General features: G+C 40.3%; 1 protein-coding gene across 7 annotated transcripts; it reads left to right on the top strand.

The window, feature by feature from the left end:
- Positions 1-50,734: 50,734 nt before the first annotated feature.
- Positions 50,735-66,336, top strand: CDV3 (CDV3 homolog). 7 transcript variants are annotated; one of them, XR_013994878.1, is made up of 7 exons: positions 50,735-51,110; positions 51,832-51,908; positions 59,897-60,042; positions 62,626-62,785; positions 63,957-64,006; positions 64,135-64,278; positions 64,429-66,336. XR_013994878.1 is itself a non-coding variant. In XM_081072335.1 (6 exons), exons 1-6 carry the CDS (start codon positions 50,871-50,873, stop codon positions 64,140-64,142), a joined length of 681 nt encoding a protein of 226 aa, XP_080928461.1. In that variant the 5' UTR covers positions 50,735-50,870; the 3' UTR covers positions 64,143-66,336. The 7 variants fall into 7 exon arrangements, 6 of the variants coding, with proteins under 6 accessions (XP_080928461.1, XP_080928464.1, XP_080928465.1 ...); XM_081072335.1 differs by having other exon boundaries at positions 64,135-66,336; XM_081072338.1 differs by lacking the exons at positions 63,957-64,006; positions 64,135-64,278.
- The last annotated feature ends 5,753 nt before the right edge of the window (positions 66,337-72,089 follow it).

The raw sequence follows: 72,089 nt of genomic DNA, 5'->3' as shown, positions 1-72,089 counted from the left end.
CTTTCATCCAATTCCCCTCCCCTCACCCACTCCCACCCCTGCCTCTGGTAACCAAAACTCTGGTCTCTTTTTCTATGAGTTTGGGTTTTGTTTTTCGTTTGTTTGTTTGTTTGTTTGTTTGTTTTTAATATTCCACTGTCTGACTAAGTCCACTTAGCATAAGGCCCTCAAGGTCTGTCCATGAATCCATGTTGTCTCAAATGGCAGGATTTCCTCCTTTTATGGCTGAGCAATATTCCAGTGAGTGTGTGTGTGTGTGTGTGTGTGTGTAACATACCACAACTTTTTAATTCATTCATCTGTTGGTGGACACTAAGTAGGTTAACATGTCTTGACTATTGTAAATAATGCTGCTTAATGCTTCTATGAACATGGGAATGAAGATATCTCTTTAACACAATGTTTTCGTTTCCTTGGAATATAGTTCCAGAAGTGGAATAGCTGGATAATGTGGTAGTTCTATTTTTAATTTTTTGAGAAAATTTATACTGTTTGCCATCGTGGTTGTACCAATTCACAATCTCCCCAACAGTGCACAAGGCTTCCCTTCCCTTTTTTCCACATCATCGTCAGCATTTTTTATCTCCTGTCTTTATGGTGCTGGCCATTCTTACAGATGTGAGGTCACATCTCATTGTGGTTTGATTTATATTCGCCTGATGATTAGTGATGTGGAACACCTTTTCTTGTACTTTCTAGCCATTCGCATATCTTCTTTGGAAAAATGTCTATTCAGCTCTTTTGCCTGTTTTTTAATGGGATTACAGTTGACCCTTGAACAACTCGGGGTGAGGTGTACCAAACCTTCTCTGCTGTGCAACCAAAAATCCTTGTGTAAACTTTGACTCCCCCAAATCTCAACTACAGTTGGCCCTTGGTGTCTGCAAGGGGTTGGTTCCAGGACCCCCTCAAATACCAAAATTCATAGATGCTCAAGTCCCTTGTAGAACATGGTGTAGAACAATGCATACAGTCAGTCCTTTGCATCTTTGTTATTCCCAAACACAGATAGAAAATTTCTTGAAATTGAGAAACCTGAAGATAGAGAGGGCCAACTCTATTTGTTGAAAAAAAAATCTGCATGTAAGTGGACCCACACAGTTCAAACCCGTGTTGTTCAAGGGCCAACTGTGTTTGTTTCAGTTTTATTTTTATTTTTGCTATTGAGGCGTGTGAGTTCTTTATATAATTTGGATATTAATGCTTTATCAAATATATGGTTTGCAGATACCCTTTCCCTTTCTTTTCATTTGGTTAATTGTTTCTTTTGCTGTGCAGAAACGTTTTAGTTTGGTGTGGGCCCCCTTTATTTTTTATTTTGTTGCTTGTGCTTTAGGTGTCATATCCAAAAATAATTATTACCAAGACCCATCAAGGAGCTTTTTCTCCTATTCTTTCTTCTAGAAGGTTCATAATTTTCAGCCTTAAAGTTTTTAATCCATTTCGAATTCATTTTTGTGAGTGGTGTAAGATAGGGGTCTTGTTTGATTCCTTTATATGTGAATATACAATTTTCCCAGCACCATTTATTGAAAAGACTGTTTTTTTTCTATTGCATATTCATGGCTCCCTTGTCAAATATTAGTTTGCCATATAAGTACAGGGTAACATCTGGGCTCTCTATTCTGTACCATTGATCTAAGTGTCTGTTTTTTATGCCAGTACCATACTGTTTTAATTACGATCGCTTTATAATACAGCTTGAAATCATAAAGTGTGATGCCTCTTGCTTTGTTCTTTCTTAATATTGCTTTGGCTATTTTGGATCTTTTGTGGTTCCAAATAGATTCTAGAATTGTTTATCTACTTCTGTAAAAAATGCCATTGAAATCTTGATAGGGATGGCTTTGAATCTACAAATTGCTTTGGGTAGTATAGGCATTTTAACAATATTAATTCTTCCAATCCATGAACACATGATACCTTTCCATTTATTTGTGTCTTCTTCAATTTCTTTCATCAATGTCTTGTAGTTTTCAGTGAAGAGATCTTACACCTCCTTGGTTAAATTTACTCCCAAATATTTTATTATTTTTGAGATTATTGTGCCACAGATATTCTTTCATATAGCCTTATCTTTATTGTTTTGAGAACTGACAAAAGAGGACGGCGCCTCTTTGGGGGCGATTCTAGCATCTTATCTAGGATTGCTGTACTTAGTAAATAAAAAATACAGGATGCCCAGGTAAATTTGAATTTAGGTAGACAACAAATAACTTTTTAGTAGCTTCTACTAAAAGTTCAAATAACTTCTACTAAAAATTTATCTGACAGTCTTAATCATGTCAGAGAGAAACACCCCAGACTTTATATTCCCCACATAGTTCTCTGACCTCAGGTGATACATGAAAGTTATCCAGCATTTCTAGCTTGGATACCCTAACACACAAAAAGGGGAGGGGTAACCCAGGTAGTCTCCTTGCCCAGTCTTGATTGGAAACTTGGCCTCCTGACACAACAGCACTGCAAGTCCAATCATGTTTAAGAAATGAATCTGCTAGCTGAGTGAAATAATAAAGCAAACTATTTTTTCAACTGAAGCAACTGGCTTAATTGGATCACATAGACTGGTAACTTTGAACAATAGATTAAGCAGGAACCAAAATAGATCTCTGCATAGATGTGCTGTGCTGCAGAGGCAACAGAAATCCCAATTTTCCCGGTCATGCCGGAGAGGAAATACTCCATTTTCTCCCACTCCTCTGGAGAGTATTTCACATCACAGGAGTCAAGCTTTCAGTGTAATTCTGGGATTGGATACAACCACCATGTTACATTTAAGAGAAGGGCTTTGCAAAGTGGCTGCACAACAAACTACTAAATTTCTTTGGATGAATCATAGATACATTATTGTTGTTGCTGTTTTTCCTGCCACTAAAGATCTTGCTGATGGCTGGAACAGAAAAAAATGTACAAATGAGGTTCACAATTTTAAACTACAAAGCCTACTTGGCAAACCTGAATAGGTAATTAAGACAAGTTGTCTCCACCTCCCTTTATGGTAATTAGTGGTGCTATGGATGCTTTCAGAGAGAAAAAAGAAGGGCAGGAAGGCAGGAATCAATAGACTAGTGATAGGTTCAGCACCTCATCATTTAGCTACTGGTAACAAAGAGAAAAGAGGCAAGAGAAACATGTAGGGTAATAAACGGCCCTGGCGAAGTAAAATGGCAGCGTTACAAATTATTTTGAGCATTCAGTCTTAGCAGTTCACCTGTGTAACCATCATGCTCAGTAATGGAAAGCTCTCTCCAAGAGTAAATCCTCTTTCTCAAGAAACATTTATGCAGGCCCTATTACATCTCAATACCATGCTAGGTGCCAAGGATATGGAGACGTACAAAATGTGGACCTGGCATTAAATAACCTAGATCAGCACTGTCCAATAGAGATAGAATGATAGCCTCATACGTAATTTAACATTTTCCAATAGCCACATTTTCAAAAGGGGAAAAAATAGGTGAAACTAATTTTAGTCTCAACGTATCTAAAATCCTACCATTTTAGCATGTAATCAATATTACTAAATTATTAATGAGATATGTTACATTCTTTTTTTTTTTTTTTTTAATTTATTTTTTTGTTGAGAGCCCACCGGCCCATGTGGGAATCGAACCCACAGCCTTCGGAGTTAGGAGCACGGAGCTCTAACCGCCTGCGCCACCGGGCCGGCCCACATTCTTTTTTGATACTAAATCTTCTAATTGGCTTATATTTTACCTTTATAGTATATCTCAATTTGGATACTAAATTTTCATCAGAAGTACTTGATTAGTATTTAGATTTCATAAAACTTATAGTTGAAAAGGTATATACACAAACTCAAGTTGTTCCAAATATACTCAAAAGTTTTCCAATAACTGAATTAAGGACTGAAAAATTGTTTCCCCTTGATATTTACATCTGTATTGACAAAACTGGCTCATCTTTTTTAGAAGTTTATTTGACTCTGAAGCAAAGCATATCAGTTTTAAAACCACACCTGTCCAAGTTAAGTAAATCCACTAACTCTTGTGTCCACTCAGTATTGTTATCATGTTTAAGGAGGTATTACATCAATTGAAAATGAACTCTAAATTTATAAGTATCAAAAAAAAAAAACGTTTTTCAGGAATTTATATCAATTTTACAGGATAAATATTCTACAGTGCTTCAATTTTAAATTTTAAATTTTAAAGTTAAATCACATTTAAAATTCAGTTCCTCAGTCATACTAGCCAAATTTCAAGAGCTCAATAGCCACACGTGCCTAGTGGCTGCCCTATTGGACAGTGTGAACAAAAGTTGAGTAGAGGTGATTGGCATGTGCAAAGGACTTGACCAGCGTGTAAAAGCAATTGAGGTTGTATTTGCAAGCTTATTTGTGAGGCGTCCTGTTTTCACCTCCCCAGAAATGTCTAACATGCCTGGAAGGCAGATATCCTGGAGTATTCTAGGGTGATATGTATAGAGTGGCTGCCACTCCAACAGTTTTACAGGCCTTCTATTTGGTTCAAGTAATCGCACTCTACTACACTGCTTCTCCTAACCAGCTCTTTTGGAAGGAGTTCCTCTAGCAGAACTCTTGAGCCTCTGTGACATAAGTCTTTTGTTTTATGTCACATCCCTCTCCTTTCCTGGGTCTATCTAACTATACAAGCCCTGGAAGCCATAAGCTTAATAACAATTGACCCACATCTCAAACCCTCCTGACTCAGTCAAAACATTCTGCCAGTTTCTTCTCTCCCTCGTGGTGATTTTCTCTCCAAGCTCGCATAGCCTTTCCCTCAATATAGTTTCATCAGGACCCAACCCCAACCATTTCAGTCAGTTCCTCAGACAGAAATGAACCCCATCTCAGGGCTGGATTCATGTTCCTTCCTCAGCCTCATGCAAATCAAGGCAGTGACCATACATTTGTTTCAATGTCCCCAAATATTCCCTAAAGTCCTAAACTATTAGGTTGGTGCAAGAGTAATTAAGGTTTTGGCAATTTTTTTTTAACCTTTTAAACTGTAATTACTTTTGCACCAACCTAATATCAGTAGCAGTTAGGGAGCTAATCGCCCCAAAGTACAAGAGAAACCTCTAGGGGGCAGTGTTGTGCAACTCCATGGACTTGCAAACTGGTCTCAGCTGGACCCAGCCTGCATACCCTGTTACATACTATGTTCATGGAACTTAGGGTATCATTAATTATAAGATGCACAATTCCTGTATGTAATACTGAAAAAGATAAAACCACTCCAAAAAAGATAAAACCACTCTACGAGGAAACCCCACTTAAAGCTGCAACACAGACAAAGGCCTCAGTAGAGGGATAAATGACAAATGAGAATATATTAGTACAAGTTTTTGCTAACTGAAAGAAATCCGAAAAGGATTTTCTCTTTTATGAAAAAAGCCCTTACTGTACTAATGTAAGTCTTTCATAAAAGAGAAGTGACATAATGCAAACTTTCAGAAAGTGGGGGGTACTCTTTACTTTATGCCATTTTAGCTTGTGAAAGTTTTCACAGGAATGCTTTATTTTCAGATAGCAGAGGAAACCTGTATACAGAAAGGAGATAACAAGAAAGGGACATGCAGAGTGGAACAGCAAGGGAAATTGCATGTTTCAACTTTTCCACTGGGTGGAGGGAAGGAAAATATTTTCCCTGATCATTTGAACCCCAAGTTAGTTCTCATGCAGGCTGTGGTACTAATTGTGTAGTCAAAAAAAAAAAAAAACTCAAAGAATTTCATTTAAAGTGGAGTTCCCTGACAGAGGCAAAGCCCAAATCTTTCATAACTTGAGGCCATCTTTAAGAAAATGAACATGAAATATCTTATTCTTGCAAATTTTACAAAACGTAGGATCACATGAAGTTGTAAGTAGGACCCCTTGCAGGGCCATGGAAGAGTGACACAAGCTTTAGTTTCATTGGCTTCTGGTAAATCTATCTCTGCCCACAAGTAACTGGCAGAAGCAAACAAATCCTCTATGAACAAATTCAATTTTAATCCAACTGGACAGCAACAACACACCATCAACTGTTATATCTTTCCTGACTTCAGAGATATGAAACAATGTGCTTCTTAAAATCAATAAAATATGGTACTTTAAAAAGGAAAATGGTAATGTAAATTTTGGCCCCAGTTTAACTGCAACATTTTGACTGTTGTGAAAAAGTCTGAGGCCACTCTAACTTTTTATCCCTACTGCTTCCTCCCAGAAACCTACATATTTTTCTTCATTTTTCAAGTTCTTAAATAAATTAGAACATAAACATACTTTGATTGCTATCATTCTTACTCATTTTGCAATTACATGACATCCCCATCTGCCTGAAAATTCTTTTCTTTCACTTCAAGGCAACGTTTTTGTATTATATCTGAGTATTTTTCTGTTCTATTTGTTAGAGTCTACTACAAGTTATCAAAGGATCATCTTTGCCAATTTCCATGTCTATCATCTCCTCTCTAGTTTTTAAAATCTTTTTCTTTCTTTTTTCTACATTCATTGTGATTGTCTATCTCAAGCCTCTCCAGCAAAATTTGACTTCCGGCCATGTCTACTCATAACTATATTGAGTTTATTTATTACATATCTAATAGTATTAACTTGTCTTTAATTGTGCAATATCCTCTTCAACCCATTCTGTTGTCTTAGCTTATCATCTCATAAAACTTATTATATTAGATTAATATTCTACATTTTTATTTTCTTATAGTGTCAAGCACTTATGGAAAATATGCCCCTGTTTGAGGGTGGTATTCATCTCTACTGGTATCTTTGTATGCCTTTTGTATTCTAATCATTTAGTCAACATATATTTGAGTGCCTACTACTGCAAGACAATGCTTTGGTCTCTGGTAATACCACAAAACAAAGTCTTTACTTTCATTGTGCTTACGTTGTGTGTGCGTGCTTGTATGTGTACACAGTGTGTGTGGGTTTGCAGTGATGTGTTTATATGATCACTACGTCATTTCTTGACATTTTACTGATAGTTAAACTAGCCTGTGCTACCCAGATCTTTCATTTCTCTAATAAAGTGAGATTGAAATTTCCTTGACGTTTATTGTTTTCACATTATCTGGAACCAGTTTGAATTTCCTTCAGGGCTTCAGATTAAATTATCCATGTTGTTTTTAATCCACTTTTCTGTAGCCTGAAGATAGAATTGTTATGATTAAATTTATGGACTTCAACCTTACAAATGGGGATTCAGTTGGTTGTCATAACAAACTTTTCTTTATAAATTTAATTTCTAATTGCAAATTATATAAATACGTTTTCAAAAAGATAAAAAATAATATAGTCAACTATATGTGATTCTATAAAATTGTACATTCATATGGCTGAAAAATTTTTATTGACTGTTTAGAAGCAAACTACTAAGCTTTTTCTAAGTTACATGAAAATAGCATCCTGAAAGTATTCCGCGTCTTAGTTGTGTTTCATGACAAAACTAACCAGTTTTTAATATCCGTGTGCAAGTGTAATTTTATTTGTGTCCAAACTGGAAATATGGCCTCCACCGTCTCCTTTGTCTTCCTCTCGGTCATGGATCATATTGGTTTCTCGGGTGGAATGGAAAGGAATGGTGTCAAATATCAGAAGTAAAAATTTTCCTCTCTTGGTTGTGTCTAAAATCAAAGGGAAAGAAACAGGACCTTTAGCAAATTCAATAAAGACAAAATTGCCTCAAGCAGCCACAAAGAAATTTTTCAAAGGGAGTTACACACAGACTCTTAAAAGAACCAAGTACAAAATGATAACACCAATTTGGACTAAAGAACACTCCTGCATGCAAGCAAAAAAAAAAAGAAAAGAAAAATGTATCTCTGAGTGTCCTGGTGGCCAGGACAAGAAGAAAAATAAAAAAGGTGTCATACTTCTTTTTGCCGCACAAATGAGTGTTTTCCAAACTATTGGAAGACTCAAAATTTCTTCCCATCTTTTGAACTCTGAAAGGACATTTTTAACATGGATCTTTATTGATAGGATCATGAAAGGTAGAATAGACAACATTCTCAGTAATCATTTTAACAAATAATTAAGGAGAGATCTACTTACAACTATTCCTTCTATGATCCCAGATATGAAGACAATAAAGCAAGACATAGTTTTGCCACAAAAGGAATCCGCAAGAGTCCTGTCTAGATTAATGAATCCATTGTGCAACTTCTCACTCGGTGTTCTATTTTCCACTGTTCTGCCTTTGTACATTTTCTCTGATTCTGTTTCTCTCTTGGGGACGTAAGCATCATCTGTCACAAACCATTGTTCAACAAACCATTTGACAGCCAAAACAGAATGAGTAGCCTGTTGTCAGAGGCAGGTCCTGGTGAAAGCAGGAAGCAGAAACCCTTTTTCCTTTAATGCTCTCTCATCTCTCCGCGGCCTGTAGATCCCTCAACCTGTGCAGGTCCTCAGTGCTGTCTGGGCTTACAGCTTCCTACTACCACGTCCTATTCAATCTCAACTTTTCAAATATTGCCACAGCTTTAAGATTACCTCCTCATTTCTTTTCTATCAACATTTCTCTTTCTTGAGGACTGAGTGTAGCGTGAAGAGGAAATTATGTTGATCAACCCAGGTTCAATCAGAGAAGTGGAACCACAGTGAACTCTGGGATAAGGGATTTGGAATTAGACCTTAAACAGTGATGGGAGGAGCTGGGAAGTGGCATTTGGTAGGAAAGAAGGAGTGAGATCAAAGAGTCACCAACGTGTCGATCTGAGATGTACATCTGCTGTTGAAGTGGATTGCAAAGGGGAAGCTGGTAGACGGATCTATAAGAAGCTGTTGCCTGTGTTGACTGTGGGTCTACAGCCAGGTATCTGGTGATGGGCCTGGGCCTGCTGTTGATCATCAAGGTCAGCACTTGGATAGAAGAGCTTGTCTCAGCACAGGAAGAGCCAGGACAAGCTGGACCTGCGGCACCTCTTCATCTGTCACTGCATCTAACCATGAAGATGTTCTGAGAGTAATGGCTGCTGCTTCTCTTCCATCTCCCAAATTTTATACAAGTTCCTCTTTTGGCCAACTCTAACCTGAAACCATACAGGAAAGGGGATGCTGAAAATGTAGTTTCTAGGTGAACCAAGAGAACAATAGAACAACTCAGCAGAGTATGTTTCAATAAATTCACACTGAATTACAAATGCCTGAAAGTTTCTGTGAACCCCTCTCTGCAGGGTACTTCCCAGGGAAGAAGAAGCTTCTTAATTCAAAGGGGTCTCAGGCACATGCAGGCCAATGAGGAATATATTGAGAGGGGATAAGACAGTTTCCTGTTGTCCTCGTTACTTACTGCAGGCCTTTGCAACTTTTCCACCGGCAAACCCCTAATTATAGAGGGCAGTACATGTAGACTCAAGAAGACTCAGCTCATAGCCCGAGAGAGTCTACCACAAACTCATAATTTCTTTGAAGTATTCTATTTTAATCTTCATTATTCCTGCAAAACTTATGTCTTACTTTGCAACATATATATGCTTGTTTTAATGTGGAAATAAATTTTAAGCTGCTTGCTGGATACATTTCTTAACTTCCTCTCCCCTAACCATTCAGTGGCATGAAAGAAGATACACCTATTTATCCCGTGGCTTCAAAACCCCCAACCTCACCACCATAGGTCCCCCGGAAAATGCATACCCAAGACTAAGAAACATGGACTCTCTCTGATGCTCCACCAATCAGCCACTCCCCCGCTTCAGACGTCCAAAGGCTCCTGACCACTCTCAGGATCAAGTCCAACTTTCCTAACCCAGTTTTCAAGACTCCGTGGCTGGGCTCCTACCTCTCCTGCCTCATTTTCTATCACTCGTCACCCACTCCTGCCTCCTGAAGTCTACCTTCCAGCACACTCCTCGGGGTCCCTCACCACCCTGTGCTCTTGCTGCTTCCACATCTTTCCTCTGTTTCCTTTCCCCTGCCCTACTTCTTTGCCTGAAAACCCAACTCACATGCCCATCACATCCCTAAAGCATCCCCTACCCTTTGTCTTTATTTGTACCATTAGTGCCACCCGTTCCACTCTATAGGACCTGTCAGTATTTTGTCTGGGTTTTCAGGTGGCCTGTGAGCTCCTCATTGGTAGCCACTGTCAGAAGCTAACCCAACAGCCATTCCGCTCTTCCTATTTGCTAATAGAAAACTACACTGAATTTGGAGAAAACGTAATTAGGCTAAACCAATCATGGCGGCCCCCCTGTCTTCTGCCAGTGAGTGACATAAGGTTGGGTGCATGACTCAATTCTGGTCATTAGAACACATTCTAATGACACTAGAGACACCAGAAAGCTTACACTCCTCTCTCTCTCATCAAGTGAGGACATGGCAAGAAGGTGGCCATTTGCAAAACAGGAAGAGAGTTCTCAACAGAAGCCAACCATGGGAGCCTTGATCTTGGACTTCCAGCCTCCAGAGCTGTCAGAAAATAAATGTCTGTTGTTTAAGCCCCCAAGTTTATAATATTTTATTATAGCATCTCAAGTTGCTAATTGATACAAGCTTAAATAGCTAAGACTTACTGAATGCTTATCAAATGCCAAGTATTTTTAAAGCACCAGCTCCTTTACTATTCACAACTTTCCAGTGAAGTTGGTACAATCACATCCATTGTACAGATAAGGAATCTGAGGCACGGAAAGGCTGAGCAAATCACCCAAATCAAGAATAAGTATGATAAGTAGCAGAGTTGGGATTTGAACAGAGGTTGTCTGGCTCCTGAGTCCACACTTTCAATCTCTGTATTCTTCTGCTTCTTAATGGCTAGGCTATGTCTTATTCATCTTAAAATTCTCAAAGGCCAGCACAGTGCATGACACATGTTAAGGCATTTATTAAACACTGATGTGCTCGACATCGGCCGCACTTTGCCAGCAATCATCTCATTTCACCCTCACAACAAGCCTATCAGCAGCATGGCTGATCGTCCTGGTTTGTCCGGGGCTGAGGGGGTTCCTGGGTGGCAGGACTTTCTATTTAAAACTGGGGGAAGTAGGTCACCCCACCTGTTAGGTCAGTTCACAGTTGCTCTAGGCACTTTTTCTTTTAAGAGCTCCTCCCACCATAATAGATTTTTGTGGGCTCTAAAAAAATTAATTTTTTTAATGACATGAGAAGAAAAGTAAAATATTTTCTTCAACCCTAAATGTTCATTTTTTTCCTTATGATTTTAAAAGAAATCAAAACATTTCAGTGGGCGCCTGAAAATATCATGTGCCCTAGTCATTATGCCCATGTGGCTTTTAGGCCAAATGGATGCATTGGCCCTGGGTCATAGTCTATCATAATCCCCATTTCACAGAGAGTTTAAATAATTGCCCAATAATCATACACGTAGCAATGATGGAGCCAGGATTTGAACTCATGCTAACTCCAGAACCTGTGCTCTTAAGTGATGTATCAATGCTTTCAAACATTTTTGATGGTGACCCACAATAAGAAATAAATTTTATAGCACAGTACAGTGTATATGCACACACATACATGTGCACAAATACATCTAAACCAAAAGTTGCATGTAACAATATTTACCCTTCTAACACATCATCAGAGTTGATGTTTTCTATTCTATTTTATTTGGCCCTATTTCATTTTTTTAAATGCCAATTGTAGCCCAACAGAGAGTTCATGACCCAGAAATATAGTGTGACTCATAGCTTGACAAACACTGCACTCCACTCTAATACCATTTAATAAATATTTGTTGAATGAATAGCTTGGGTGTAGAGACAGGATAAGGACATCACCCAACATAAACACATTCAGCCAAACAACTATCAATGTCATCTGTCTCTTTGAAAACTGAAATAACATGGAAAGGAAATGTGTTATTTTAGACAGATGATGCCGGTGGTTGAATGAAAATTTTAAAATATCAGCTTCCTAAAAAGAATGTGGTACGAGCTTTGATTTTTATATTGTATTGTCTTAAATAAGTCCTAACATTCCATCCTTCTTCAGCAGTTCTTAAGACAGGGCATGAAAATGTGCTTTAGAAAACTCACGAACCGAGGAGCTAAAATGAAACCACTCAATCTCTAAGGTCTGTGTATGCCTAGTTCCTCCTTGATTAATCAAACATGTACCTTTCTCTGGGTTTCCTTAACTGTGTACTAGGGGAAAATGTGAATCTTAAGCTGGCTAGGTAAATAAATAATGGTTACTAAACAAGTCCCAAAATGCAGATCAGGCAATGTAAATATGCTGTTGGGCTGATTTAAAAATCACTCTGAAGCCTGTAGTACTTCTGAACCCCAAAACAAAGATGCTAATACATAATTAGATCTTCTCTACTGACACTGAGAAGCTGGCTTTCCTGTCCTTCTACATTTGGGGACTAGTCTTGATAATGAAAACTTCATTCACTAGGACCCTCTAATAGCCAGCTGTACACTTGCTGCCCAAACGGGCACTGGCACCAAATAGCACTTGGTCAATGATGGATGCATTGAGGCCTGCATGAAGGAAGGAAGGAATGTTGGCATGATCTCGAATTAAGGAAGTTCAGACCAAGAAGCTCTAAAACCCAAGCTCGCAAAATGAGGCTCAGAAAAGGAGAGGAAGCAAGAAGACAGGAAGGGCAAAAAACAGTTAAGGACATAGGGTCATGGTATAGTGGGAGGGGCTCTGAACTGGCAGCTAGAGGGTATAGGTTCTGTCATCTTGGTGCCTAACTTGCTGTATAATTTTGATAATATCCTTCACTCTTCTGAGCCTCAGTTTCCTCAACTGTAAATTGAGATGTCTCCACCCAATGACATTTAAGTTTCCTTTCAGCCCCCAAATTTTAAAATTCCCATGTCTGAACAACTCAGTGTCCTGAGTGCAACAGTTATGGGTAAAAGGCAGGGAGGAGAGCCTCTTGGAAATTATGACATCAGAAAGGGGTCCTCATACCCTAAGAGGTTGGGACCTATACCCACATCTTCACTGTATGGCACTGCTTTCCTAAGGCTGGGTTTAGGAATTCCAGTTCCTGCACCAATTTTCCAGACAAACTGGGAGAAGCCCTGGCACACCCTGCACTTCCTTATGTTCCTAACTATAAGTATAACTCTGCCAGGCATTGTGCAAAAATTTTTATGCGCATGATCTCACTTTGTCCTCGCAGCAACTTGTGAAGTAAGGACTATACTTTATCATGCTGCAGATGGATAGAGGAGGCTCAGGGAGGTTGAGTGGCCCACCGTCAGTCATTCAGCTGGGACGTGGTATATCTGCCTCCAGTTTTCATGTTCTTTCTACAGCACAAGGCTGCACAAGTCTCCAGGTTTGCAAAAAATAAGTTCCCTCCCACCCCACCCACCTACAGGCATATCAAGAGGGTTAAAGATATATCTCATTGGACATTTTATTTCTTTATGATTTATAGCACACTTACTTCCAAAAATGGATCTAAGGCACATATTAAAACACAAACTATAGGACAGTTTTTTTTAAAAAAAATAATATAAATGCACACATACACATGAATGCAGGTTTTTAAATGATAAAAACTGAATCAGGTCTGTAGTCTACTTAACAGTAATGTACCAATGTCAATTTCCAGCTTTCTTGTACTGTAGCTGTAGAAGATGTCTCCTTTGGGGACTAGTACACAAGACTTTTTGTACTGTTGTTGCAACTTCCTGTGAGTCTAAATCATTTCAATGAAAAGTTTTTAAAATAGATAGAGGATAGATAGATAGATAGATAGATAAATAGATAGATAGAGAGAGAGAGAGAGAGAGAGAGATATGAGGCTGAAAATAATTTAGATAAGAAATGTATACCAGGAACCTGAGATGGCATGTCAAGCACTACTAGCCCTTCACCTCAAATCTATTTCCTCTTCTCCCTGCGCACACAGCTAGACTGTATTTCCCAGGCTACTTTGGAGTTAAGCATGGCCATGTGTTGGGCCGGCCCAGTGGCTCAGGCAGTTGGAGCTCCGTGCTCCTAACTCTGAAGGCTGCTGGTTTGATTCCCACATGGGCCAGTGGGCTCTCAACCACAAGGTTGCCGGTTCAACTCCTGGAGTCCCGCAACGGATGGTGGGCTGCACCCCCTGCAACCAGCAACGACAACTGGACCTGGAGCTGAGCTGCGCCCTCCACAACTAAGACTGAAAGGACAACAACTGGACTTGGAAAAAAGAAAAATGTCCTGGAAGTACACACAGTTCCCCAATAAAGTCCTGTTCCTTTAAAAAAAAAAAAAAGAAGAAGAAGAATGGCCATGTGACTAAATGTAGCCAACAGAATGTGAGGAATGAATGGGCCGGGTCTGCTAAAACCTCCCAAATGCCTTCTGCAATGCTTTCCCTGTATTAACTGAATACAGATGATGGCTAGATTCTAAAGCTTAGTAGAGCTACAACATGCGAGAAGCTTGAGTGTGGGGAGAGCTTTCCTTTCCACACTGGACGGTTACTTAAGCAAGAAATAAATTTCCATTAGTTCAAACCATGTACTCTTTATGTCTCCCCCTTTATACTCTTAAAATAATTAAGGACTCAAAAAGTTTTGTTTATGTAGGCTATATCCAGTGATACTTACTGTATTAGAAATTAAAACTGAAAATATTTAGAATATCTATTAATTCCTTTAAGAAGAATCAACTCATTACATGTTGACATAAATATTTTTATAAAAATAACTATATTTTCTAAAACAAAAAATTTTGCATCGTTATAAATGTCTTTAAGTCTGGCTTAAAATCGAAGACAGGCTTGTTTCTCATGTCTGTTTCTGCATTTATTCTGTGAGATAAATTGTTGTGATTTAAATATGCGGAAAAAAATCCTGCCTCACACATAATTGGAAAAGGAGAAGTATTTTAATGGGTTTTTTCAGAGACTTGTAGATATTCTTTGTTTGTACTACAGTTGTCCCACTTTATCCATGGTAGTTATGTTCCAAGACCCTGAAACCACAGATGGTACCAAACCCTATATATACTATGTTTTTTTCCTATACATACATACTTGTGGTAAAGTTTAATTTATAAATTAGGCACAGTAAAAGATTAACAATAACCAATAATAAAATAGAACAACAATTATAACAATATATGTAGTATAATAAAAATTATGTGAATATAGCCTCTTTCTCTCTGATAACCAATCTGATAACCCAGTGGCTACTAAGTGATTAACAGGGGTGAGTAGAATATACAGTGTGGATACGCTGGACAAAGGGATGACTCACACCCCAGGTAGGATGGAGCCAGGCAGTGTGAGCTTTCATCACCTTACTCAGAATGGTGTGCAATTTAAAACTTATGAATTGTTTATTTCTGGAATTTTTCGTGTAATATTTTTGAATTGTGGTTGACAGCAGGTAACTGAAATTCATGGGAAGCGAAACTGCAAATAAGGGGGAACGATTCTATATCTAAAGTCTATCAGTGATAGTTTCTTAAAGGTTAATTGCAATGTGAAATCTGAAACCATATCAAATGAACTTTTCATATTCTGTTAAATTAAAATCTATTTGTTTATGTTGTGCTCTGAATGAATCTTTTACCCATGCATGATTTGTAACATCATCCACTGGTCATTTGAAAAATAGTGCTTCACTGAGCTATGCAGTTCTTCCAAATGTTGACACATCTTATTACACAATATTTTAAAACACACACTTGTTAATATCACCACCAATATTATCAGAAAAGTCTTCAAGTATTGGGAAGGTGTAAAGCTCATAATGCCAGATACTAGTTTTCCAAAATTCTAATTTTCACTTTAAAGCTTGAGTGTTATAACTGGCAAGAAATACTATCATTTGTTTTCCTTAAAGTAACAGGCACACTTCATTCTAGGAAATATCTGCCCAATACCCAAGCCTGATTATGATAGTTTGTCAGTCATCCTTTCACGGAAAACTGATGTTCCATGGAAAAAAGGATCTAGTTCATTCAGCTCACAACTCAAGTGCATGAGTGTTTTTCCCCAAGGCAACAGTCGTGCCTTATAAGCATTTCCCATTCTGTCATACGAAGTAGTAAAAAGATGGGCATTCAAGGGTAGCAATTTAATAACAGTAGTAACTTTTACTGCTTTCCAAGGACAGTTCTTAAGTGAAACTGGCATTTCTTTTTAGACAAGTACATGATGATAAAGAATCGAATGACCACAAAGAAACATAAGACAGTGGGTGACACCGTCTTGATTCATCTTGAGGTGTCACCATTGCTTTTGCACCATTAGTGCAAATATAAACACAGTGGAAAAGGCAAATAAAGTCTTCATATTATTATGAGAAGAATTTTGACCTCATGAATTCCCTTAAGCTGTTGCAGAAGCACTGCACTCCCCTGGAGTTCCTCAGACTATATTTTGAGAACCACTCAGGAAAGGCTGGGCTGCCTTAAACTCACGCATTTTCTTTTCTCTCTTTCTCATTATTTGTCTCAGCTTAATCATTGGCTGGCCCTGTGAGAAATAGGTTCATTTGGCTATCTTTGATATCTTCAGAAGAAAGACTGAAAATATAAGCTAGAAATATAACCATTATCTTTCTCTTTCTCTAATGACCTGGTCTATAAAAGTATACATTTTGATATATTTTAGTCATATTTTCATGAAGTTTTCTCTTTTTTTCTTTCCTTTTCTTTCTTACTTTCTGCCATTTTAAACTGTCCTGGTATTAGTAATAACAGGGCTGCTCCCAAATTATCAGGATTGCTGAATTTCATAACAGAAATTCCAGCAGTCCCAAAGGTTTCTGGGGAATTCTTGCCCTGAAAGGGAAAGGAATTTTTCTTCTCTGGGAAAGATGCCTAATTATTTATATCCGATTAAAATGGCCATGTGAAGCAAGGTTACAAGATCCACAGTGATAATAGGAGCCCCATAGTTGAGAATTCCAGACCTTCTCTTATCCCTCTCAACTACACTTCCCCCCCAACTTGGAGAGATTTCATTTTATCATTTTTCTGCTCTTTTCCTACTCTCAGCTTTCAAACTCCTTTCTGAGGCCCCAGCCTGACCCCTGAATTTGATTATCCTTCCTTCTTAGTTAAACTGATGATGGAAATCTCACAAGATTCTATTACTTAATCCTCTGGTATTTATCTAAGTTTTACTATACTGTTCTTAGTGTTTAATTATTTTGTTGGTTTGGGAATTTAACCTGGACCTGTGGTATTTATTACTCTTCATTTCATAGGCTGCCAGTTTTCCTGAATGATTTTAAAATTAAAAGCTTTCGGTGACTCCTCACATTTGCACCTTGTGGAAGACACTTTCCACAGTGTCAAAGTGACTCACTTCACGCCTTCCCGAGAACTGCCTCACCCACCTTCAGAAATGAGACCTGACAGCCATTTTGTCATCAGTGACCATAGCTGATTGGGCCAAGGGTGGACATCTGACTCAAGATGGTCAGTCAGACTTTTATCTCCCAAGAATGGGGACTAGGCCTAAAATAGATGAGTCAGTTTCTGCTGATTGCTTGACTCAAAGATAGACCAGATCAGGAGCTGTGGGTGGGCAGAGAAATCTAGAAGGCTGGCCTACTGAGAGGAAGGTGGAAAGCAGACATGCAGAAAGGAGGAGAGACAGAGACCTCAAAGCTTTGGAGAGTCAGATGAAATATCTACCTTGATTCCCAAAGACTCTTTCCTGCTCCTGGTCCCAGGCTTTGGAGACCCTGCTCCCTGTGGGTTCCAGGAAAGCCCATGTACACTCCAGAAATTCCCCCTTTTTATTTAAACTAGCTTCAGTTTGACTAAAACCTACATTAGCCCTCCTATTCCCCAGGTATCCTTCAAGACTAGGTACAAATATCCCCTACTCTGGGAAGACTTCACTGACCCTTTTAGGCGGAGGAGCCATTTCCTCCTATGTATTCCTATGTTACCACATTCCCCCTGTACTACCAGTCACAGTCCTATCGCTGCCCTTGGGCCCAGGAGCATTATCTATTTTCTCATCTGACTTGAGCCCTCCTAGGACAATGACAGTGTCCCATTCAAACCCCTCTCTTATGCTTAAAGCAGCACCTGGTACCTCGCAGAAGTTAAATAGATTTTTTGAATGAATGAATCAGTGAGACAAGAATCAGTGATTGGGGAAATCACTTGACAATTTATTAGTCAATGATTCTCATTCAACACTGCAAGTTTGAAATTTTTTAGCTGCCTATGAGACTTAGAACATCAGCACCATGAGAACAGGTACTTGTCCTGTCAATGTGGCCTCAGCACCCAACGCAGCTCCCAGCAGAGCAGACAATAAATGTTTGTTGAATGAATGAGTCAATTAGTATTCAAGGAAAAAGAAGTAGAGGGTGTTTGGGCTGCCAAAAACCTAACTCTTAATCTCCTGTAAGTCCTTGCCCATGCATGGTAATTTTCTAAATAGTATTCACAATTTATGCCCTATTATTTGCATTCTTTTCTAAAGAAAACCTACAGAAGAAAATGAAGTGCTCATTCAGAGTTATAGACCCCAGGTTTGCCCTATTACTGAATTCCTGAGCAAAGCAGATAGTCCCCCTGAAGTTCTACTATTTGCTCTTCCTCTTCATCATCTCAGGAAAATATTAATTTCTCTGATAGTAACTCACCTTTCCTGCTGAGGAGGGTCTCTCTCTCTCTCCTCTTTCTCTCTCTCTCTCTCTCTTCCTACACTTCCTCCTTCTGATGAGTCTAGGCCCTGAAATCCCTTTCCCCACTTCTCCAAATCCCCCACCATCCATTCTGCCCAGGAGACCCCGGTAAATTCTTTCCCCTGTCTCTGGCTGAGGTAGGAGAAAGAATGGTGATTTTATTAGTTCCCATAATAGATGTTTACTGAGGGTTCACTATGTGTCTCACATATGCAGGAGTTACTGGGAATACAGACTGACATGCCACAGTCCCTGTCCTCAAATGGCTTAGTTTTATGGAGAAAATAGATATTTAATTCCCAGGGACTTAAGAACAGCATCCTGCCCCACAGATGAGGCTAAATGGAATTTTTAAAGAGATCTCTCAAGTACTTATAAATATATTCACAGATTTTGATAAATTTAGACAAACCTAGGTTGCTTCTAATAACATGGCATATATATGTTAGTTTGCTAGGGCTGCCATAATAAAATAACACGGACTGGGTGGCTTAGGCCACATAAATTTATTTTGTCACAATTCTGAAGCCTAGAAGTCCAAGATCAAACTGTCAGCAGATTTGGTTTCTTCTGAGTCCTCTCTCCTTGGCTTGCAGGTGACCGTCTTCTGTATGCTCATATGGTCTTTCCTCTGTGTGCAAGCACTCCCGTTGTCACTTTGTGTATCCAAGTTTCCTCTTCTCATGAGGACACCAGTCAGAATGGATTAGGGCCCACCTAATCACTTCTTTAAAAGGCCCTATCTCTAACTATATTTTGGGGCACATTTTGGGAGTTAGAACTTAATAAATTTTGTGGGCACAGATTCTGGATGCAGACTTCCTCGTTGATCAACTTACTAGCTGAGTGACTAGGCAATCTGTTTAACCTTTCTGTATTTTAGTTTCCTTATCTGTGAAATGAGGTTAATAATAGCACTTACTTCCCAAGCCTGTTTTGAGAATGAAATATTTGTAAAGTACTTAGAACAGTAGCTGGCCCATAGCACTATGTGAGTGGTAAATAAATAGATTTGTGAGCATCCACAGGAGTCTTCCAATAAAAATGAAGTTTGTGGTAGATGGCGTTATTGGATCCAATTTTATCCTCTGCCATGGAACTGCAATTCCTCCACAAATGGTGGAGTTTGCTTCTTGGTCCCTTTCCTTCGGACTTGCCCAGGTGACTTTCTCTGGCCAGTGGGATGTTAGCAGATGTAAAATCAGTAGAGATTTGAAATGCCCCCTTGTGTTTCTCTCATTATCAGAGAACATGCTGGAACTAGCCTACTGATCATACAGATCAGTCACCCACACTGACCCACACACACCTAAGTGAGAACCAGTGCTTACTGCATATGTACTGAGACTTTGAGATTGTTTAATTAATAGAATGTTGACTGAGACAATTTCATGACATGAGGAAACATTCCCAATAAATCATTAAAGGGTAGCACAAGAAGATAAAAAACAATTTATACAGTAAAATCCTATTTGTATTTTAAATAATAAATATGTATGTATTTGTGTGTGCGTGTGCATGTATGTGTGTGTGCATTGTGTGTATGTGTGTGTATCTCTGAAAAAATACAGACCAAAATGTTAATCAGGGGTAATCACTGATTGGTAGCGATTTTTAATTTTTGTATTTTTTTTTCTATGCTTCAAATCAGCTAAATGACCATGTTTTGATTTTGTGCTGAGATTGTGAAATGGTGTTTGGGAAGATACCTAGGTGGGTGGATAGAGGAATTGCAGCTGAGCAGATAGAAGCAGCCCCTCCATGATGCCTTTTCTCACATCCTAGCTTTGGCCCAGATTCTTGTGTGGTGACCAAGCCCACACGACAGTGGGTTGGAGGTCACATAGAATGCCTGTGATTATAGGAGTTAGGAAAATGATTGGTATGGTAGCCTTTCAAGGTGACTCAACTTGTTAAGATTTTGGGGGGCCCTCTAAATGGTTCCTGTAGGGCTTAGCACCTCATCTTTAAATGCATTTTGGAACATTCCATGTCAGTGCTGAAATTAGAGGTTCACGTGTAGTTTAAGAGCAAAACAAGAGAGGGCCTGAGAAACAAGCTTGAAATATCTGTGCTGCTTGCAGGGATGACTTCATTTTATGCTGCACTGTCCCACACTGTTGTGTGAGCCTCCTCTCCCAGGGCAATTAGGACTGGTAGATGGAAGCTAAGGGGACGGGGCACAGCCTTTCTAGTCAGCAGAATAAGCTGTGCAGTCCTGAAGCCTTGGCTCCATCTCACCCTGCACTCAGAATCTTCACTGGCAGCAAAAGTGGCTTCCAGGCCTTGGTAGGAGAGACTGTTGCTATTTCTTTTTCTTTCTTTATTTTAATCAACTTTGCTGAGGTATAATTTATAGACAATAAAATCCATTCATTTTAAATGTACAGTTCAATGAGTTTTGACAAATGTATACGTATTTGTAACCACCACCACAATCAAGATACAGAACTTTTCCATCCCCCTGAAAGATTCCTGCAGGTCCTTTTGCAATCGATCCCAAACTCCCTTCCCAGCCCCAGGCAACCATGGATGTGCTTCCTGACTGTAAATTCAGTTTGCCTTTTCTAGAACATTATGTAAATAAAATCATAGAATATGAACCCTTTTGTACCTGGCTTCTTTTGCTCAATATAATGTTTTTGAGACTCATCCAAGGTGTGTCCATCAATAGTTCATTCCTTTTTATTGTTTAATAGTAATCCATTGTATGAATGAACCACAGTTTCTTTATCCATTCACATTTTGATGGACATTTAAGTGGTTTCTAGTTTGGGGGTATTATGAATAAAGTTGTTCTTTTTTAAATTTCAACTGTAGTAAATCAATAGCTGTTATTAACTAGCTACTGAATAAATAATTTTCCCTGAGGCTTGCTTTTGCACTAAGAAAAAAATCTGTCATCAAACAAGTTCATAGTTCATTCATTCATTCAACCAATCACCCATTCAATTAGCCATTTATTCAATAAACATTCACCCATCATCTACTATTACAACCAGTAATAATTTAGTAATGTTGATTATTGAGTGTTTCATAAATGATAAGGTCATCATGCTTAGAATGTTATTGGGAATATCTCATTCATTTCCACAACAGTCTTGTGAGGTAGCTCTTAACTGGTTTCAGCTTTAGGTATTCTTTTTCTTTCTTTTTTTTTTTTTTAATATGTTTATTTGCAGACCTTATTTATTATTATTTTTTTTTTTTTTAAGGAGAGCTCAGCTCACAGTGGCCCATGTGGGGATCAAACCAGCAACTTTGGTGCTACCAGCACCAAGCTCTAACCAACTGAGCTAACCGGCCACCCCGAGCTTTAGTTATTTCTTAAGCCACAAAGTTCTATGCAAATAAAATTGCATTTTTTTTTTCAAACAAAAGAATATTCTATACAAGTTAGGGTTTTTATTTATTTATTGGCCTTCCCTCTCACTTGCCCCACTTGCTGTGAATTGATGAGATTTTCTTACATGACTTCTTTAATCGAGACAAAATGGTCTATGACATTGCTCAGGATTTTATTGAGGTTGAAGCGGTGCCTGGGTAACACTGAGAGGAAGACACTACACGCCCAACATGCCTGGGGTCAGAGCTAGATTGGTATTCACTCCAGGCGCACACTGAATACTTCATCTTCCAGACCTACGATTGAGCCAAAGGGCCATGTAAGTCAAATAAAAAAGTAAAGCCCTGGCAATCCAAGGGCAGTTCTGTCCTGATTTGGCACGTGGAAATATAGTTAACTTTCTCGGAGTTCCTACTGAATGCTAACACTCACCAGGAATTCTGGAAAAAGAAAGGAAAAAAGAAGAAAAAGAGCAAGGCTGTCTTGACTCTCGAAGAGTTTAATTAGTATGAGAGCCAAGAATAAACAGAAGAATAGTTATCAAGAAAGCATAAATAAGGGGAGAAAACTAACATTTCTTGAGCTTCTACCAGGTGCCAAAGAATGTGCTAGCTCAGTGGTTGTCAAACTTGGCCGGTCATTTAGAATCACCTAGAGGGCTTGTTAAAACATAGATTGCTTGGTCCCACCCCTAGAGTTTCTGAGTCAGTAGGTCCGAAATAGAACTCAAGAATGTACACTGTTAACATCCACGTGATGCTGATGCTCATGGTCCAGGAAGCATACTTTGAGATCCTCTCAAGGCTGATCATGTGTGCTAGACATTATCTCATTTAAACACCCCCAGAACACTATGAAGGAGATCTCATCTCCATTTTGTACACAAGGAAAGTAGAAATCAGAGAGCTTTCAGAACTTGCCCTGAGTCCACAGCTGGTGAATAGTAAAACCAAACTATGAATTTAGGTCTGTCTCACTCCAAAACCTGTGGTTTTCCCATAATTTCGAACTTTCCCCAGACACTTCCTGGAAAAGTAGACCTAGAATATTATCTGAGCTGGTCAATGTTGTCAAAATCTCCAGGGTGGGGAATAAACAGGCATGGTGACATCATTTAGGATCATCTACTACTAAAATAATAGGATGGTTAACTGAATGGTTTGGAAAGGATCCAGGATGCGGGAATCAATGATCTTGACCAAAACTACCCAATTCTTTGACTCTAGCTCAGATGCAAGAAACTCCTAGGAGACCCACCATCTCTGTTTCCTCCTTTCATAATGAGAGCCTGGTTACAAGTCAGATTTTCACCTGACTGTCCTTCCCATAAGCCTCCTGCTGCATTAATTCAACATGAGTAATAAGTCTATAAAAAATGTATAAAAACAAAGACTTCAAAGTTAAGTAGGTTTTCTCATGTGTACAAAGGAATTCTATCTCCCTGTTGAATTTTTGTTGTTTAAAAGATGTTAATTCAAACACAAATTCTGAATTTAAGAAATGAGAGAGGAGATATCACTGTGGATTTTTTTTAAATTAAATTTTAAATTTACGAATAACTTTGTGCCAATACATTTGACAGCTTAGATGATGTGCACGAATTCCTTGAAAGACATAAACTATCAAAGATCACTGAAGAACTAATAGGTGACCTGTATGTCTATTAAATAAATTGAATTTATAGTTTAAAACCTTTCTACAAAGAAAAGTCCAGGTGACTTTACAAGTGAATTCTACCAAACATGTAAGGAAGAAATAATGCCAGTTCTATACAAATTCTTTTGGAAATTGAAGTTATCCCAAGTAACTGTTTGAGGCTAAAAGTACATTGCAATTAAGACTTTAGTTCAAGTTGAGACCAAAGACTGCACTATTAAGGGGAAAAAATACCGCAATTTTGATAATGCTAGACAGGATGGAATCCTGAGTCTCTAGCAGCTCCCGGAAATAAGCAAGTTTCATCTGTGTCCCTGTTTTGCAGATAAGGAAATAGGGTAAGGAAATAGGTTAGGGAAAGCTCAACCTACATACCTCTCCTCTGATGATAGGGAAGGAAGAGATAGGAGGACACTGAAAATAAACGACTTCATGGTTTCCCGGTGAATGAAGTGAGAAAAAGTTTAGTCACCAGAGAATGTTAAAGTGAATCCTTAGAGAAGGCATCCAGAGATGGCAATTCACATCACGTAAACGCTATTTAAAATTTTTTATTATAGAGAATTTCAAACTTATCTAAAAGGAGATAGAATATAATGAAGCTCATACCCCTTACCCAGCCCCAACCAACAACCATCAACCAGTCTATGTGTCCAGACCTCAACCACTTCCTTCAACACATTATTTTAAAGTAAATCCCACCCATAATATCATTTTGCCCATAAATATTTCAGTATGTATCTTTAAAACGGACCCCTCCACCTCAGCATAGTGGGCCAAATAATTCTTTGTTGTGAGGAGCTTGTCCTGTGCATTGCAAGATGTTTAGCAATATCTCTGGGCTCTTCACACTAGAGCCTAGTAATACCCCTCCCCCGAGGTGGGACAACCAAAAATGTCTCCAGACATTGCCCAATGTCTCCTCAGGGCAAAAATCAAAACTGAGAGCCACCGCTCTAAAGGATGAGAACTCTTAAAACATTGTTATGATACTATTATCACATATTTTAAAAATAAATCATTATTTCTTAATGTAATCAAATACCCAGTCAGTGTTAAAATTTCATAAATGTTAAGTGGATTTTTTTCCAGTAGTTTTTTTAAAATAAAGTTTCAAATAAGCTTCATTATTGTGACTGATTGGTATGTCTTTTAGATCTATTTTAATCTATACGTTTCCCTTCATTCGTTTTTTTTGTTTGTTTGTTTGTGTTTTTTTTTTTAAGAAAAAAGTCATTTGAACTATAGAGTTTTCCACAATCTGGATTTTGCTGATTACATGTCCATATTGAAGTTTAACATTTTCTCTGTCCTCTCTATTTCCTGTAAATTGGTAGTTAGATCTAGAAGGTTAATTAAATTCAGACTCAAATTTTTGGCAAGAATACTTCATTATGATGTCGTGTTCTTCCAGCAGGGGCACCTAATATAAACAACCATTGATGATCAATGCCATTCTAATTCTATCATTCTTTCTTTCTCCATTTATTAACTGAATTATTTTATAAAGGGAAATTTCCCCTGATGAGCAATTTCTTTAGTTAGTAATGGCTGCCTCCAAGACTGGGATAAATAAGATTCTGAAGCCTTTTCCAAACTCAATGGAAAGAATGGCAGGATTAATTACTTTTTAAAATTCAATTTATTTAAATAAACAAAAACAGTTCACCCATTTCTCCTACCTGCTACACCCCGTTTGTACACACAAACACACACACACACACACACACACACACACACACACACACACGGTGCCCAAACAATGTATACATATTTTAAGAAAGGAAAAAAACTATTAAAATTGTAGTACTCAGTATATACCAATAACAAAAGATGACGACAAGTCACATTTGACTTCTACAATTATAAGAGATGCTCAAAGTGGTTACCATCCGCGTCCAGACACTTCTGATTACAGCGAGCTACTGCTTGATCAACGTTGACCAAAGTATTAACATCTCTTAAAATATGTATACATTTTTTGGCACCCCCAGTATATATACAATATATATGATATATATATACATGTTATATATCATATATATATATATTTAGATTTCACACATGAGACATCATGTGACATTTGTCTTTGTCTGTCTGACTTATTTGACTTAGCATAATGCCTTTGAGGTTGTTGCAAATAGCAAGATGTTATTCTTTTTGTGGCTAAATAATATTCGTGTGTGTGTGTGTGTGCATGTGTGTGTGCCACAATTTCCTTACCCATTTATCCATCAATGGACACTCAGATTGTAAATAATGCTGCAATAGACTGAAGGTGCATACATGTTTTAAAATTAGTCTTTTCATTTTCTTCAGATAAAAAACCAGAAGTGAAATTGCTGGGTCATACGGTAGTTCTATTTTTACTTTTTTTAGTAACCTCCACAATGTTTTCCATAGTCGCTGCACCAATTTACATTCCCACTGACAGTGCACCAGGATACCTTTTCCCCACATCCTCACCAACCCTTGTTATTTCTAATTTTAACAATAGCCATTTTAACAAGTGTGAGGTGATATCTCATTGTGGTTTTTATTTACACTTCCCTGATGATTAGTGATGTTGAGCATCTTTTCATGTACCTGTTGGCCATTTGTATGTCTTCTTTAGAAAAATGTCTGTTCAGATTCCTCTGTCCATTTTTAATCAGATTGTTGGGATTTTTGCTGCTCAGTTATATGAGTTATTTATGTATTTTGGATAGTGTAGCCCTTTATCAGATATATGCTTTGCAAATATTTTCTCCCATTCAGTATGTTGCCTTTTCATTTTGTTGATGGTTTCCTTTGCTGTACAGAAGCTTTTTAGTATGAAGTAGTCCCACTTGTTTATTTTTGCTTTTGTTGCTTTTACTTTTGGCGTCAATAATTTCAAAAAATTATTGACAAGATTTATATCAAGGAATTCACCTCCTGTGTTTTCTCTTAGGAGTTTTATGGTTTCAGATCTTACATTCAAGTCTTTAATCCATTTTAAATTAATTTTTGTGTATGGTGTAAGATAGAGGTACAATTTCATTCTTTTGCATGTGTCTGTCCAATTTTCCCAACGCCATTTATTGAAGAGACTCCTTTCCCCACTGTATATTCTTGACTCCTTTTTCATAAATTAATTGACCATATATGGGTGGGTTTATTTCTGGGCTCGCTTTTTATTCCTTTGATCCATGTGTCTGTATTTATCCCAATACCATACTGCTTTAATTACTGTAGCTTTGTAGTTTGAAATCAGGAAGCATGATGCTTCCAGCTTTGCTCTTCTTTCTCAAGGTTGTTATGGATTTTCAGGGTCTTCTGTGATTTCATTCAAATTTTATGTTTTTTGTTCTATTTCTGTGAAAAATGTCATTGGAATTTTGATAGGGATTTCATTGTATCTATAGATTGCTTTGGGTAGTATGGACATTTTAACAATATTAATTCTCCTAATCCATGTGCATGGAATCTCTATTTATTTGTGTCTTCTTTAACTTCTTTCATTAATGTCTTGTAGTTTTCAGTGTACAGATCTTTCACCTCCTTGGTTAAATTAATTCCTGGGTATTGTATTCTTTTCTTTTTTTCTTTTTTTTCTTTTTTGGTTTTATATTTTATTCTTTTTGATGCAATTGTAAATGGGCTTGTTTTCCTAATTTCTCAATTCTCTTTCTGAGATGAAAATTCACTATTAGTGGGTAGAAATTCAACAGATAATTCATATTGACTTTTTATCCTGAAACTTGGCTGAATTAGTTTATTAGTTCTAACAGTTTTTGATGGAGTCTTTAGGGTTTTCTATATAATATATCATATCATCTGCGAATAGTGACAGTTTTACTTCCTTCTAGGATTAATTACTGATGTCTTATGGTGGGACAGTGGTAATAATTTCTATCCATAATCTAATTTACTCCTCTCTTTTCGAAATGAAGCCTCAGTAGAAAGAAATAAGATCATTAAGCGTGGGTTAGGGACAGAGTGTTGAATGTGATGATGGAGTCAGGGAAGGCTCAGGATCAAAGTGCTTATTTTTCTTTTTTGTTTTTAATGATAGTTCCCAGTGTTTACAATATGCAAAAAAAATGACACTCTTGGATACTGTTTTTGAACATGGGAGTTGGCACAACTTTCCTGGAGGACAATTTGACAATGTATGTAATAAAAACCTTAAAAGTTTTCACACTAGGAATTCTACTGCCAGAGTTTATCCCAGGGATGTGCAGGGAGACTTAGCAAAGGTTGTTCACTGCAAGTCTGTAGAAATAAAACATTGGAAACAACCTAAGGGTTTGCCTATAGGGGATTAGCTAAACACAGTATGCTATCCATCAATGACCTTGCAGTCGTTTGAGTATTACGGAACACACGTGGGCTCGAAAGATGTTCGCGACATATTATTGAGTGTAAAAAAGCAAATCTGAAGTAGTACAAGGTCTGACAATTAAGTTCGCCAACTTGTTGCAACAATGTTGCTAACCTTTTTTTGATAGCAGAAGGATTATTCATTAGGAATTTGTACCAACAGGACAGACAGTTAACCAAGTTTACCATTTGGAAGTGCTGAAAAAAAGGCATGAAAAAGTTAGACGACCTGAACTTTTCGCCAACAATTCATGGCTCTTGCATCACCACACTGCACCAGCATCGCACTGCACTGTCTGTGGGGGAGTTTTTAGCCAGTAAACAGATAATTGTATTGGAACACCCTCCCACTCACCTGATCTGGCCCCCAATGACTTCTTTCTTTACCCGAAGATAAAGGATATATTGAAAAGAAGACATTTTGATGACATTCAGGACTTCGATGGTAATACAATGACAGCTCTGATGGCCATTCCAGAAAGAGTTCCAAAATTGCTTTGAAGGGCGGACTAGGCGCTGGCATCAGTGCATAGCTTCCCAAGGGGAGTACTTCGAAAGTGACCATAGTGATATTCAGCAATGACGTATGTAACACTTGTTCTAGGATAAGTTCGCAAACTTAATTTTCAGATCTTCATATGTTCAGTAAATCTCATTTTCAATTTTTTCTAAAAGTTTATGCATATGAATATATACATGGGGGAAAAGGTCACAATAGGTATACCAAAATATTAACAATTAATGTTAAAGTATTAATATTACCAGATGGTAAAATTAAGAGTAATTTATATCTTCTTGCTTTTGCTTATATGCATTTTCAAAATTTCCTATATAATTCATATTTTTTTAAAGGACAAAGGTTTTAATAACAAGTACTTTTCATTAGGGTTGCCAGATAAAATACACCATGGGACATAATTATACGAAAATATTATTCATTGTTTATCTGAAATTGAAATTTATTTGGGTGTCCCATATTTTTATTTGCTAAATCTGGCAAGCCTACTTTAAAGGAAAAGTAATCAAAGGAGAGAGCAGGGTGCTGGACCCTGATATGCTGGCCTCTTTGAGGACAGGAGAGAAATGGATTGTCCCAAGTCTTTTAACCCAGGAAATAGGAATTGGGTGGACTAAGAAAGGAAGATCAATTTGGGATCCAGACAGTCCTTATCTCAAATCTGGACTCTGCCACCACCACCACCACCACCATTCCTGTCCCCTTGGTCCCTGGGTGCTCCATAATCTTGATGTCCTGGGGCAAGTTACTTGTCTTCCCCTGAACCTCAGTAATCATGCCTTGCAAAGGTCAAATGAGAGCATGTGCGTAAAAGCACTTTGTAAATTGCAAACTGCCAAGCAACGTGTTATTATCATGTTAGTAAATTATACACACAAGGACATGTTGAATAGGAACAAAACATTGCCGCAGACCACTGCAGAATCGTTTCTTGCAGCAGCTTTTTGATGGCTCTCTGAGGTCAAAACAACTCAAGGTTTAGTCACTCCATGACTGAGCCCATGTATTAACATTCATCCAAATTGTTCTTACGATCCTATTTATAGATGCACTGATCATTAAATATTGTTGGAACGCTTTGCCTGCCACAAGTCGGTTGTTAAATTGCTTGGCGAGCATCGTGTGATGAGTAGCTTGGTGGAAGCCCATGTAGTGTATGAGTTTGGCAGCTCGTAACTCCAGGCCTTCACCTTATCCTCACACACTGGTCGCGGTCACCTTGGAAACTGCCCTATTCTAGATGCAGAGCACAGAATGCCCTGGCTGACATGGAATTAATCAGCAGCCGCCTTCTCTGCTGGCCTCTGTTCCTGAAAAACTGCCAGTGCCTCTCAAGCCACTTTACGGAGATCCATGTGAGGTTTCAAGGATCTTCCTGGGAAAATTAACACAGGAGGTTTGGGGGTTATTTTAAAAATGGAAAAATAAAATGAGAAGGGAAGAAATTAAAGGAAAGAGGAAAGGAGGGGAGGAAGAAGAAAAAGATCAGAAGGGAAAAAAATGAGATTATTATCCTGTTTTAAAGATAGGGAAAACTGAGGCCCAGAGGCCCAACGTCTCATAGCCAGTAAATATCAGAGCTGGATTTCAAATCCAAGAGAAATAAAATCCCTGAAGGAGAAAAAAATTCCCCCAAAAGGATTAAATTTTTCAATATCCAGAACAGTTCCTCATGCGAATCAGGCATTCTGGAAACAGTGCCACAAAAATGCAACGAGTTAGTGAGGTGGAATGGCACAGAGGAGAGACACAGAGACAAGCAGCCATCTGTGAGCCAGGAAGAGGGTCCTCACCAAGAACCTGATAACCCTGATTTTACACTTCCCAGCCTCCTGAACTGTGAGAAATAAGTCTGTTGGTGACGCTACCCAGTCTATGGTATTTTGTTACAGCAAGCTAAGACGTATGGTAAGTCTATGTTTCACTTACTAGGTAACTGCCAAACTATTTCCCCCAGTGGCTGCACCATTTTCTATTCCCACCACCAATGTTTGAGGAGAGAATACCAGTGTGGAGCCCCAGTATCCTCAGCCTGAATCTCAGCTCTGACACAGACTTAACTGAGTGACCTCCCTACATAACCTCTCTGGGTTTGTTTTCTCATTGGTAGAATGGAGAGAATAAAGCTGAGAGAGGATTACATAAATGACATATGAGAAGCTTCTAACACACAGTGCTCAGTAAATGTCAGTGGTTTCCTGGTTGATGTGGAGAGAATCACAAAATCTCAGTGTGGGAGGGACACTAACAGGTTCAACAAATGATTGGGTTTTCTGGATAATTATATAGCAGGAGTCCATATCGTGTGTCCTAACCAAATGTCCTCATCACTGCTCACTGTAGGGTAATGAGGGCCAGAAGTAACTACACTGGACATTGGGGTGGCATTTCCGAAGCATGTTCTTGGAAACTTGACTTTCACAGGGTATAAATGAGTGGTATCAAGGGGAAAAAGACTCTGAAGTCAAATAACTTTGGGAAACATTAGATTAAATAACACCAAAGCAGGTTTCTCTTCTGCAGGACTTCTCAGAGCGTTGAGCAGTCAGCCCTGTTGCGCACTTGAAATCTCCGGTAAGGAAGGGAGCCTGCAGCATTTCCTAAACCTCTCTGTCCTGGGAGACCTTCCTCAACTGGGGAAGATCTAAGGAAAGATCAGGATCTGGGACAGACCAAAAGCCTTAGAAATTTCCAGAGGCATAAGAGAAGGGGCTGGGTAACTGTTGCCGAAGACCTGACCTCTAAAGCTCACAGGTAATGCAAATGAATTCTACCCTTCTGTTGCCACCTCCCAGAATGGTGAATAATTCCATCGCAGATGATGGCCAGATGAAATGACTCTCGCTTCACATGCAAGCTTACCCTGAATCTTTTATTCCCAGAGACATTGAGGAAAGTGAAGCCTTTCCTGAACTCTTTTAACTAACATGAAGAAGACAGTCCCAGGATGACCCCAAGACAGGCACCACTGGTGCCAATGAATCTTTATTAAGCACCTATATGTGACAGGTGCTTATGGTTCAATAGAGAGCAGAGCCAAGTGCACACAAACGCATAGGGCTGGGATTAATCCTAGCCCACCCTGGGACCACCACCAGCTCCTCCAGACTGCCTGCTCAGCTGGAGTTTGGGAAACTGAACAACGTCTGCAATGCAAGGAATCTGATCCACCCAACCCTTATGAACCCTGTCAGAAGTCTACAGCTGCGGTTGAGGCCCTTAGGAAGATTTACGCAAGTATAAAGTTAGACATGGATTTGTTTTTCATCAACACACGTGAAGGGAACAGGCACTGGAGATAGCAGAAGAAAGTCTGGCCGAGAACTCTGTGGGTGGGCAAGATGGACCTTTGCCTAGAAAACCAGAGCCCTGGATGCAGAAACTGTGGAGTGGAATGCAGCTCAGGCCTTTGCATGCCCCTGAGGCTGAGCTATTTTGGTGAGGCCTGGAGGTGGGGGACCAAGAATATTGAGGAAGAGAGGCAGCCTGCTATGGTGGACTGGGGTCAGTCCCCTTGGTTTTACCTCTGACAGGCTGGGTGACCTCACCAGGTCATTTCCCCATTCTGACCTCAGTTTCCTTGTAAGTGAAAAATGAGATGGTTGTTTTAGGTCTGTTGATTGGGAATACCTTTTTTATTGTAGTAAAATTCATGTAACATGAAATTTGTCACTATAGACATTTAGTACATTCACAAAGCTGTGCTACAATCGCCACTATCTAGTTCCAGGACATTTCCATCACCCTTAAGAGAAGCCCCATACCCATTAAGTAATCACTCCCCTTTACCCTCTTCCCGCAGCCCCTGCCAACCACTAATCTGCTTTCTGTCAATATGGATTTGCCTCCTCTGAATATTTCATGTAAACAAAATCATACAATTATGTGACCTTTTGTGACTGGCTTCTTTCACTTAGCATAATATTTTCAAGGTTCATCCATGTGTCAGTACTTCACTCTGTTTTATGGATAAATGATATTCTATTGTAGAGATATACCACTTTTATCCATTCATCAGTTGATGGATTTTTGGGTTGTTTCCACCTTTTTGGCTATTGTCAATACCCAAACATTCTATGAACATTGTGTACAAGGATCTGTTTGAGTATCTGTTTTCAATTCCTGGATATAGATATCCAGGAGTAGAACTGCTAGGTGATACGGTCTTATGGATGGAACATTTGTGTCCTACCAAAATTCATATGTTGAAGCCCTACCTGCCAATATAACTTCATTGGAGGTGGGGCCTATCAGCAGCAATTAGGTTTACGTGAGGTCATGGGGGTGGGACCCCATGATGGAATTAGTGTACTTATAAGAAGAACAGACCAGAGCTCTCTCATCCTCCTCCCACCCATGTGAGGACACAGTGAGAGGCAGGAAGCCAGGAAGAGCATCCTCACCAAGAACCTAAACCCTGATCTTTTACTTCTCAGCCTCCAGAACTGTGAGAAATAAGTCTGTTGCTTAAGCCACCCAATCTATGGTATTTTGTTATAGCTGCCTGAACAGACTAAGACGTATGGTAATTCTATGTTTAACTTATTGAGAAATCACCGAACTATTATCCCCAGTGACTGTACTGTTTTCCATTCCCACCATCAATGTTTGAGGATTCCATCCTCACCAACATGGGATTTCTTTTTCTTTTTTTTTTTTAAGCAGGGAGGGTATTTAGTAATAAAACCTTTTCTTCTAAAGAAATATTTCTTGGAATCCCACTATAATAAAACAGGTTAAAGAGAAACTGCTGAGGTGGTGGTGATAGGATTTTGGAAGAACCCCCTAAGGTTCTATGAAACAGTTTGAAAGCCACTTGCTCCAGATGGGTTTGTTAGAATCTTTCTGGCTTGGAATCTGAAGATCCTATCTTGACCACCTTCCAAGGTGCATTCTGGTCTCTGGAGGTTTGACTTGGGGCGGACTCTCCCCATCTCTAGCCCATGTTTCTAGGGAAGGCCTGAGGTTACAGTGGTCTTCAAGATGTGGTATGGGGCCCCTCTATGGAAGAATCACCTGATTCTTATTGAAATAAAAATTCTGGAAAAACAGAAAAAGAAAAATTCTTATAAAATGGGAATCTTTTGTGGAGGAACCCCAGAACCTGCATTTTTAAAATACTTTCCAGATGATTTTGATGCCCCTAAATGTGAGAACCATTGAACTGGAAAGGACTGAGAGGTGAAGGACAGGAGAGTAAATGCCTAAGGCTGATGAGGCCAAAGAGCCACCATCTTATTGAACTCTTCTCAGCTTTCTCCTCTACTCTTTAAGTGGGAAGGAGGAGTTGGCTTTTGCTTTGGGATCCGAGTGACAACTGGGTTCACCCTAAGGTCATATTGACACTACCTCCTACCCATAGGACTGTAAAGTTCCAAAAGATAAGGACACTTTTACGATTCTTGGGAGCTCCACAGCATTTCCAAGTACTGTTGTTATTTATTTATTTTTTTAACCGATGGTTATTCTGGTTACTTTTCTGAAATTTGAAAATGTAGCAAATCAGTCATAAAGCCATGACTGCTTATGTGAATTTTCACAGCATTAAGCAATGTCTTCTTTGTGCTGAGAATCCACGTTATTTACTTTGGGAATCTTTCCCAGATTTCTGTTAACTCATTACACACATTTTCTCCTCCCAGCCTGTGACTCAGTCGATTTTTTTCCCCAGCTGGGGCAGGCAACAAGGAAAACTGTCATACATAGATGCAGACTAGTGTGCTGACCCATAAGCATCATCAAAGACCCCCTATTTTCCATTTATGCACCCAGATCAGGAGTCCTCTTCTCAGGTGTGCTGGGACTCACTGAAGAAGGAGTAGTTCTCCACCTGTTTTGGTTCTCCATTGCTATGTAACAAATCTTGCCAAAATGTAGTCACTTAACACAACAACCATTTGATTAGTTTTTACCATTCTTTGGATTGACTGAGCCCACCTCAGTCCTGCTCCAGGTGATGGTGGGGACTGCAGCCATCTAGGTTCTCAACTGAACTGAAGAGTCCAACCTGGGTCACTCCCATGGCTGGTAGTTGTTGCTGGCTGTCAGCTGGGAGCTTCTCTGGGGCTACTGAAATGTCTACACATGGTGTCTTCATGTGCCACAATATGAAAGCTGGGCTAGGAGAGGGAGTAACCTCAGAGTAAATGTTCTGAGAGGGAGGAACTGGTTCATAGCACTGATTTGGGATTAAACCCTAGCTCTAAGGCCTTAGATAAATTACTTAATCTGTTGGAACCTAAGCTTCTTTCTCGACCAAATGAAGATAATGTCTTCCTTATCAGACTGATGTAAAGAGGAAATGAGATACTAGTATATGCAAAACCCTTACACAGTGCTCCCTAAACAGGACTGGATTATGATCAGACCCACTGACACCTAATCCTGACCATCTGTGCTGGATCTCTCCATTCTTTCTCCCAGGCCCATCCACGTTTCTGAGTTGTCACCCCTGGCTTGAAGAAAAGAAGGAGGTTTTCCTCTTTAATGGGATCCTGCAGGATAGATGCAGAAATCACACACTATGACATGATTGCTTGGAATTTATCTTAAAGGGGAATAAACATCTTACAGGTATTCAAAGATATCTGTAGAAAGATGTTTTTTTGCAACAGTGTGAATAGCATGTTATCAATGGCATGTTATCAGCCTAAATGTCTATCAATAGGGGGTGGAATATGATACATCCGTATTCTACTGGATATCAGATACTTTTAGGATATTTAGCATCTGATCATCCTTCTTCTTAGGGGAAAATTCTAAGATAGGAAAGAGGCAGCTCTGCTTTCCACTACAGAAGCAGACATGCCCGCTCCCTGCTCCCTGGAAGGTATAGGCATGTGAGCTGAGTGTGGTCAATGAGATGCTCCTACCTGAGGCTTTGCCCACAGAGGCACAAAGACAGTGATTTTCCAGATTGCCGTGTTGGCAGTGGAGCCTAGATGCCAGTGGTATACAGGTAAGTGACTGGTGGAGCAGAGCCACCTCAGTGACCTGGACTACTCACTTTGGAACTATTTTGTTTGAGAGAAATAAACTTCTATATTCATTAAATCGCTGTAAATGGGGTGCTCTCTTTGTTACAACAGCTTAGCTTAGCTTACCCTAATTATAGAGATTTTAGAATATGGTCACAAATTCTTTGACACTCCTGCCACTGCAAAGTACTGTCTTTGTCCCCTCCCCTTGAATTGGGGCAGGTTTGTAACCACTTTGGTCAATGGATCAATGCAGCACTGAGCTACCTTGTAAGAAGTCAAGCTACACAGAGGCTGCCACCCTGAGGAAACCCGAGCCACGCCGAGAGGCCATTTCTAGGCACTCTGGCCAAGTGTCCCAGCTCAACCCAGCGTTCAACTCATCCCAGCCCAATCTCCAAACACGTAAATGAAGAAGCCTCCAGATGATTCCATTTACTGCATCCCCCTCCCCAGCTTTTCACCTCCTGAGTTTTCCCAGCTGAGATCCCAGACATTGTGGCATCATCTCGACTGGGCTGTTGGAATTCCTGACCCAGAGAATTTATGAGCATATTAAAGTGGTGGTTTTATTCCACTAAGTTTTGTGGCTTATTCCACTGCAATAGCTAATGGAATACTAAACTAATATATCATTGATTCTTTAGGCTATCTAATACCCTTCCCAAAAATTCCCTTTTGTTGATTAAGTTAACCAGAGATAGTTTTTATTGTTGCCATCAAGAATCTTGGTTGGTAGACATACAATGACACAAAATGACCTTAAATTGAGGTAGCTCTGTGTATATTAACTGTCACAGAAAGATGTTCGTGATGTAGGTTTTTTTTTAATTTAATAAATAATAACCATTTATTCTTAATACACACAAACTTTTGAACACATGGCATGCAAACATTCAGTAAAGTTATTTTCCAATTTGTATTCTATTACTACAAACTAATGAGCACATAGTATGTGCAAAATATTTCAAGAAGGTTATAATTACACCTATGTTTCCCTGTAGTTTTAAAGTTTCCCAGATTACTAAATTCTTTTTTTTTTTTTTTAGTTTCAGGTGCACAAGACAAGGTAATACTTAGACGTTCATCATTTATATCCCTCACACTGTGGACCCCTCTCCCCCATCCCCCATCCACTATCCCTCCGACATCGCACCGAGCCATCACATTATATATATAAAATTATAGTTGGCATTCATTAATGTTTAGCTTCCGCTGTACAGTGCCGTGATCAGGCATCTTCGTAATGTAGTTTTAAGTGAAGATGGCAGATTATAAAATTGTAGGTACAGAGTTGTTCCATTTTTGTAAAATAAAATTATTTTGCATAGAATAAATTCTAGGATATTATGTACTAAAATTATAGGTATTTTGGCATTGGAATGACAGTGTTTTTTTCTTGTGCTTTCCTGTATTTTCTAATTTTTAAAATAATGAATGTCTTTATACAGTTGCTTGCATAGTTTTTAAAACAAGCCAGGAATTTGAGGGTGCCAGGAATAGCTCTCCACCTCTGGGGATTTTTGTACATTCCCCAATGAGAGATCCCAAAGCACAAATTTTATGGAATATGATAGTCCCCATTACGGACTGTAGTGGCCCCTGAAAATTTCTCCCCTTTCTATAAGCATATTCCGTTCCTCACATCTGAAAGTAGTTTATTTCTTCTTTCCTTAAATCTGGACTGTTCCTGTGACAGCTTTGGCCAGTGGAATGCAGCATAAGATGTTTGAGCCGTAGGACGACTGGAACCTTCTGTTTCCTTCTTCTTACATGCTTGTTATTGGGGTGGTCCCTCTCAGCACTTAGTCCCAGCCATGTGGAGAGGTCACATGGAGGAGAACCAAGACTCTCCTTGGCAGCCTCTGCTGAGCTCCTAGCCAACAGCCAGCACCAACTGCCAGCCATATGAATAAATCCTGTGGGATTCGAGACTAGTTGAACCTCAGATGATTGCAGCTCCAACCAACAACATGTGGGGCAGAACCACCACCCAGCTGAGCCCTTTTAACTCACAGACTCATGGGAGGTACTAAATAGTGGTTGTTTTCAACCACTAGGTTTTAGGGTAATATGGTAGCCAGCTTCCAAGATGGCTCCAGTGATCCCTACCTCCTATATTCACACCCTTTTATCATCCCTTTGCGCATTGTACCAGGGCTTATCTGTGTGATTAACAGAATACAGAAGAAGTGACACATGGTATGCTACTTCTAAGATGTGGTTATAAAAAACAGGATTTATGTCGTGATCCCTCTCTCAGAGATCTCTTCATGTTGTTTGCAGCCCCACGGACAGAAGTCCACAGAGGATGACCAACTTGTCACCAGGTTGCTCAGGGCTTTCCTGGTTTCAGACTAAAATCCTCACATCCTGAGAACCCCATCAGTCCCGGGCTAACCAAGACGGTCACCCTACACCCCCGTGGTAAGGAACTGAGGCCTCTGGACAACAGTGAGCAAAAAACTGAAGACTGCTACCAACTGCCACATGAAGGAGCCATCTTGGAAGCCAATCCTCAAACCCAGTCAAGCCGTGAGATGATGGCAACCCCAGCTCATAGCTTGACTGCAACCACATGAAATACCCTGAGTTAGACCACCCAGGTAAGTTGATCCCAGATTCCTAACTCCCAGAAACGATGTGAGATACTAAATGTTTGTTATTTTAGCAGCTAAATTTGGGGTAATTTGTTAAACCACAATTTGGTAACTTATACATGTGGTTTGGTACGCCCTAACACATAACAGAAAAAGGGAATATTAACAGATCATGTTCTCCACTCTGTTTTAAGTAGCTGTGATGATCTTTCTGTTTGGGGATTTCTTTTCCTTTCCTGAAAATCAACGTGAGGGAATTTTGCTTGTAGAGTTCCTGAAGAGCAGTGCCGGGCGGGGCCCCTGGCTGCTGCTGGGTGAGCTCATTTCAACTCTAATTGTTTTCCAAGCTTTAACAATAAATCTCTTGGGCTCACAATGTCCTCCCACTTCTCCATTTCCAAATGCTCTATGAGGCTGCTCTGATTTCCCTGAAGGCCAGAGGTGTTTACCTGGGCTGCGTAAACAGCCGTCTCTGCTGGAAAGTATCCCCTGGACTCTGGCAAAATGGATATCTGAGTGCAGAGAGAAATGCATGGGTGCACATGGCCTGTAGGGCATGCTGATGGTTTGGGGGGTGACGGGGGCATCTGGGGGTCTTGGAGTAAAATCTTTTCTAACCAGGCAGCAAGGTATTTGAGATTTCATCTTTCCAGTGTGATTAATTCACCTGGGAGGAAATATTTATTCACCAGCACCTTCTCCTGAATGAGTTTATTAAAAACATTCTTCCCTGCCCAGGGTAGCATAAGAGCACTTAATCCAGGGAAGCACAAGAGGCAAGTGGGATCCTGCGAAGCTGACTTTGGCTCTACCTCCTAATGTTGTGTTAGACTGACTTTGTCTATAGTTAGGCTGCAGGGTTGCACACAGGCAGAGCACCCAGCATTCTCAGGAACCGGATACTGTATACACCCAGGGACCCAGAAACCCTTAGCAAAGTAAATGAAGATGCCAGTAACATGTACTGTGCTGTGAATTTCTAGGGGCCGTTGTGACAAAGTACCACAAACTGGGTAGCTTAAAATAACATATAGTTGGAGGCTAGAAGTCCAAAATTAAAGTGTCAGCAGGGTTGTTTCCTTCTGAGGGCTGTGAGGGAGAATCTGTTCCAAGCCTCTTTCCCAACTTCTGCTGGTTTGCTGACTTCAACATCTTGTTGTGGGGGGCAGGGACACAATTCAACCTGTAACACTGAGTACTTAGTAAAAAACAGTTACTATCCATGAAATTCCAGGTACTTGCCATGGATAGTCATTTTATACACATTTTTCCTAATCCTCACAAAGATTTCCCGATAGCTGTAGAAACTGAGGATCAGAAAGATTACAGGGCTTAGAAAATATAGCTAGAAAATATAGGCTCTGGAATCAGATAGCCTTGCCTCACCACTTAGCTGTGAGGCTTTAGACAAGTTAATTAACCTCTCGGTGCCTCTGTCTCCCCACTTGTAAAGTGAGGATAATACAAATAATACCTCCATCCATGCTGAGTTTTTGCAAGGATTTTAAAAGATTATGTACAGAGCCTAACACACAGGAATTACTGAACTCACGATAGCTTTTATTATAAGTAGTGGAGTCAAGACTTAAATTCATTATCTCCTTAGCTCCGATACCTTCATTCTTTTTCTTTGGTCCAGCATAGCTAGCTGGCAGGCCATGACCTCACTGAGTCTTTAAAATATCCCTGGGAGGTGAACATTTCTGGCTATATTTTATGGATGAGGAAACTGAAACGCAGAGAGGTAAGGGGACTTGACCAAGGTCACCCACCCAGCAAATAAAACATCCTAATCTAGCGCTGCTGATTCTAATATTTCTTCCACTATGTTACCTGTCATCCCAATGCACAAACATAATGTAGTAGAACATTTTTCCCTCCCGTGGTTTGCTAATAACCTCTGGTAGTCACCTAAAATTATGAGTTTAGTCAGTGTACCACCCTGAGACTATGGCAGTTAAGGATTCTGTTTCCATAGGAGTCAGCTCCTGCCAGGTTCAGACAGGTCAGTAGAGCAGATCTGTTAATTCTTGAGAATGTCCTTCAGAAGGAAGATTGATCTCTCTCTCTCTCTCTCTCTCTCTCTCTCTCTCTCTCTCTCTCTCTCTCTCTCTCTCACACACACACACACACACACACACACACACAAAGATTTATATGAGTTCTGACCCCTGGGACAAAGCAACTAACCATTGAAAGAGGATGGATTGTATAAGATTTTTCAGTTGGAAAGCCTGAAGAGAGAACTAGCTGCTAAGCCCAGTCAAAAGCTTCTTGGCAAATCAGTGCTGGGGTAGAGTCCAAAAGGCAAAAACAAAAACAAAAAACATGCCAGCACTTCAGAGATGAATTCCTTCAGGTTTCTTTGTCAGGATAGAAAGAGAGCTAAAGCAGCTAAGCCCTCTAGGGGTCTTTCCCTGATCTTCCCTCCATCACCTCTGCCCTAGCTGCTCTTCCATGCCACAGTTCAGTCCAACAAATATCTAAGGAGAGCAGACATGGTAAAATGGCCACCCACAGGCCTCATCTGGTCTACAGACAAATTTTGTTTAGCCTACACACCGTTTTTATTTTTAAGTAGTTGTTAACATTTTAAAAGTCAGACATTTCACATGAGAATCTAGAGTTTTTGCTTGTTTTGGAAAACCAAAGATTCTGGCCAAGTGGCGCTAATTCCTGAGTGGTAACTCTGAGCCAAAGTTGAGCAGTGGCTGCCTCCAAGGTGATTATTTTTATACCCAGACCACTTGACTCATTTCTCTTCCCTGCCTTACCCAAGGAGAAATTTGAGTTTTTCACTAAGGTCAATTGAGACATCTCCTTTAATTATCAAATAAAATAGATCTGGCCTCACTCTGACATTCAAAAATCCTCAGAGTTTGGCTTTTTGACACACACACACACACACACACACACACACACAAAACTTAGAGAAGTACAAGTGACCTAATGTTTATTGAGCTCCTAATTTGATTTCTGCCGGCATTTTTATATGTGTTATCTAATACTCAAGACAACCCAGTTTGTAATATGATCTACATTTCTTAAAAGAAGAAACCAAAACCCAGAGAAGTTAAGTAACTTGCAGATGATCATACAGCTTGTGAGTGGGGGAAATGGGAACTGAATGCCCAGTCTGATCTATCTAGCTAGAAAATTCATGTTTTTGTCACCATGTCACATCCCCACACCATCTCTCTTGGTTCAGACAGTGATCTGCCTTCCACTTAATGTAACATTATATGTGGTTTTTCATGTTGCTGCAAAACCTTTGTTACCATAGGCAGAAACAATAGGGCCACAGGGAAGAGAGAGGGAAAAAGGGAAGGAGGAAATAAGGAAAGACAAAGGAGGGAGGAGATGAAATCATCTTTTTAAAAAAGTGCAGCTATGGAAGCAGCCAGAACTAGATTTCGTTCCAGAACAGTCCAGGAACCATCTTGCCCCTCAAGGTGAACTTTAGATAATTATCATAGATTGTGATATTATTAGTATTACAGGGAAGGAAAATCTCCACCCCCTGTGTCTCCATGACAGTTCCAACAACGGCCAAATAAGGACAAGAGAATCCCTCCTCCCAACAGGAAGGAGTGGTCAGTGAGGACCCTCCTAAGAACGCCTATAACACCACCCCTAAAATTCGAATATTTCACACCCTCATTTTAGAAGTAATAAATTCCTAAGCCTCGTTGTTCTTCAATGTAGTTGCTCTTCTCCTGGCCTTCCCACTCCCACCATTGGGGGGTGTATTATCTTCTTTTCTTGTAATAAATCCACTGCTTGCTTGGCTTATTCGGTGTGCCCTGAATTCGTTCCTGTAATGATACCAAGAACACATTTTTCTGCAACACCTTCAAAACTTTCCTTTTAAATGGCAGCATATTATTCTAACTATAGTTTATATTGTTATTCCCCTATTGTTGAGTATTTACATTCCTTCCAAATATTTTTACCATTAAGATGGATTCTGACAGTTGCACTGTATTCATAGGAGTAGAAATCCTAGAGGGAGGAGTGGGCCATTCTTGGAGTTTCTTTGGCTTACCAGGAATCTCATCTACAGTATTCCTCCTCCAGCCCTCTCCCCACACATCCGCCCTCTCCACCCTGACTGTTGTAATGAACCTGGTTACACAGCCACCTAAGGAGAGTGTCATGTAGCAGGTAGAGCAAAGAAAGGAGAGAAAAAAATTCCTGTGGAACTCACACCCATTCAGGCAAGATGAGTTAATCACCTTTTAACAATTCAGACCTTACCAATCTTAAATAGCTTTGACAGCTGGAAAAATTAAGACCATGTCAGGACTCCTACTGGTTTTGAAAACATTATAAATCCTTTTATTTCAAAAGGGTCAAGTGAAAGGATTTTTAAATTCTGTTAAGAATTTTAGCCTTTATCCTGAGAGCAATGGGTAGCCATTATATGGTTTCAAACAGAGGAGTGATGACCTGATCTGATTTTTTTTAATCTTGAAGGAACACTGTGGTTTGGAGGGCAGTAAGATTTAATGATTAATGGGATGGAGGTTGAGGGACAGGAAGGACTCCAGCATGACCCCAGGACAGCTGGGTGGGTAGGATGAAGAGCAGAAAGGGAATGACAGAATAGTTCCCTTTTAAACTAAGTGAGCTAGGGCTGCATGAGGGGAGGGCCTGGAGTAGGCCAACTTACGGATGCTCATTCCCCAGGGCTCTTGCTGGCTGGCTAGAGACTTGGTCAAGGGACTCAGGCCCAGAAGGGAGGGCCACACAGGTCAGGCCAGCCCATGGAATTGGAGGGTTCTAGAAAGCCACAGCTGGCCCAGCAGGAGAAATGGGGACGCTGGGGAAGGCCATGAAGTGTTAGCAACCTATGAGACTGCTAATATCTTCCTTCTTGTGAAGGGCCTCTGGGACCACCCCATCTTCAAGAGCTTTTTTTGCTGGAGGTCATCAAGTCCCCTGGAGAGTTTTGATTCAAAGAGTCTTCCTAATTTCATACTTAGGAGAAAGTACCACCCCAGATGCAGCCCCGGGAAGAAAATCCCCTGGTCCATGTCTTCACAGGACAAGTCCAAGGTGACTGCTACAGGCTCAGATCAGAGAGGGGCAAAGGCCAAGTTTAATCTCATGGCATCTAAAAAGGTGAAGTGATGGGTTTCTTCTGGGCCCTAAAGAACAGGTTGACTTCCACAGGTGGGTGGGAGGGGATGGAACATTCTCAAAAGAGGGAATAGCTGGTGTAAAGATCCAAAGCAGGGAAAATACAGGATGGGCCTGAGCCATAGGTGCTTTGAAGCAGCATGACTCTTTCTAGATGGAGGGAGATACAACTTTACTGCTCAGACTCACAAGGTTATGAGGCTCTGGGGCAATAATCTAACTTTGGTCCCAAAGACATCTTTATCATCAGTGGCTGAGATAAAAATTTCTTGAGACATTATCTGGGGAAAATGCTAGAAAGCTCAGTCCTTAAGTTGCCCTCCAAAAGGCAACTTCCCAGAGTCTCTAGAGGTGCATTTTTTGTTCTAGCCTGGTCTCTCCTTGCCTCTTACTTTCCTACCTGTATTTTTTCTTTTGTCATCTTTCTATTTAAGCATTTAGATGAGATAAGGTATGTAAAAATAAGCCTATAAAACACTAAACCTGCATATTATCTTTCAAAACACATCCAATGCCCACCAAATCTTCAGAAGGGCCTCGAGTCTTAACGGGTAGAGACAGATGGGGCAAGGTAGGCAGGGTCCGGGAGAGGAGCCTAAATGAAGTACAGGAAGGGGCCAGCCTGGGCAGGGGATTCTTGGGACAGTGTTTGGAATGAATTGAATTGAAAGCACAGGAAGTCCTCAGGACCTCAGAAGGTGGTTCAAGTCTACCTGTATACACAGAGTGGCTTCAACTGAAGCTCGTCAGACAAGATCAGAAGCCAGGTAATTTTCACCCAAATGTTATATTCAAGGGTTGAGAGGAGATTTTCAGGCTTCACATTTTCCACACCCAGGAAATGAGGTTCCCTTTTGTGTAGGACATCCTGAAATGTGAGGGGCTCAGGGACCTGGGAATTGGGTCGGGATTTGGTGATGGTCTTGGAGCAATTGTGGATTTGCTGCAGTTTGGCAGGGTGGGCATGGGGAGTGGGGTAGGCTGGGATCTGAGCTTTACCCTGGACTTGGGATAGAGGGAAGGGAGAAGCACAGCTTCACTAAGAACCTTTAATTTAGCCATTTTACTGAGAACTTACAAGTTGAGTTATTCGTCGTTGAACTTCATTTGGCAGGCAACAGGTTCAATACGTAATTTATAATTGTACCTTATGATTTACATAAATTTGCAATTGTTTTTAAGTACTGGACATGCTTTTTGTTCCTCTAAGGCCAAGAACCACAGATGCCCAGAAAGGAGATTTGCTAGCAACAAGGGAGAAATCCCCAAGCAGCTTCACAAAACTTTTCCAGTTTCTATCCTTTTGGCATTTTTCAGGCTGTGCTTCCCTTTTGCAGGGAGAGGTCAGCCTGAGGCCAGGGTGGGTTTGGGGATGGGGAAGACCCCAGAATCACACCATCTAGGATTAACTCCAAGCTGGAGGTTGGGCCACAGTGATGAAAATACTTTCTTCCTCTGTGTGATTCTTTGACTGGAGGCTAGTCAATGATTATCTGTGGCTATCCCTGATCTCTCTCTCAAACTCCAGATTGGGAAGTAGGCCAGTAAGTCCAGTTACATTTGGGCTCAGAGGGACAGTGACTGCCAGCTCCAAAGATTGAGTGGACAGTGGGTAGCAGTGAAGTCTTCAGGAGGAGCGACAGGATACTAGGTAAATGGGGTACTTTGAAGTAGCTATTTTGATCCAGCCATTTAGTGGTCACGGACGGTTTAGCATGGATAAAAACTATATAATCAGGAGATTTGACAGAAGATACCAAAATAGCAAATGATTTCATATTTAGTAACTGCAAATACAAAGCATGAAATTGTTTTCTTAAATTGTCAGCAAATGTTTAGTGATTGTTTACCATGAGGCTTGCACCCAGCGGGCACTGAAGACAGTAATAAATGACCACCAGCAGGATCAGAGAGGGTAGATAAAAGGAGCAGTCACCAAAACTTAGGTAACTGTAATTCACGATACACGCCTTAGGAATAACATTAATACTATCAGTAATAATACCCAACATCAATTGGGTTGACTATTTGCCAAGCCCTGAGCTGGGGTCTTCAATTCATCCCCTCATTTAGTCCTCACAACTCGATGAGACAGATGTGTTCATCATCCCCACTTTACAGTGATGAAAAAACCTGAGGTGCAGAGAAGTTACATGACTTGCTAAGAAGAGGCAGAGCTGTGATTTGAACAAAGGTCTGACTCCGAGAAGCACGCACTTGACCATGAAGTCAACAGCGGAGTGTCCAAGGGAAAATAAAAGACATGACTTTAGCACGGGAAAGATGTCTCCGCACTCCCGATACTCTCACCCTTTCCCTGCTTTTTTAGCCCAAGTAGGATGGCAACACTATTGACCTACTGACCTAGAAACTAGGACAGGAGTGGCTTTGAGTCAGAAGCAGAAAACGCCAGACAATTTCACATCCACCTGTTGGGTCATGAAGAAAGACTAGGAAGGAGTTAGGGTCAGGGACAGGATACTCGAGTCTTGCCAGCATAATTACATCCCTTGCACTCTGTGATCAAAATGATTGAGTCAGAAGGTTTTGCTTTGTGCCAGTCATCTGACTGACTCCCGCAATGGCCATCCATGGTAGTGTTACCTAAATGAATTTACCACAGAGCTGAACCTGTTTCATAGTCAAGTCAGTCTCCTGAAGTTAGTCTGCCTGGACAAGCCTGACTCCCAGCAATCCAACTCATAGTAGGCCGAAGTATATAACCAGATACCCATGTATTCATTAACAGCTGGTGTCAGTCCTTCAGTAACTTCAGTGCTCGTCTGTCAACTGGGGCACCATTTTCCCAACATCAGCAATTCCAAGGAGCCAAATGAGTCATCAACAGGCAGAGTGGTGAATGTATCCCACGAGTTAGGGGAGACAGATTTCATCCAAGTCAGAGTAGGGCTTAGTAAGTCATCTCCATTTCATAGCAGGGCTCATCCATATGAGCTCCAATTTCATGTTGCTCTCTTTTGGACAGTGATGGGTAATAAGTGCCAACTTCTGGCCTCGTGGCTTTACCCTACTTCTTTTTCCCTTTTATTCTCCAACCTCATCCCTTATTCTTATTTCATGCATTCTCCATACAATACAATTAAGTTGCTGATCGTTCAATTATAACATTCCAAACGTGCTGCCCCCACCGCCTCCCCATATTAAGTCAGAGAGGTCATCTTGATGGGTGAGTTGGTTGTTCCGAAGTTCTTCATTTCCTGATGGAATTTTATTTTTTGTTTAGTCTCAAATATATTAGGCTGGACCATATAAAATTGCAATTTGGGTAGGTCAAAGATAGTCAAACAGCAGCAACTTCATGTGGTTCAACTAACACCAGACCTATTAGGGGTGGGCTTAATGAGTCCAACTCACTTTTGTAAGCCTTGGTGGTAGGTGCATGGGGGAGAGAGGGTCATGCATGGCAGCCCTTTACCTTTACCTCTTTCTGGAAACAAGCTTTTCTGGGTAGCCATTGGTGTCTGAGGCCTTGCCCCTCTTGCTATCCATTCATTCTCCAGCTAGGGCCTTACCTTAATATCAAGTGTGAACAAAGGAGGAACTTGAGGCAGAGGGAGAAGGTCAAATTCTTTGTTATGTGTGACAGAGTATGTGTTCTGAGACCAAGAGAAACAATTTTAAGGAACACTTTTAGATAGTCTGTGGTTTGTGCATTCCTGTTAATGTGGAAAATTAGGGACTCATGGAGACATTTTACATTTACAATCATCACTTAAACATCTATGTGAAGCAGGCTGTATACGCAACACTATTCCTACCTGCAAAGGTTTTCAATGTGCTATCATTGTATGTATACAGTGTGTCTGCTTCCAGCTACCACCTTACCATACAGTAAGTTCTGTGAGGGTAGGGCCTATTTCTGATTTACGAGGTCACACAATTAAGTTTGCGAACTCATGCTAGAAAAAGTGCTACATACCTCATGGCTGACTATCACTATGGTCACCTTCCAAGTACTCCCCTTGGGAAGCTATACACCGATGCCAGTGCCTAACCCACCCTTCAAAGCAAGTTTGGAACTCTTTTTCTGGAATGGCCATCAAAGCTGTCATCGTATTACCCTTGATGTCCTGAATGTCATCAAAATGTCTCCCTTTCAATATTTCCTCTATCTTCAGGTAAAGAAAGAAGTCATTGGGGGCCAGATTAGCTGAGTAGGGAGGATGTTCCAATAGACTTATTTGTTTATTGGCTAAAAATTCCCTCAAAGACAGTGCTGTGTGAGCTCTTGCATTGTTGTGATGCAAGAGCCATGAATTGTTAGTGAAAGGTTCAGGTCGTCTAACTTTTTCACACAGCCTTTTCAGCACTTCCAAATAGTAAACTTGGTTAACTGTCCAGTTAATCAATGAATAATCCTTCTGATATCAAAAAAGGTTAGCAATATCGTTGCAACAAGTTTGAGAACTTGATTATCAGACCTCGTACTAATCCTTAAGTCCTGTCTTAGGGCCTGGCATACAGTAGGTGGTCATTAAATAAATGCTTTACACTAGTGAATAAGTAAATAAGTGAATGAATGAATGAATGAATGAGTTAAAAAATCATGGAACTATCAAGAAGGCATTAAATATCATAACAAATGAACGGTCTCTGGGCTTTTAAAGATCAGGAACCAGGCTGCTTGTAGGAGACAGCAGAGGCTCCCACGAGGAGGTGACTTGAAAGCAGTTGCTCTCCAATTAGAAAAGGTTGGTGGAACAGCTTAGGCAGTAGCATAGTCTGCCTCAGAGCTGTGAGAGAGGAAGCCACAAGTGAAACGAAGCCACAAATGAAAAGTTGCTCCTCATTTCCTGGCAAGCTCTTTGGCCAGCATGAGCTGCATTCCTTTGAGCTGAGCATGTGTGGAATTTCCAGCCTAGGTAGCAGGATGGAACTTGGAACAAATAGCCCAACAAAAAAGAACTCAGGGACAATGGGGTTGGGTCCAGTTGCCCTTTGCCAGCTCTTGAGCTCACAGAACATTGGGCTCAGGGGGCCTTGTTGAGGGAGATAAATGATGTCCTTTTGTACCACTTCAGAGGACTCAGAAATTTCCATGTGCAGACAGCATTAGGATCCTTAGAAGATGTGTTGAAATACCTGGGAATAGTCTGAGCCACCACTATTCAACTTTTCATCTAGCAAGGACAAGGGAAAGTCTGTTGTGCTTTAAAGATGGAGAATATTGGAAGGCAGAGGGGAAGATACCTTCATCAAGAGTGAGTGGGAGGGTGCGTCACTGGCAGGGTGATAATGAGGGGGGTGGTGATGGTAGGATTCAGGGCTCTGTGTAACTGCTTTGGAGGAGTGTGGCAGGAGAGATTTAAGAACAACTGTTGGGAACATACACTGTCAGTTTCAGGGCAGGGGGTTCAAAGAGGAAGCAACCAGCTTCATGGACGAGAGAATAACTACAGACGATGACAGTCAAAAAGACACTGGTGTCTCTGGTGGCCTGACCTGAATTGCTTACACCTGATCAAGCTCCGGGAGCATGCCATCAATCACAATGAAAAACGTAGTGAGGAATTTTGCTGTATCAACTACTGTTTCTTCTCTACATGTTCCCAAGTCATTATTTCCTTCAAAACACTGACATATTGATAAGGACCTAAGAAAGGGAGGGCAGAATTCCAGTTATTCACATCTATATCTTCTCTTCTAAGATTATAAGGGAGTTGAAGGCAGGAGTGATGAATCACTCAACCTAGAATAAGGCACACTGACTTAACTATAGCTAAATAGGTGCTTCATAGATAAGGAAGAAAAGAACAGACAGAAGGAAGGGAGGGCGAGAGATGGAAGGAAAGGAGAAAGGAAGGAAGGGAGAAAGGGAAAGAAAAATAAATTAGGTCAGAGATGGTAAGGGTGGTGAGGGTGGGGTACAGTACAGAACTTGGCCTGTATCACAGGAGGTAAGCGGTGTCACAGAAGCAAGTTACCTAGGGACCCATTTGGTTGTTTGGAGTTAGTTTATGTTTGGGGAACAATATGTAAGCATGTTGCTGTTGGCCAAGTCTAGGTCCCTGATTTACTTCTCTGACATATTCTGGATTTAGTTCTTTAATAGTAGTGTGGGGAAGGGCTGCAGAAGACAATCTTTAATGGGGAAACTAGAGGAAAAGACAAAGAAGTAGCTCTGTTTACTGGTTGTACTCTATCCCATGAGGCTACAAACCTATGTCTGAGTCATTTCCTCAGTGGTTGCCACAGTTCTCTCCTCTGTCCTCAGGAGGAAGTGGAACGTGTAATACTTTACATTAGACCACCTTTTTCATATGCAAGGATTCATTTCATTCTCAAGGCCCAGAGAGTATTTAAATGGTAAACTCAGGTTTTGCATGGGCATTTTGTCCCCATCCCTTGATATGCCATTCCCCTCCTTTTATCAGGGATAAAAGCTAAGGATAAATTGCAGTCATCATGCAGACTCAAGCCAGGATAGGGGAGTACTATTTAAACATGTATTAAAAAATCATTTATCTCGCATCCAAAGCATGTTAAGCACTGTGCTAGGCAGTTAACAGGTACACTTTCACCACATGTCTTCCAAGAACTAATAATCTCCATTTTACAGATCAGGAGCTTGATCAGATTTATTTAGCTTGACATTAGTATACATACCTAGTAGAGGGAGGAGCGGAGCTCAGACAAAATTAGTCCCCTTCTAGCTACCTACTGGTTTATTATGTCTTTTAGTAAACGAGACCTAAACTTCAAGCCCACTGTTCTCATTTTCACAGTAACTATCCCCTAAGATGAAAATGAATAATTGTCAGATCAGAGAGGGTGGAAGTACAGAGGCGAGCAGAGGAGGCTGTAGCATCTTTAACACAGCTACCTTAACGCAAGTGCCTTTTCGTTTCGCTAAAGTTCAAACGGCAAGGCCACAATTTGCTCTGGGCCAGAAGACACACGTGTATCCCACGCATGCGCCCAGACTGGACCCGCCTGCCCCTTAGACCGGACTTCTTTGGCCCAGTCACCAGCCAGCCCTCTAAATGCCCACCCTCAAGGCTAAACCTTCTGCCAATCGGGAGGCCAGAATCATCAAGCACGTCACTTATTTAGCATATACCCTCTTGGCCCCGCCCCACACCACGGCCCCGCCCGCCCAAAGCAGGGATTGTGGCCTAAGCGCCTTGTATTGGCCCCTGATTGGCTCGTTTGCCAGCTCCGCCTCCGTCTCCTCCCGCCGCCCTCCCAACCGCGCTCCCACAGCGGCGGGCGGATCTTAATACGCAGGCGCGGGAGCTGCCTCTCTTCTGGTGTCCCGCCCTCCCTCTTCCCCCTCCCCTCCCCACCCCTTGTCCCCCACCTTTCCCGGCCTGCGCGCGCGCGCGCGCGCGCGCCTCCCTCCTGCACGCGCCGCCGCTAGTCCACCACTCTCGCCGGAGCTTCTGGCCCGCGCGGTCCTTTTCCCGTCCGGCGGCGGAGCGGGCGGGACCCTGCACCGTGGTCGCGACAGCAGCAGCAGCCCCGGCGGGCTCCGGCGGCAGCGGCTCGCGAGCTCACCGGCGGACCGTACCACCGCCCGCCGGCACGCGGGGGGAGCTGCCCGCCCCGCCGCACACGCCTCGGCAACCCCGCGGGGCTGAGGCGTCGCCGCGCCCGAGAGCCTGAGTGCTGAGCCGGCCTCGACCCCGAGGTCGGAGCCCCGCGGGCCGCGCTCGCCGCCGGCCCCACCCATCCGGGCCGAGGAGGCCACGGCCATGGCGGAGACGGAGGAACGGAGCCTGGACAACTTCTTCGCCAAGAGAGACAAGAAAAAGAAGAAGGAGCGGAGCAACCGGGCGGCGAGCGCCGCGGGCGCGGCGGGCGGCGCCGGCGGGAGCAGCGGAACCGCAGGCGCGGCGGGCGGTGGGGCGGGCGCGGGGGCCCGGCCGGGCGACGGCGGGACCGCGGGCGCGGGGGCCGCGGGCCCCGGGGCCACCACCAAGGCCGTGACGAAGGTGAGGGGCCGGGGCTGCGCGCTTGCGCCCATGTGCCCGCCCCCGCCCGTCTGCCTGCCTGGCCGAGCGTCCGGGAGGGGCCTCCAGGGGCTGGTCAGCGGGCCGCCGGGCGCGGAGGCCGGCCACGTGACGGGGGCTTCCCGGGTGGCGCCGGCCCTTCTCCCCGCGGGACCCCCCCACCCGCGTCCCGACTCGCCCCTCCGTACCCCGCTGGGCTGCCGCCGAGACCGAGGCGGGAGCCCCCTCGAGGGGAAATCAGTCCGGTCTGAGAGCCCAGAACAGACCGGAGTGACGTGTGCTCTGAGTAATTGCGTGTTCCGACCTCAGCCCAGTCGTCGGAGCCGAATTTTCTAATAACCGCATTTGTGGCAACTCATTGGCATTGCTCGGTCTCTAAACCCGCACAAGAAAAAGTCACATGGCAACACTGAGGTGGATATTTAGTGGTGGGCTCACTATTGACTTCTTCTTCATTCGGCTTTTCCTGGTTACTTTTAAAGTAACAGCTCTGGGGAAGGAACCCGGTGGAAATAAGTGGTTGACTGCCGGGCACGTTTGTCCTCCAGCCCAGTCGACCTCGGGATCCAGCAAGGGCTTCTGCCAGGGAACGAGTCCGTACCTTAGGCTCCAGCCACTTGATCTCCTTTGCATAGTCTAGAATGTGCCTCAGTGGTACTTTTACGAATAGAGTCAGTTGATTAAATGGTAATGTGTTTTACAGGATGAAGATGAGTGGAAAGAGTTTGAGCAAAGAGAAGTGGATTACAGCGGCCTCAGAGTCCAGGCAATGCAAATAAGGTATGGTTTGGTTACAGAAATGTTGAGATAACCCTTAGGATGGGTATTGTGTGTTTGGTTTTTCTTTAGCCCCAAAACAGAATCGTAGTAGCCTTGTGCTTCAGATACACTTATTAGGGCTATAATGATAGTGTCTGTTCCTTCTGTCTGTGATGGCAGTCATTCTATACGCTGATCAAATCAGCAGCCAACTCCAAAATCCTGGGAGAGCTTGCCTATTTCAAGTGGTGGTTAGGTTATTTTTATTTGAGACAGCTAAAATTGATTTTGTGGTTTCAAAATACTTACTTTTTTATATCGGTGAGTTGAACTTAGCAGTTTTTTTGTTTCAAAAACAACATGGATGGTTTTCAGATCCTCTTCCGATAAACAAGTTAATACATATTTTTGTGACTGAAGCATACTTACAGAGAAGAACAGATTTTACAGACAGTGAACTCAACCTGTGTAATCAGCACCAAAGTCAAGGAACTGAACATTACTGGTAGAGAAGAAAACTCCCCTCCTAATCTTTTATTATAGCCACCACCTTCACCCCCAAGGATAACCACTCCTAACACTATAAATTAATTTTCCCTAGAATTTTATAGGAATGGAATCATATAGTCTAAGCATGTTATTTTTAAAATTCAAGAAAATAATTTTTAAAAATTGAATTGGCTTAGAGGGTTTGAAATTAAGAACATTTTATCAAGTCCAATCTATGATAGTCAGTTTTAGATTCGTGTAAATGTCATATTTTGAGGGGCTGGTCAAATAGAAAAAAACAGGTGAGTATATGATTCCATTGGTTTAAAATTAAAACCCCTTTATTCCAAGTTTAAAGAAATAAACGATCTCAATGAACTCCCTCAAATTTGAAGTTTGCTATTTGTCTACACCACTGACCACATAGCATAGTGGAGGAAATAATTTTGCTTAACAGAATACTGTCTTTGGACCGCTCTAGATGGTAATATTTATGGTCTTAACTCATTCAAAAATTAGGATTAATATTTTTGATATTTGTTGAATATCTACCACAGCTAGGTATTAATGTCCTAGGTTCTTTAAATCATTTTATGAGTTTCACCAACATGAAACCTGATTGATAGTGGGAAACTTTAGGAAATGAAGCTTCACTATTTTGACATTCCTTTGTAGTAGTGTTAAATGATTAGTTTGGAGTTTTAGTTCTTAACCATTTGGATTTATGGAACTGCCTGTGTGTGGTTCCTCTGTTTTGTTCTGGAATAAGGCTCTTGGCCTGCCTTTCTGACTGCAAGCCCCATACTGCAGATTCTTGAAGACTTGAATGACAGGAAGAATAGTGTTTGGTCATGTTGAACTTACTGAGCAAGAGCAGCATTTTCCAAGGTGAAAAGGTTTCAAGTTCATTGAATTTAGATATTGATTTTGTTATATTATGGGGATGTTTAAACTGTACTTATTTTTTGTCGTTGAATATATAGCCCATATCTATATTCAAGGCTACTTTAGTATTCATTTTTCTTTTTTTTTTATGAGTTTATTTAAGCCAAATTGGTGACATTGCCAGGACACAAGATCTCAAGTGCTCTAGTGTTCATTTTTCAATATTCGCATCTAGTCAATGCCCCTAAGTGGCCATCCAGAGGTCTTCTAACCTACTAACATTGGAAAACACATTTTCTTCAAGAAGCTGCTTTTGTGGATCCTCAGTCACTGTGGAATCGGGGTCTGTATTTCCATTGCCATTATAAATCATTCAATAACAGGGAATCTGACAGCTTCCAGGAAAGGTTTGAGAGTGGTAAGCCATTTGAAATTTAATAACAATGACTAAAATTTTCACTTTATATACTCAATGTCCTTGTAAACTGTGTATTACATAAATGTTCTTGACAGTGAAACTCAATAGGGTGGTGGTCCCTGACGAAAGACACATCTTTCATGAATGGAATGCAGTTGATACCGTGGCAAAAAGATGGACTTTTGGGGAAAGACAAATCTGGATTTGCATTTTAGCCCTGCTGCTTGTGTGTGACCTTGGGCATGTCACTTTACTTTTGAATGTTGATTCTTATTTGCAAATTGAGCCACCTACTCAGGGTTGTGAGGATTTTGAACAGGATATTTTTAAAATACCAAGCTGGTTAATATTAATCATCTCTATTCATTGGGTAAATTAGAACAACTTACTCTTGGGACTTTCTCTGCTGTTTAACTGTGAGGCACCTTATTTACAACACCAAGATTTAAGAAGAGGTCGTAGAGCCACACAAGGTTATCGTACCTAACGTCAGACTCTGGTGAGTCAGTTCACTAAGGACATAATAGGAGAAAATGACATTAGTTGGCATTAGTATAACCATACAAACAAAAGTCCTTCTCAGAGTTCAACATTGCTAGAGGTCTTGAGTGATTATCTTCTATGGCGTTGTCCTACTGTTTGGGCAGAATCCCTTGGAAGGAAAGAGAAATTAGATTTTTCTTTTCTCTGGGATTTGGGAGGTGGTGTTCTTTTTGCCTTTAATCTGTTACCTTTTCTGTCCATGAAAGGCAGCCTTGCTATCTCAGTATATGACAAGGAAAATGAAACTTTGGAAGTTGACTTAAAATATCTTGAAATTCAGTCTCTAAACTTCATAAAAATTGCAAGAATAGTAGATCTTTGCTTAGATCTACCAATCGCTTTTGCCACATTTGCCTTGTCTTTAGTTAGCTGCAGATATTGCACACGGTCTTGAAGTTCTTGACACTAGACCTTGGAGTAGGTTAGCAAGCTGGACCTTTAGCAAAGATAAGTACATTTGAAAGGGGGAAATTTCAGTGACAGCAAACATAGTAGTAATGTCCTGTCTCACATTTACCAACTAGCTCAAGATTTAAGTACCAAGAGTATTGTCATATGTCCATGTGTCAATTTTGTGTCTACGTTAATAGATCTCACTCAACGTCATGTCATTATAGATAAGTTCTTGAGAGGGAAGTCATTGAGATGGTGATAAAAGAAAGGGCCTAATGCTTGAGTTTAGATTATTGGTTGTTCGTAGGACCTGTATGTCTCTCCCATCTTTAAAATGGATTTTTGGGAGAAAGAAAGATTTCATTTAATACTTGAGGTTACTAAATTTTGAGCATTTGTCATGTTTTAATAAAGAATTGAATTCTCGGAGCCCAGTGGTTTTCTAAGAACCCTAAGAAATCTAGACCTTTAAACACATTAGACAGGGCTGGTTAAGTTGTCCTTTGAAGAGAAGAAATGACTCCTGTATCCAAACTGGATTCGTTGTAACAAATAATGTTACTATTGTGTGCCAGACTGTGCTGGGTTTTGGGGATGTGAAAATAACTCATACTCTAGGAGACACCAGTAGATCATTTCAGTGGTATGTATGGTGTGATGGGGAAAAGGAGAAAGACACTTAGTCTACCATGAATTGGGTCAATAAAGAGTCCTTGGATGGGGAACAGTGACATTTTATTTAAGCTGCCAAGCATAGCTCATCAGGCCATTTCTATCTCTCCTTTTACTGTTGCTAACAGTTGTTGGATAATAATGTCAAACCAGTGGAGATGCCCAGCATTCCATTAGAAGCAGTCAGGTCTGGATTTTGTTTTAGCTGCTGCCTCCCCTAGTGTTGGGGACGGAGGTGGGGGTAGGAGTTAGGATATGTAAATTCTCATGTAATGTCCCTTGAGATGAGGTAAGAATGTTCTGTTCTTTATAAATATACTGCTGCAGGATGTCTAATCCTGAATATCCTGAATAACCTTATTAAAAAGAAGGTAAATTCCTCATATCTAAAAATAGAGAAAATTTCTGTGTCATCTTAGAGCTATGAAGAGGATAAAATGAAATCAGAGGCAACCTGAAAGAATATGGGCTCTGGAGTCCCACTGACTTCGCTCTGTTACTTTGTAGCCCTGGAGAAGGTACTTAAATGTCTAATTATCAGTTTCCTCATATGCACAATAGGTCCTCTCCCTGCCTTAGTATTATTGGGAGGTTTAACTTGTAAAGTTGGTAGAATGCTTCCTGGCATAGTATTCAGTAACTACTCCTTTTCCAGCACCATCATTTCCCCTACCCCACCAATAGTACCTTACAGATTTATGCATATTTAAGACAAGTATACTATGAATTGTGATAATGAATTCATGATAACATTTAAAAATAATCACATTTGGCCCATAAGTACCTATACATTATATGTGGATCAAACATTGAATTTTAGCCTAATTGTCTTCTGTGGAAATAATTCCTTGCAACATGGTTCTTGTTCTGGCTTTGGTATTTGGAGACTTGACATTTTCTGCAATATGTAAATATTAAAAAGTAATAAGATATTTAAATCCTTTCTACCCTGCCATTAGTGCCGTGGCATTTTGGTAAGGCTCTTAACATCTCTGGGCCTTAGTTCCCTTTGTTGGGTGAAAGGTCTTGACTAGACAATTTCCAGTGGTTAGCTAATATTTCAGAATCTTAAGCCAAAATACTAAGTTGTTTTGTGCCTGTTAGTACAGATATGCTGTCCTAATTAAACAGACCACTCTTATTTTTTAGTAATAGTATATAATCTAGAGGTATTTTTAGATTTGAGATTATTTTATTCGTTTCTTCACTTGTCTCTGAGGGTGAAGAGGTGATAAATTTCTTTACTAGACACTAAAGAAATTTTTTTACTTAGGACTTTTCAGTATTCTGAGACCACACTGGAATTTTTCTTTAAAAACTTTTTGTGAGTTAGAAAAACAATATATATATTTTTTTTAAAAAGACCATTTGAAAAGAATAACAGCATATGTATAAGAATTATCAATCCCTTCTGCTTAGGGATAGTGTTAATTTTTTGGTTTTTAGTTGTTTCTTGCAAGCTAATAATTCTGGACTTACTAATCACCAAATATTAATTTGAGGGGAAAGCTACTTTATTTAGTTTAATATATATATATTTGAACAGTTGCGATTTAGCACATTGCTGTTTCAAAATGGAAATGACCAACTGAAAACTATCACAGCTTGGGTATATAAGAATATAAAGGTGCTGTGAAGGCACTTAAATCTTTGTTGGGAGAGTCTTACCTTCCTTTCTGGCGTATATTAGGTTTGCTGGGACATTACTAATTATAATTAGTTCATTGTAGCTGGGTGAATAACATCCACGGTTTTACTCATGAACACTGCAAATTATGTTATGGTGTAATTACATTGGCATGGCTTCAGAAGTGAGTAACTATGAAAAAAAACACAATTTTTTTTTTTCAGAAGTGGGTGGGGAACAATTCTGATGTTTGGATACCACTGGAGTCCTGGGTCAGTTATGACCACTATATCCCTACCTTATAAACTTTAGAAAACAGTCATGCTGTTTGGTGTCCATTTTTTAAATCCACTTATTTTATATCCATATAAAAACATGTTTTAATGTTATTTTCAACTGAAAACTACATTTTTTCCTATTATAAATGTGGTATATGTGCTGCTTGTGTGAAAACTCAAATGAATATTAAAAAGCATATAATAGCAAACAATTAAAGCACTTACTGTATGCCAGACGCTGTTCTCAGTGCTTTGTGTCTATTAACTCACTTAATCTTCATAATGGGGCTGTTATCCCATTTCACATATGAGGAAACTAAGGCATGCAGAAGTTACACTCACGTTGGTTTATATGCCATGAAATTACTTTGTTAGTATAGGCCTAACATCAATTTAAATGGCTGTATAGGATTCTATTGTGTGTTGATGGAAAGAAAAACTGAAGGGTGGCTTGGCCATCCATATTCTCCATCCTCTTTTCCTCTCAAACTATAGTCGAAGCAAAATCTTGGCTGTAAATGCAGATTGAAGATTTTCTTTCCCTTCTCCCTTTCCTGAAAACCACCATTGGTCTCTAAATGCTGAAATCACATATGGTTGGGGGCAGTTCATATGTTGCTACCATTATCATTGAAATTTTCTTATAAGTGTCTTTTATTGAGGGGAATAAATAATTATTGAGGGGAAGGGGTATTGGGGAACAGTGTGTTTTTACGGAACCCATCAGCTCCAGGTCAAGTCGTCATTTTCAATCTAGGTGTGAAGGGCGCAGGTCAGCTCCAGTCAAGTTGTTGCTTTCAGTCTAGTTGTGGAGGGCACAGCTCATTGGCCCATGGGGGAATCAAACTGGTGACCTTGGTGTTATGAGCACTATGCTCTAACCAACTGAGCCAAACAGCGCCCATAATAAGTGTCTTTAAAGGAGACCATTAGCTATTCAAGAAATTAGTTTTACAGCCAGAATTTGTCCTGTTTTAATAGAAATGGAAGAAAAGCACACTGATGTCCTTTTGCTGAAGCCAAGAGAGGCCATGATGTTCCCAAGGTCACATAGTCAGGTGGGAGTCATCTGCATATTGTTATGGCCATGATAAAGGATCATGTATCAAAAGGAGAAAATGTCTAAAAGAGTAGAAGGCCACGGGCAGTTTCATGCAATAGCCATGTTTTTTTTCATAGTAGGGAAAGGGGTAGTTAGAATCATGGAGATTGAGAGACTGAAGACCTAGGAAAACCACCATTGTCATGGGAAATAATTCAGGGAAAAGTTTGGTAGTCTATGCCAGGTGTGTCATCAGCCAGGGCGAAGAGTTGCAAATAGGAAGTTTGATCTAGCCGTTATTTTCCTGCTCTGGAGCCAGCGATATAGAGAGACAAAATGTAGTATGTGCTTGGTAATGTAGAACATTCAAGTTTATATAAAATTGTCGCAGGTAATCCAGTAAAAGAAGTTATCAAAGATACCTTGGAGAAATTACAATTTCTGACAAGTCGATTCAAGGATAAAGAAATTTTAAAATGGCATGAAAAAAAACAAACCACTGCAGGCAGTCTTAGGATGCTGTGTTACCACTGAGGATATCTTTTGCATTTGTAATCACTAGTAAGCCAAAGACAGTTCTTGTATTCTCTTGCTTTTTAAGTGGGTGACACATACCTGGTGTTAGGGACCAATTCTGTATATTCTGTGTGAGACAGTAGAGACTGGCACTCATTAAATCTGTAACACTGATGTAAGCACTGACTTGTCTTCTTCTGGTGGAATGTGAATTAATTCTGATTTTGAGAGTATAATGTAACGTACTAAAGGATTGGCAAGTGAAATTGTACAACTTAAAAAATTATTCATTTGAGGGGCCGGCCCAGTGGCTCAGGCAGTTAGTTGGAGCTCTGTGCTCCTAACTCAGAAGGCTGCCGGTTCGATTCCCACATTGGCCAGTGGGCTCTCAACCACAAGGTTGCCAGTTCAACTCCTCCGAATCCCCCAAGGGATGGTGGGCTCTGCCCCCTGCAACTAAGATTGAACACGGCGCCTTGAGCTGAGCTGCCGCTGAGCTCCCGGATGGCTCAGTTGGTTGGAGCGCGTCCCGTCAACCACAAGGTTGCCAGTTTGATTCCTGCAAGAGATGGTGGGCTGTGCCCCCTGCAACTAACAACAGCAACGGGACCTGGAGTTGAGCTGCGCCCTCCACAACTAAGATTGAAAGGACAACAACTTGACTTGGAAACAAATCCTGGAAGTACACACTGTTCCCCAATAAAGTCCTGTTCTGTTCCCCTTCCCCAATAAAATCTTTAAAAAAATATATTCATTTGATCACTAAAATATGCTTACCGTAAATGCCTGTTGGTATACTTTGGTGCTAGAAAAATATAGTAATTGTATTTTGAATCCTTCAAGTCGCCCTATTCTTTACATTTCAGTTAGAGCAACCTCTCTTTCCTCCCTCAGTTACTTGAGCCAGGAGCTGGGGTCCTGTTCTTTCTTGGGGCTGCTATAAATAATCATGCAGATTGTCATAACCTAGCATTTCAGTATGTTAAATTTATTTCTAAATGTTCTGAAGTATATAAAAGGGAAGTGGAGACCATCAGACCAAGTGGTTTTCTAAACCTTTTTCAGCAATGAAATCCTTTTTTTCACATGAAGTCAAGTGGGAGTCCCACTGTATAAAATAATGTCCTCTCTCTCTCTCTCCAATAGTGAAAAGGAGGAAGATGATAGTGAAAAAAGAGAAGATCCAGGTGATAATTGGGAAGAAGGTGGAGGTGGTGGTGGTGGTGTAGAAAAATCTTCAGGTCCCTGGAATAAAACAGCTCCAGTACAAGCACCTCCTGCTCCAGTAATTGGTAATCTTAACACTTCATTTTCATAAATATGTCTATTACTTACGTATAATATTGTATATGGTTAGCTTTCAAGTAAATGTGTGCTGTGATGGGAGTGAGTGAGGCTCTTTTCCACTTCTGGGAGAGAGCGATTTTATACGTATGTTTAAAAACTTGCACGTCCAAAAGAATTTGGAAGTTAGGATACATGCTTTTGTATAGGCTGCTTAAATTTATATGTAAACTAACTTGCCAAATTTAAATATTTAAGCATTTCAATTTTGGACAGCTGTCTAAGGAATACTGGCTACCTGTGTTCGTCTTTTTTTTTCCCTCCATTCCCCATTTTACTGTCTTCAAGCATTAATTCTCAGAAGGGATGATTTTTATCAGTCCCAAGGAGATAAAAATGGTTCTTCGTGGGGTGAAGAACTCTTAGAGTGGTTTGTGGCTCATCAGAGGGCTAAAGCATGTAAACAGATGTACAGTGTATATCTGTGATGTTAACATTTCTTGGTGGGTAGCAATGGCAATGAGGAAACATGTTTACAAAGGCTCCTCAGGAGGGCAGTAATGAGAAATGTTTGAGAAACATTTTTAATGTATAGCCATTATTTTATACAATAGTATGAATAACATCATCCCAAATCTTACTGTCCAGAGATCACGGATAACTACTAGGTCAACATTTTTGCATCCTTTCTGGCCTTTTGCTATGAATGTTTTTAACTGCATCTGTCAGTGATCTCTAATGATCTCTGCATTGCTAAATCCATTGTTGATTGGCCCCATCTGCAGCGTTTGCCACAGGTGATCACCCTTTTGAAACACACTCTTCTGTTGGTTTCCAGGACAGCACATTCTTCTGCCACCTCATTGGTTGGTTCTCAGCCTGCCTTGCTGGTACTTGTTGCCCCCTGCCTCTTGGTGCTAGTCTGCTCCAGCACTCGTGCCTTGCCCCACTTTTCTATCTACCGTGCCTCCCTTGGCAGTCTCTACATACCACTGACTTTTAAACTTGACAGCATCAGCTCAGATCTCTCCTGAAATCCAAAACATTTATCTTAACTGCCTACCCAGTATCTCAATCTTAGTGTGTCTAAAACTGAACTGCTCATGTATCTGCTGTACCCCCGCCGCTCCCCCCCAACCCCCAAGCTTTCTCATCTCAGTGCTATGCTTTTGGTCCCTTAGGCACAAACCTTGGTGTCATTTTGACTCTTACTCCAAACCTAAATTAATCTGTCAGTAAGTTCTCTTTGGCTTTACTTCCAAAATAGATTCAAACTATTTATATGACTAGGTCTCAGCAGTTCCACGGTTCCCACCCTGGTTTTGAACTATCGTCATTTTTTTTTTAATGGGTTACTGAGGTAGCCCCTTATCTGGTCAACCTGCTTTATATACACTGTTTCCAACCCAGCCAACAGCAAGAGTGGTGATCTTTTCAGATAATATGACAGAGTATGTCCCTATGCTGTTCATAAACCTCCCGTGGGGTTCCCTCTAATCAGAGTAAAAGCTAAAGTTCACAGTGACTTACAAGCCCTGTCTTGTGATCCCCTTTTTCCTAACTTTGTCTGTTAATCTGAACTTGTTCACATAACTACTGCAGGCCATTTGTACTGATATTTTCAGCCTGGGTTTCTCTTTCTTTATGTTGGGAGTTGGTAAGCTCTTTCTGTAAAAGGGCCAGATAGTAAATTTAGACTTTGAGGGTCAGGCGGACTGTTTCAATTACTCAGCTCTGCTATTGTAACACAAAAGCAGCTGTAGATACTAAGTACAACCAGTGAACATATTTGTGTTCTAGTAAAACATTTTTTACAAAATCAGTGTTTGGACCGGATTTGGCTTGTTTGCAAACTCTAGATATGTTTGCCTCCTCTTTTCAGACCTTTGCTCAATTTTTACCTCATCACTGACAACCTTCCTGGATCTCCTTATTTAAAATCAACCCCCCCAGCACCACCCTCCCCACCCTTCCCCATTATCTTTTTACATATTTTGTTTCCTCCCTCTGGAATAGCACTGTCCAGTAGTACTTTTTGCAGTGATGGAGTAGCACTGTTCATTCAGTATAGTAGCCACTAACCACATGTGGCTACTGAGTACTTAAAATATGAAGAGCTGAATTGTTCATTTTATTTCATTTTTTTATCAGCCATTTTTAGAATTAAAAAAGAATTTCACAGGCATTTTATTGAACACGTTTTTTACACATGGCATCTTACTTCTTAATCCACTAACCAGGTAAAGAAGTGATTATCCGTATTTACTGCTGTGTAAACTGAGAGTTAAAGGAAAGGCAGTCCCTGATGAGACCTGTCTCCCAGATCCTTTGCACTTCCAATAAGTTGGCGTACAGAACTCATTTACACAGATACTTAAAATTGTACATGGAAGAGGTTAGAAGACTATCCTAGAATACTTGTACTTTCAGGCATTTCCTCAGATAACAAACTTTCTTTCTGTTGTCCGACATCCTTCTTATGTCATGTATTGGTTTTATTTCTGTAATTGTTAAATGATCAGGATTGCAAGACTAGCTTATTAAAATGCCAAGCATTTGAATATTTTTTCTAAACTGTTATGAAATGTTAGTTACAGAAACCCCAGAACCAGCAATGACTAGTGGTGTGTACAGGCCTCCTGGAGCCAGGTTAACCACAACAAGAAAAACACCCCAAGGACCACCAGAAATATACAGTGATACACAGTTCCCATCCCTGCAGTCCACTGCCAAGCATGTAGAAAGCCGAAAGTAAGTAATTACCGCCCTGGGTTTTGGAGCCCTTGACTGGAAGTGGGATGTAGGAAATACAAAAACCCCCGGGGTGGGGGATGGGGAGGTGTTAAATCCTTAATGGTAAAGCCCAGGCTGCATCTGATGGGCAGCTCAGAATTAGAGTGGGACTTAACGAACCCAAGAGGGGACGGTCCTGGAGGGGATGAGGGGAAGGAGCACCAAAGACAAACTTTGTCTGAAAGTTTGTTATCCCTGATTTATGTTGTTCTGTAGCCATGAGAGTCCCCTTAGTTAGAATTCTTTATTAAGTACATTAGTGTTGATTTATGTTCCTTATAATACGGAAACTAGAAATGAAAGAGCAATAAATTCATTGTATTCCCACTTAATGTGAATAGGTCTGAGATGTTGACATTTATAAATCTAACATTAAAATAATCTTATTTCAGCAGGTACTTAAAATGAATGCTACCTGGAGTTAAATGACCACATATGGCACATCCACATCTTACTTAGGGACATGAATTTTTTAAATTAAATAAAATGGGAAGAAATGTAAATGACATCAGATGGAACTATTGTTTTTTTGGGTGACTTTTAATGTAAATCCCAGCCCCTTTGCCTCTTTGAGAGCACAGCTGGCTTGAATTTATACCTCCACTTGGACTTGCTCCTCTGCTCTGTCCTTCAAAATAAGGGGCAGTGATTCATCATACTCATCTTTCTTTATCTGAGCCATTCCCGTAAAGTAGAAGTGAGGAGAAATCAATGAATAATGAGTAGAACTTTACTTGAATGAGAAAATTGTCCTTATTCATAAAGACAGATGTATTGTCTACTATTTGCTAAAAGTAGACTGAGTCTTAGAAGGAATCACCATGTTATTTGACAGCTTTTTAACTTTCTAGTTGTCTTCAGGTTGGTCCCAGAGTAGGTTTGCAGTTAACAATATTCAGCAGGTTTGCTACTACAGAAAATGGGACCATAGAATTTCTATTACAGTATTCTATGTTTTCTGTTCAATTGAAGCCTTAAAAATGGTTTGATAAAGATTTTGTACTAGTTTCCTGTCTCTTCCTCAAGATTCTTCTCAGGGGTGGCTTTTTGTTTTGCTTTTTAATTCAAGGAAGAATGTTTTCAAAACAACCTCAATAAATATTTACTGATTACATTTCTTTTCCCTTAGGGATAAAGAAATGGAGAAGAGCTTTGAAGTAGTAAGACACAAAACTAGAGGTAGGGATGAGGTTTCAAAAAACCAGGCCCTTAAACTTCAGCTAGACAACCAGTATGCTGTGCTTGAAAATCAGAAAAGCAGCCACGCACAGTACAATTAAGGAATGGTCTTTGCTAACCCTTCTAAGGTAACTAGACCACAGCTAAGCACCATGAACAGCCACTCGTCATCTGATCTCTGCTGGATCTACAGCAACTGACGCAGACCCCTCGGTAGAAGCGGCCCGCCCTATTGCACTATGGAAGTTTCAAGTGTGACAACTGCTCTTTCTGTATGTTGGATTTAGGGAGATTGTCCTTGTTATAAATGTGTGAACTAGCTTCAGCAGTGTTCTTTCATAATTACTCTGCAAATACAAAACACACACACACACACACACAAACTGCAGCCAGTGGTCATTTCAAAATCTTTTTATGTTCAGATACTGAGCCTTCGTAAGGGTTGACTACCTCAGATTTGCTGCACTCATTGTGGACTTCATGTGGATCACAACTTCTGGATTAGAAGGTTACAGCTCTTAAGTGTCGATGTGAAACTTGAAACCAGCTCTACTGGATACCTATCAGAAATCCTACAGAAAGTCAGCCTTGGGTTCGATCTGCTGTGAAAGATGAAGATTTAAGTGACCTTAATTAACCTGTCCTGTGCGTCCCCACCCCTACTCCCCACCCCACCCCTTAAGGAATACTCTCTGTAGTGGGCTGTGGCTGTATTAGAGTTCCTGGAACATGCCACTCAAAAGGAGCTGATGTGTTCAGATAATCTGTGTCGGGCTGTGATTTATAATTTAAACTTTGAGTTGTATTCTGAGGTAACCACAAACTCAACCAAACTTGGGTCCACCAAGTGGAAAGGGGTGGGAGAGGGAGTAATCTTGTTTCTTTCAGTAACTTTTTCATTTGGGTAGTGCTTTTTCTGTGTTCCACATTAAGGCCTTTTTTTTTTTGCTTTGACTTGGAATAAGTTCTTTGACAGAGCATATTGCTTGGTTAAGTAAAGTAACCTGAAATATGCGTTAGAGTTGTGAAATTATCTGGTCAATTTGCCAATCCCTAGAATCGAACCAAATAGCCTTTGATGTAAAGGGCAGTGGCTGCAGGAGGCTCTACTTCAGGTGCTGCTAAAGCCTCCTCTAATCAGGTCTAAATTGTAAACTGCAGTGGAAAGCCTATGGTTTCTGCTCAGGCCACGGGATTCCCTGACCTGACATTAAGTTCAAAGCAACATGAGCAGAACCTCAACCTAAAGTCCACTTGCGTGTCAAGGATCTTGCATGACCTTCGACAAGTCCAGATACACTTGTGCCCAAATGTTTAAGGTATTGGACATTCTGTAGATGCGGTGATTGTCCCAGCTTAGCTCTGTTATCCACTTGGTGTGTCCTTATGTTGTTCATTTGGAGAGTCAGGCGAAAACCAGGTGACGTAGCACTTCTGTTTTTAATATTGCAGTTTAAACTATCCAGTAAGTTTTAGTCCTTATAAGAGACTTCAGGAAGATACCAGGATTACTGAAAAGTTTCTTTCCATCTAATGAGATAGTCTGGCAATTTCCTAGTTTTGTATCTTTGGTTCAATAGAAATATTTCAAAGTGGTATGTGACCACTTGATGCAGAGTCTGGGTGTCTCTATAATAAATCCCTTTGCCAAATGGCAGGAGTTGCAGACTTGCTACTGGCAAGAGTGAAGCAAATGGGTGAGTAAAACTATCCGATGGAGCATTTCCTTTGGGAGTTTAGTCTTGATGAAAGTGTTAATGCAGGATAGGACTCCTAGAGGGTTTTCATTGTTTCCTGACAGAACCTGCCAACCATTTCTGGGCAATAATGTTGGCGTTACTTGAGGTAGCAGGTGGGATGCCTGCCTTGATGTATTTGGGTGAGTTGCTGAGCAAGCCAAGGAGAGGTTGGATGATTAAGCGAGAAACGGATTCTTGGTTAAACTGAAAGCTTCATGTGGGAACCAAACATTTTAACAAATCTCTTGGATTTTGAGCCACGTATTTTCCCTGAAAAGTATGCATTTTTTTCCAGCAAAATTTTGTTGGTGGTAGTTATTGAGGAATTAACTGAGATGGATATGTGGAACTGAATTTAATGGCATACTGTACTATTAATCAGACCTGCAGGAGATTTAAACCAACTCTTGTCATAACTTTTTAAAAGAATGTGGAATTATCAAAGTGCACATGAATCAAGTTTTAATATACTGTATGATGGGTGGATGAGGCTGTCCATTGTACCATTTCTTTCTTTGAATTCTCAGGCATGGTTTGGCAGTGCAAGAACTCTGTAACATTAACAAATTCAATAAAAGATAAATATATGGATTTTGGAGTCTGATAGTTTTTATTCTTATTCCTTAATCTATTCTTTATCTTTCAAAACGGTAAATTGGTGTCGTGGCTCCTTTGTAGGAGGATGATAATCTCATCTCAGGAGTGAACTCTTGTGAGAGAAGTTTGCCGAGTGTGCTGTTATAAGAGCTGGAGTGGAAGTGGCTGCAAAGCTGTGATGAATGTTCTTTTCCAAAGATAAAGCATTGAAGTGTCCATTTGTATTCGTTATTCATTACATTTATTATGTTAAATTTTGTCATCTTAAACCCTGGCAAGGGAATCTGCAATCTTGACTATGCAGACTAAAGATTTGAGGCCTTGTCTTTTGAGAAGGTTATAAATTTCTGAACTGAGCAGCCATTTTAAATTTCAGGATTTAGTCTGGATTATAATCCCTAAATTTCTAAACTAGAGAAAGTGTATTTCAAGTCTTTTTGGTAATGGAGTTTAAATGTTGGATGTTAACTTACTATTTGGTCATTCTTTGTACCTAATTTTTTTTCTCTTGACAGCCCTGTTTGAACTAGAACACAGAAACTCACTTTGTCCTTCTCTCCTTTAAGTTCCTCCTAGTTTTTTTAACCTAGTTTTTTTTATTTCCTGAGATAAATCACCTTTTAAAAGTGTATAATTAATTATTGTATCAGTACTTCATTTTTATTGCCAGATAATTGTGTGGAGATTCTACATTTCATTTATTGATCACTTTGAGCTGTTTCTATTTTTTTCCTTGTTATGAATAACTTACATGTACAATGTTTTGTATCAGCATGTTTTCAGTTCTCTTAGGTATAATATCTAGGCGGGAAATTTCTGGGTCATACGGTAACTTTCTGAGTAACTGCCAAACTCTTCCAAAGTGTCTACCACATTACATAACTATCAGCAAGGTCAGGGTTACAACTTTTCCATATCCTCATAATTACTTGTTACCTGAAGTTTTAGTTCCAGTCATCCTAGCTGAAGTGATATGTCATGGTTTTGATTCACGTTTCTGTAATGACCAATGATGAACATCTTTTCATGTGTTTATAGGCCATTTTTTTATGTCCTTCAGAAAATGTATTCAAATCCTTTGCTAATTTTTTAGTTGAATTTTTGTCTTACTGAGTCATAAGCATTCTATGTATATTGTGGATACTAGTACATCATCAGACGGATGATTTGCAAATATTTTCTCCCATGTTCACTTTCTTAATAGTGTCTTGAAGAACAAGGTTATAATTTTTCTTTTTAATTTTTTTTTTTTAACTTTAAGTGTGTTTTTCCAGGACCTATCTGCTCCAAGTCAAGTAGCAACCTGGCTGTCCCAAGAGTTTTTAATTTTAATGTAGCCCAGTGTATTTTTTTATTTAGATGCTTGTGCTTTGGTGGTATCTAAGACTTACACGTGTTCTAAGAGTTTTGTAGTTTTAGCATCCATTGAGATCTATGATCCATTGTGAGTTTGAGGTAGGAATAATCTAACTTCATTTTACATGTAGATATCCAGTTGTCCTGCACCATTTCTTGAAAAGACTCCTCCATTATTTTGCACACTAAACAATTTCACTTGTTCATTTCCCTCTACTAGAATGTGAAATTGGTTTGGAGTTGAAACATGTTGGAAGCGATGTCAGGAGTTTGGGAGGGTGAGTGGGATAGGAATTGGGGAGAGACTGAATGTGGAGTGGAGACAGAAGTTAGTGGGCTAGGAAGAATTTTTTAAAAAAGAATTTTAAAATTCTTTTTAAATTTTAAAAAAGAATTTAAACATTCTTTTAAAAATTCTTCTAAAATTTTTAAAAAAAGAGCCAGGAAGGAATTTTTTAAAAAAGAATTTAAACATTCTAATTAGCATCCTGAAACTGCAGGTTTGTAATGGTTTTAATTTCTCACCCATCTACTGTAACTAGGCATTCATAGGGCCTGCCTGCAGAATGCAGGCAAGTTACGAATTGCTTCTCTTAAGCTGGGATATTATGAAGGATGGTAATCAAAAGAAATAACTGTTTTAAATAATTGTTTTTATTATCTAAAAATAAATGAGGAATTATGTTCCCATTGAGGATTTAGGATATACATATAAATAATCATTAAGGTAGTTGAAGCCTTTTAAAATTGTAGCCCTAGTGAGAACTAGAATTCTAAATGACGTAACAAGCTGGGTACAACTTGTGTTGTCAACTCATTTCACCTGTAAATACCCCACCACCACTGAACACCCTCCCCCAGCTGAACTTTACAGGGATCCCAGCACACAACAGGAAACTTGCAAGGATAAGACCCTTTCCAATAATGGAAAACAGTGTGTAACGTAGGAGGGAAATGGCACCGAGTCTGTCTTATTAGACTTGAGCAGACAGCTTTAGTGTCAGGTGAGTTAACTAAGGAGGCAATTACCTCTTCCCCCCACCAAAAAAAAAGGTAGATTTAAGAGAAGGAATGACAAGTTTATTGCCAATATTTAGTGTGATGTTCTACATTTTGCAGTGACATAGTTTTCTGATTTTTTTTTCCTTTAGACCTGAGCAGTTTTTGATCCCAAACTCTATAAAGTTCTCTGTCTTAAACCACTGTTTTACCTTTTCTTACCTTGTTATAACAAAGTATCAGGCAATAATAATTTTCTATATCATCTGACTCCTATTGGATGATTTTACCTTTTTATCTCCAGAAAAAAAATTTTTTTTAATTTTTTCTGTGCAGGGAGCCAAGAAATAAACTTGTTTTGAATGTTGGCATATGAAAACTCAAAACATTACCCCAGGACAGAAACTTTTGTGTTTCTCCTTTTTAAATCCAAAGTTTAGACAATATATCATCCCTAAAAAAGACTACCACTGAACTTTTTATCCTGTATGTGCAATTTTTTTTCATAGTAAGTGGGGCAACTCAACAGGTTATTTCTATGGTTTGCAAATAGCTGCATTTTGGAATAACCTGGAGATCTTTTTTAAAAATACTGATGCCTGACTCCTACTGCCAAGCATTCTAATTTAATTGGGATGGGGTGTGACTTGCACACAGCAAGTCTTTGTTTTAATTCCCCAGTTCTAATGTGCTGCAAAGTTTGGGAGCCACTGGGTTGTGTCAAAATGAGATGAGTGATTTACTAAGGAATTGGAAAAAGTCACAGGGCTAGTTAGAGTACGTAGGAAATCTTTTCAGTTGTATTCTTAGCCCAGAAAGGATTATATTTCTAAATGCTTATTTGGACACTGTTAAATGGGGAGAAATGGATACTGAAGTGGGGATGGGAGAAGACTTGTAAGCTGAAATACTAAAGAGTTCTTTTGATTTTTATGTAAACCTTTCCATAGTTTAGTATTATCAGTGTAAGGACCATTTTTAATATTTCCACTATCATTTCTTAGACAACTACCTCACGTAATATAATTACTGTAGCCATTTGGTTTTCTCTATACAATTTTACTGTTTGACTTGTGTCTTGACAGTAGGGCTGACCATTCCAGAATTCACTCACTGTAAATGTTAATTGCTTTATACTATCCCTGGCTGCTTTTAATTTGCCCTTCCCTTATTATGGGTTTTAAGGGTTTCTTGAGAATTCTTCAGTTCTCCCTGGTGATTGTGGAATGAACCATAATTAACTTGACCACAGCTGAGCTCAGCAACTGCAGAATCCTACAGCTCGTCTCCTTGGGAATCAGAGCTTCAGACGTTTGTACTGCCTGCTCAGTCTGTGGTTCACTTCCCTCGCCAACTGCTACATTTTGAGGGTCCTATGGGTTGCACTTAAACGTCCTTTTTAATTGACACGCAGAGGAATTCTTTGGCTTTAACTTGCTGAAACTATTGTGGTTTTCGTCCTGGTTTTTCTGATTTTGTAGTTCAAATTTATGCCTTTGATTAAAAACTGAATTAAACTTGGAAGTCAGGAACTCCCACCTTCAATGACTCCACGGTAATGGGGGTGAAAGCAGGTTGCAAGCTTCCATTATATTCCTTTGTTCTTCCCTGACATTCCCTTCTTCCTTCTCTCTTTTAGTTTTAAACCTTAGCTCCAGTCTGGCAAGAGTGTTAAATAGCAAATCATTCATTGGAATTTAAAAACATTAAAATTAATTTTAAAAAATGAAAAAATATTTAACCTTGGGCCGGGCACTCTTCTAACAGGTAACAAATGTTACTCGTTTACCGTGTTTCCCCGAAAATAAGACCTAGCCAGACAATCAGCTCTAATGTGTCTTTTGGAGCAGAAATTAATATGAGACCCAGTCTTATTTTACTATAAGACTGGTTCTTATCTAACATAATATAATATAAGACAGGGTCTTATGTTAATTTTTGCTCCAAAAGACGCATTAGAGCTGATTGTCCGTCTAGGTCTTATTTTCGGAGAAACACGGTAGCTAGTAACGAAGGAGCCCGGATCCCGCCTCAGGTGTCTTGGCTTCAGCACGTTCTTAACCATGAGGCTTTGCTTTCACTCCTATTTCACTCCTATTGCTCGATTTGAGGTGAGAGAAGTAAAGCAGGAAACAAACGTTTCTTCCAGTTTGACTTGAAAATGCCCTTGCTTTATTCCCAACCCAAAGTCAGCATGGATGCACTAGAGACCAGCTTCCTTACTATCTCTGCCTTAAAGCAGCAGAATGCAGAGCTCCTAATGATGAGGTGAGTCATGCTATCCTTTTTGAATAGCTAGGGGTGGGATATTTTTTAGGATGTTTTATGATGCTAAATTTCAAATATATTAGTACAGAGAATGTATAATAAATGTCCTTGAACCCGTAACTCAGTTTCAACAATTACCAGTTTATGGTCACTCTTATTTTACCTGTGAACACCCTCCTTATTTCCTGGGTTGTTTAAAAGCTAATCCCAGGCCTATTTCATCCAGAAATATTTCACCGAGGATTCAACCATAATGCCATCATCACACTTAAAAAGCTAATATTTTGTTAATATCAAATACCCTGTTGGTGTTAAAACTTCTCTGATTTCTCATGGTGCTTTACAGTTGGTTTGTTGAAAGCAGAATCCAGAAAAGGAGGACCCCATTGCATTTAGTCTTTTCAGTCTCCATTAATTCCCCCACTTTATTCTTACCGTTTAGTTATCAAAGAAACTCGGTCATTTGGTTTGTAGAATTTTCCACATTCTGAATGTCGCTTTCCTACATTTCCTATAAATGAGTAGTGTGCTGGTTATTAACTTACTGCCTTTAGTTTTCCAAAGCAGGGGGCCCCCTGCTTTGCCCTGCGTTGTGCTTCAGGAGCTCTGGCCCCTGAAGACCTCTCTTTGCCAATAGAGGGCGCTGGAGGAACAGCGCAGAATTAGCCAGAGCAAGGGCGTCAAGTTCTTAGGGCAGCTGGCCGGCTCACCAGCGCGCCTGGAGTGTTCACCTCAGCAGCCCTCGTGCTGCAGCTATGGCTCACACCCTACAGCACTTACTGCAGCTCGTGTCCTGCAGCAAGTTCCTCCGCCACGGGCAGGCTGGGGTGGCGGCGGCAGGCATGCTCTCCCTTCACAGGTGTGACCCTCAACCTTGAGAGGGACCCCACCTTTAAGTCCCTTCCTTGTTCACTGTCCCCCACCCCAAGGGTAAGTGGCTGCTTTCTGTGTTGCTACTGCTGTTCCCATAGCATACTCTTGTACCCTTCTTAGTCGTTGACAGTTCATCATTGTTTTTGTTGTATTTTTTCCTGGTTAAACTTACTGGTGTAATTTGTTTCCTGACTGAATGCTGGCTGATAATGGTCTTAGGAGACAACCCTCAAACATTGGATGTGGGGATT

Source organism: Rhinolophus hipposideros (genome assembly GCF_964194185.1).
Source record: "Rhinolophus hipposideros genome assembly, chromosome: 14".
NCBI classification, from domain to species: domain Eukaryota; kingdom Metazoa; phylum Chordata; class Mammalia; order Chiroptera; family Rhinolophidae; genus Rhinolophus; species Rhinolophus hipposideros.
Note: the sequence above shows the minus strand (reverse complement) of the source record. Positions and strands in the feature narration are given on the sequence as shown.

What these genes read in the sequence shown, in the direction of transcription:
- CDV3 (XM_081072334.1), top strand. Translation starts at nt 50,871, where the DNA reads ATGGCGGAGACGGAGGAACGGAGCCTGGACAACTTCTTCGCCAAGAGA. An exon ending in CCACCAAGGCCGTGACGAAG is followed by an intron (nt 51,111 to 51,831) that starts GTGAGGGGCCGG and finishes TGTGTTTTACAG; the next exon opens with GATGAAGATGAGTGGAAAGA. An exon ending in AAGCATGTAGAAAGCCGAAA is followed by an intron (nt 62,786 to 63,956) that starts GTAAGTAATTAC and finishes CTTTTCCCTTAG; the next exon opens with GGATAAAGAAATGGAGAAGA.